The sequence below is a fragment of the Trifolium pratense genome, linkage group LG2, assembly GCF_020283565.1.
Source record: "Trifolium pratense cultivar HEN17-A07 linkage group LG2, ARS_RC_1.1, whole genome shotgun sequence".
Taxonomy (NCBI): Eukaryota; Viridiplantae; Streptophyta; class Magnoliopsida; order Fabales; family Fabaceae; genus Trifolium; species Trifolium pratense.
Genome location: NC_060060.1, coordinates 15,113,277 through 15,183,673, shown reverse-complemented (window position 1 = coordinate 15,183,673; position 70,397 = coordinate 15,113,277). Strand labels below are relative to the sequence as shown.

Below are 70,397 nucleotides of genomic sequence, written 5' to 3'. Positions count from 1 at the left end.
ACAAAAATGAAAAAGAAAGATTATATTTAATTTATTTCATAAACTTTCATAGAAATAGTGTCTCACCTTTCCTTGACTTACCGAAGCTTGTGAGAAATTAAGGTTTCTGGCTTTCTGCTATTGCTATACTTTTGGAGGGAAATAGTTTTCGCATATTTAAATATAGGCAAAATGTATTTAGAGGTCTTTGAAGTTTTGTATTAGTAACGGTTGGATCGATGCTTTAAATTTTTTAGGTAACAGTTAGGTCTTTTAATTTTTTAGGTAACATATGTTAGAGGAGATTAACCGGAGGTGTAACGGTGCAACAAATTAGAAAGTTTTTTTTTTTTTTTTGGCCAAAAGTTAGAAAGTTAAATGACCTAATTGTATATAAACGTGAAACTTAAAGGACTTTTGGATACATTTTTATTATAACCTAAAATTGAAATGTAATGTCATATATAGATAAATTATCTAAAATGTTATTAATCTTTTTTTTTTATTATAAAAAAAGGGGGAGGGGATAGTGCCTAAGTCCAAGGCAAGGTACATTTGAGAATTTGTTTGCCACCCTACCTACATTTCGCACGCCATACGCATTTCCATATTTACCATTCCGCTACTTAAGTAACAGATATTATTAAAATGAGAAATTTTGAAAATGTCGTCCACCACTTAAGTTACAGACCTGTCGGTGGTCATATCTCCTGCCACACTCAAAGGTCTGCCAAGTGGCCAATTTTTTGGGTCTTTGGTAACTGTCAATGATCAAGGACGGTGGCCAATTTGATCAGACGAGTCCAATTGAGGAGACAAAGGCCACCAAGGAGGTACAAGACGACCTTATCAACGACAAGCAGTTGATTTTCAAAAGAAGGAATCCCATTCATATATAAATGGTCACCCCCTACCTTAACGAGTGCAAGAGCGTCAAAAAGATTCTCTTAAAGTCAGTGGATCAACAAGGAGCTAGGCTCATCCCTGGGGTCTTTAATTTTGTTTCTTTTCGAGTTGTAATTTCTTTCTTGCCAAGTATTGTTTGTTTTAAAATTGTAACTTTTGACTAGTGTAGTTTAGCCAATGAAATTCAACCAAAAAATCTATGCATTGGAACCTTTTCTTTGCATTTCTTTGTCATTCTCATTTCTTCTAAAATACTCCCTTAGTTTATTGTTTACTTTTTTCTTTAGTTTAGTGGTTTTTTAGTTTAGTTATTTTAGGCATAAACGGCCTCAATGTCCATCGTTGATTAGTCATGATGATCTCATTCATGTTCTTTGATGACAGTGATTGAGATCGTTATGCTAATCGACAAGAGACTCTTTGAGGCCTATTAGGATCGTTATGACTAATCGAAAGGGATCCATCGAGATCTATTTTTACCCCAATAGGACTGATTGTGGGAGGTCCCCAAAAGTCGGCTTTTACCCACCCAAGAAGAGTACTGATCATTATGACTAATCGAATGTAATCTTTCTTTAAAATGTAATGAAATGAATAAAATTATTCTCACAGGGCTTCTAGGAGGCGTGGAATATTAAATCGTGCAAACTTTTGAATTTTTTTCTACTTATGTAAAATATTAGTTGCTTGACTTCAAACTTGAGAATCGTGTGTTTTGGGGAGGAAACAACTATTGCTAGTCATTCATCGACCATCATTAGATTAGTCTTGCCCTGCTTAATACGTTCCCTATGATATGAGTGCTCTTTATTTTTATCATAAAAAGTTAAAAACCAATACTAACATTTCAGCATCACATTCTTTTTTTTTTGACTACCCTCCACTCTTAATACTTAATTTATAGCTTCTCTCTACATGCCCATTACACCTAATTCATCTGAATCCACTAAACAAAGTACCTTTACAGCAAATAACAATATTTTTCTAAAACTTTTTATATCCATAATCAATTCTTCACTGTCCCTTCTTTTGTTTTTGCAAACTTGTTTGATGTCCATTCATTAGATGTGAACATTCTTATCAATTCCCCTTTGTTCTCCATGGCCATTTTCCTCTTACTTCTTCACAATTTGTATCCTCCTCTTCTGATATCTAGTTATTTGAATTGCAAATTTTACAATCTCTCCTGTTTTTAATCAGGCTGAATTCTTTCGGTAAACATCTTATTCAGATATGTGTCAATACACCTTTGAGGTAGATAATTTTAATTGGTTCACAAATAATATTTATTAATTCTTAGACCTAATAGAATTTTCCACCTCAGCGGTCTACTAGTACATATCCAAATAAAATGTATCCCTCTAATGTGATCAAAGTTATAAAGAGATACATACATTCAATTCAATAGATAAAAAGCATAATTTCTATGTCATAAAGAAATATTAAACTGTCACATTTGATCCAAACCAGATAGGGGAAAATAAGCATAAATTAAAAACTTTGAAAAATAAACCCATGTAGAAAGTATAACCAACATGATATCACATAATCAGAGAGGTATTAATACATTGGATGGATAACAAACATAAATCATAACTAGCATCCAACAAATCACTCCTCAGCTAAACCCTAGAGCTCTGAAAGCTCCGTTTGCTTGTCGTATTCTCGTCTTCTGTTGGCAACTTCTTTTCTGAAGATCAAGCTTAAATAAACAAAAAGATAAATAAACTTAAAAACAAGTTTAGAATAAAAGAAAGCAAGAAAAACAAGGAAAGTAATAGTATGATGATACCTAAGCATCGTGTGTTTTGTGGTCGTACTTAATGCAATTCTTCTTTATTGAGCCTCAGTAGGAAAGAAACTTTTAATGATATTGAGCTCCCTTATAACATCAACCATATTCATTCTTTCTTTTGGTGATTCCACTGAACAAGAAAGTGCAATACTAAAAATTGCAAGTAAACATTTCTCTAAATTAGGATGTATAATACCACCAAGGTTCCCATTGTCAGTATTGTGGTCTAATTCAATGGGGAGATCTAGAATAGACTGGTCCACAATATGGAAAAGGTGATTTGGAATTGAATGTTTCACATAATTATGGAGATTATGATCGTCTTTGAACATTTCATCTGTTGGTCTTCTTCCAGTTAACATTTCTAATATCAGTATTCCAAAGCTATACATATCACCTTCAATTGACACCTCAGATCCCATTCCATACTCTGAAATGTAATGCATAAAATTCTTATAGTTAGAAGAAATAAGAACTAAAAGTTGAAACTCACAAATTTTACAACTTAATAAAATAATGTCAAGTCCTACCTAGGGGTGCATAGCCAACTGTTCCCTTTATTCCAATTGTGCTACTTTGCATTAGAGATATTCCAACACTTGGGAGCAACCTTGCTAAGCCAAAATCACTCACTCGAGCTAGCAGTGAGTCATTGAGAAGAACATTTGCAGGCTTTAAATCACAATGGACAACAGGTTGCTCGCATTCGTAGTGAAGATAACAAAATGCTGATGCAACATCAATAATAATATTTAACCTTTGCTCAAGAGTCAATGATTTTGGTTGATCCGGAATTTCTGTTGTGGGATGCAACCAACTTTCTAAGTTTCCATTACTCATGTACTCAAATATGAGAGCTTTAAACTCATTGCCTTTGTAATCTATGCTTGAACAACATGTCAAAATTTTAACCAGATTTCGGTGTCTAATATTTTTTAGTGCAGTACATTCAGCAATGAAACTCTTCTGGGCTCCCGTTTTATTAAGGTTTAGGACTTTTATGGCAACAAATCCATCAACTGACTCGAGCTTTCCTTTGTAGACAGAACCAAAATTTCCTAATCCTATCAAGTTACTTGTTGAAAATCCATTGGTTGCATTGTGCAGTTTTTTGTATGAAATCGGAACCATTTGGTCATTTATTTGTGAATCAAATTTTTTTGTTTTGTCTATTCTCCTCATCCAATAGATTGTTATAATAAATATCATAATGAGAAGAAAAGAAATCCCGCTAACTATCACAACTATCTCCTTGAAGTTATTGTGTTTAGTATGGCATGGCGGTAGATGCAACTCCAAAATTCCTCCACAAAGATTTTTGTTCTGAGTCACTCCTAATGCACTTGAATTTCGAAAGACACCTTCACTTGGTACCTCTCCTTCCAACATGTTGAAAGACACATTGAAGTATTCTAAGAAAGAAATATTTTGCAGAAATTTTGGAATTGATCCAGACAATCGATTTCTTGAAAGGTCTAAGTATCGAAGACCTTTGAGAGATGCAAAAGAGGATGGTATGCTTCCATTGAATGAGTTCCCCATCAAAAGAATGTATTCTAAGCTTATGCATTCACCCAAGGTTCCAGGAATTTCACCAGTTAGATGATTTTCAGAGACATCAATCTGCTCAATATTCTGTAAATGACCGACTTCATCGGGTAGTTTGCCACATAACAAGTTTTGCGATAAGAATAGTCCTACTGTTAAAGATGAAAGACTGAAAACCTCTGAGGGTATCACTCCTGTAAGGTTGTTTTCTGAAAGGTATAACATTTGTAAGCTTTTACACTTCCCTATATTTGAAGGAATATTTCCTTCTAACATATTTTTCCCTAAACCCAAATGATACATCTGACTAAGGTTACCTATTGAAGCTGGAATTTCTCCTGACAACCTGTTTCCACGCAAATCTAACACTTGTATCTTTTGAAACTTTCCAATAGTAGAAGGAATTTTCCCTTCAAAATGGCTACTTTCCATGGTCAAGAGAATTAAGTTAATTAAATTTCCTATTTCTAAAGGAATTTGCCCAAATATTTGATTACCCCCAAGATACAGTCGACTAAGTTGGGTGGTTAAATTACCTATGTAACTTGGCAAACTACCTCCAAAATTATTAAAGGATATACCAAGTGTAGACAACTTACTAAAATTTGTGAGTGGTTTTAAGAACTCCAAATCCTTAGTTGAATTGTCACCTAGATTGTTGAGGTACAAATCTAGCCAATACAGATTTTGTAGCTTACCTAGACTTGGAACTTGCCCAAAAAAATGATTTTGACTGATATCAAAATGTGTCAAGGTAGATGCATTTGCAACTGAAGTGGGTATTAAACCTGAAATTTGATTTGTGCTAATTGCAAAACGTTGGAGGCTAGGGAGGGTGTGAAACAAGTTGGAGCAAAGAGAGCCATTAAAGTTATTCAATGAAGCTGAGATTATAGTAAGAAATGACATATTATAAACACAAGAAGAAAGTGTACCAGACAAGTTGTTGTCAACCACTGATAATTTAGTCAAGTGTTTGAGGCGACATACTTCTTGTGGAATAACTCCCTCTAAGTTGTTAAAACCTACATAAAAAGTTGTCAAGGATGAAAGGTTACCTAGGAATGGTGGGACTTCTCCGGTTAAATTGTTTTCCACAATCTTTAATGTCTGAAGCTTCCAAAGAAAGCCAATTTCAATTGGTATTTTACCAATCAGATGATTTCCACCTAAGTCTAAGCCTTTGAGATTATGCAAATTTGTTAAGTTTGTAGGAATTTCTCCTATGAAGGAGTTATTGGGGAGAGAGAGTTGTTGCAATCGAAACAATCGGCCTAATTCATGGGGAATTTTTTCAAAGAAGCAGTTGTTTCCGAGATTGAGACTTCTCAGAAAAGAGAGATTGCCAACATAAGGTGATAAGGATCCATGCAAGTCATGTCCCGATATGTTCATCTCTGTCACTCTTTGGTGTTTGAGGCTGCATGTGATTCCATGCCAGTTGCAAAAGTGGATGGAAGAATTCCAAGAATCTAAGGCTCCATTTGGATCATTGGATATTGATTCTTTGAATTTGAGCAATGCCAAATGATCGGTTTGATTTCCCAATGCTAAGGCCATAGTTTTATTTGAGCCAAACCAGATTATGCTTAAAGCAAGGAAAATATGCATATGATGGTTTGCATGCAAAAATATAGATAACGAGAAAAAAAAGGACTTCATTTCTCTATCTTGGAACAAGAAGTATATTTGATTATCGGTTTTCTTATTACATGCATTGTGCCTTTCTTATGGCTTTATGGCTATATATGTAAGAGTGATAAATATTCTACTGAAAACTATTGTGTGACTGTGTGGTGCATACTGCATAGTGGAACGAAGGCATGGCATTGACCCAGTCAAGACAATGGGTAGGGTATGAATATGGTACTATACTACTCATCTACATACCTGTAGTTTGAAAAAAAAATTCATATACATCCTATATATATGCGTGAGTAACAATCTTTATAACCGTGTCCATACTCTATGAGTATCTAACTACACATACACATACACTTTACTTGTATCTTTGTTAAAAATAAATCGATCAATTATAAAATATCACAATTTTAATAAAATTTAAAAAATAAAAAAATTTAAATGTTGACTAAAGAAAATTATAAACAAAATTATTACCAATCTCATGCTAAAGTCCATATATGTGTTGACATATTCACATTTTGTTTACATTATGTTATAAATAAACATTTTTATTAAAAGAGATAAGGATTAAAAGAGTTGGAAGTCTAGGATTTAAGTCTTGGCAAAGTGTAAAAAAAACTAACATAACAATTAATATGCTTACAATTTGCAATTAAAAAATAATTAAAAATGTGTAATAGTTGAATAGTGTTATTTTTTTTAAATTGATATACATATATTTTTTTTTACACAATATACATATATTATTATATGGGGTGGGGTGTATATTCATACCTGCACTCATACTTGCTCATTTTTGTGGATAATTATCTATATACATGTCCTTGCCTAACATACAAATTTTTACTATATCCATTGTAAATATTTTTATGAATACCCATCGAATACGAGTCAAATTGTCATCCCTGATCAACCCCAAAAGAGGTGGGATGGGTAGCTCAATAAGATAGTTGAGCTAAAGGTTAAGGAGCACGAGGACCTAGGTTCAAATCCTGATAAAGGAGAAAAAACTAACATAACATTGTAATACTAACAACTATCATTGTTTATAAAAAATAAAAAACTAGCCCAAAGACACAGCCCAAAGACACAGATAATTCCACGTAACTAATCGTTTGATGAATTTGTGTGCAACATTGTCACTCAAAATATTCTTTGGTATTTTCCGTGCCACAATTTTTTAATATCAACCATGAAAGAGACTTAAGTGATCCAAGTTATTTCACTTCCTTCTTCAAATTTCTTTTGTAGGAGTATTTTTTAAGGACCAACTAGATCACGATCGTGTTCCCTTTCATTGAAGATATGATACAATTTTTTTCTCGATTTAAGTTTTATCTTTGAACATTCATTATCATATCATTACTCATGCCCTGCACAATACGTTCCTTATGATGATAAAAACAAAAACTACCTTTTCAGTATAGCAATCGTTTCTTTCGGGGTAGAAAACTGAGTTTTTCTCTTCCCACCCCCGTATTTCTTTTCCATCTACCGTTATTTCATTTTTGCCCTTATATCAAAACTTCGGAACGCGTTTTCCGATGTTTTCCACAGTTTTTCTAGTTTAAATTCCGAAAACACATTCCGAAGTTTTTTTAAAGGAAAAACAAATTCGAAAAACACATTTCAAAATATTTATTCAAGGGCAAAAATGGGAAACCAGAAAGTGGAAAAGAAACACGAAAGATGAAGAGAGAAAAATTCTAGAAAACCGGCTTAAGATAATTAAGGCCAAAACTACGCTATGTGGACCAACCGATAATGAGCCAACATTACAATCTCACAATTACATTACTCAATTTGTGGAGAAAATTGCAAACACTTAACATAAATTTTGGGGTGAAGGAAACTCAAACTTAACACAACTGGCAAACCCTAATACATACAAAATTCTGAGAATGAATATCCACTTTGACACATGAAATCAATCTTCAATTCAAACTACCGTGTGTGAGTGTCTTAATGCAACATCTCAAACCATTTTAAGTATTGTTGACTATTCCACAAACCAACACGAGTCTTTTCACGGTGTTTGTCCTCACTTGCACAAAGAATAGAGCAAATAACAATATCAATAATCTAGCAACTATGTATAAAGAAAACCACACAATCAAACAAAAAAAAAAAAAAAAAGCTAAAGAGAGTAGTGGAATATAACACACCAAGATTGTTATCCATTTCGATCCAAATTGGCCTACGTCTAAGAGAGAGAGCAGTTCTTTCATTCACTATCGATGAGTCGTTACAAAAGACACAAAAGAATTACAAGAAAACATCTTAAAGAGTTCTACAAGAAGAAATCCTATTTTCTACCTTTTTCTCACAATATCTCATACAAGAGAATATCTCAAGAGGAATCCCCAATCAACAACTAATTATTAGAGAAAATTTTGACTCAACTCCACACTTGATATATTTCACTCAATCAACAACTAATTATTAGAGAAAATTTTGATTCTTCCTCCAATAATTTAGAGCTATCCAAGATGTTTCCCAATCTTAATTAATATCTCTCTCAGAAGGCACCAATCCTTAGACCTTGCTTAAGGATCTTCGCTTTGGTTCCTAAGATTCTCTAAGCATTTATTAAAAGGAAAATGCTAAACAGTGCCCCCGGGCACCGGTTAAGGGAACAAAAATAGTAATTTAGCATTGGAGTTGTGCAGTCAACTCCTCAAAAGTTTAAAAAATGTTATTTTCTATTCAAATTAACTTTCTTTTTTAGGTTTCCTTAACCAATTTTATAACTAGATTTGTGCGCGCTCGTTCTATTGAATTTCCACTAAGCTGCCAGATTCACCAACAAGATTAAGGGCCTGTTTGTTTCAGCTTTAGAAAAAAATATTTTTTCTTTGTATTTTTGAAAATGGATTTTGTAAAACCGTTTTTCAAAATATTATAAGTTTTTTTATATTCGTTTATTCTAAATTAAAACATCAATTTTGACATCATATAATATAAATATACATTATTGAAGAACAAAACATAGTCAAAATTGCAATTTTTTCAAAAAGTTGTATTTCAAAAATGATTTTTGTGAAAATCTATTTGAAATAGCTTCAAAATAAATGATTTTTTGAAATTTTGATATTCGAAAAAAATTTCAATAAAATCATGAAATACCTAAAATAACATTTTAAGAATAACTATTCAAACCAAATTTTTATTTGAATCTTTTATAAAAAAAAAATTTGTAAATTTTTATTTACACAAAATCATGTAACACTATAGAATCCATTTTTAAAAAAATCTCAAACAAACAGGACCTAAATTTCTGATAGAAAAATCCGTTTTTCCTACCGTTTTAGCTTTCTCGCGGCCTAGAATACCAGCCAGGCACAAATTTCCCAAAACACTAAGGCACACAAAATAATATTTATGCTTATATTCTGTGCATAAATTAGTTAATGTGAGTTTATGGTTTCAAACCAAACAGGGGTGGGATGGGTAGCTCAGCTTGTTGAATTATTTGATTTAAGGGTTCGTTTGATCTGCAAAATATAAATCCTGGACAGAACAGTACATGACAGTACAAGATAGAACAACACAAAACAAACGTTTACGGTATTGAACAAACTTTGTGTTGTACGATGTTTTGTGGACAAAGGTTATTTTGGTATTTTAGACAACTTGTGCTGAGGACAAAAAGTTGTCCCGTGAATCTGTGGGGGACAAGAATTTCAGTTTTTGTCCTGTCCCTTGACCCCCAGTTTGTCTAGTACCAGGAACAGTTTTAAAATCAAATACAGTACAACAGAAGTTGTCCTGTCCAGTCCCTTATTTTTTAGCAGATCAAACGCACCCTAAGAGTTATAGTTTGAGGACTAGAGTTCAAATCTTGATAAGGTATACCGGCCAAGCAGAAATTTCCCAAAACACCGAAAAAATGCAATTTGCAAGGCACACATAAAATGCTTTGAAAAAACCAATAGTTAGTTGGTTTAGTGGTGATTGATGATGAATTTGATAGGGAGGACTACCATTCGATTCCCTGCAACTGCGATCGGGAAGGGACTTGAACCACTTGATGCCAGAAGTGACACTCGAACCAGATTAGACGGTTCAGTGTACCGTATACTGGTGGTGAAAAAAAAAACTCCGAATATCCACTTTGACATATGAAATAGATCTTCAATCCAACTTAGCGTGGATGAGTGTCTTAAATGTAGTATCTCAAACTATTTTAAGTGTTGTTGACTATCTCACAAATCAACAAGAGTCTTTTCACCGTGTTTATCCTCACTTGCACAAAGAGTTGAGCAAATAACAATATCAATAAAACTAAATTTTGCAATAATTTTGATCCTTCCTCCAATAATTTCTAGCTATCCAAGATGTTTCCCAATCTTAATTAAACAAAACAGACAATTTTAAATTTTCACCGGACTTAATAAAATTTTGCAATTCCATCCTCTATATTGGCGGAAGGCCACCCCAACACATTTGGTGGAATTCGGGGTTCGAACCCCGACCACTCCAATAATGTCCCTTGTAGCTACTATTTGAGTTACACTTATGGGACAAAATTATTAAATTATTATATATTCACATGACTTTAAGAACCATGCTTACTCTCTTTAAATTACATTTCAATATCAGATATTATTTTTTTAGATTGGCTAAGCAGGTTCTCATCTTTCACAGAAGAAGCAAGCAAGGCAATTCAAAACAACTAAATAATTTCAAATGTTTCGACAGAGAAATCACATTGATCCCAATGGAGGTCTTTGTCTAGCTAGGTGCATGCACTCTTAGATGTTCCAGTAACAAATGTAAGTACCTATTATTTTGACTAAACCTCCTTTATGAGTTACCCTTTCCCATCTTATACAAATATGAAAAGCTGCTATAGTCTTTATTTATTTTTTTGACGGGTAGTCTTTATTTATTTCTTTTAAAATTAATTTGGTTCATATTTTTCAATGTTCAAATATTATTTATAGGATTGTCAAATAATTTTTTGGGTTTCATCATATGACTACATTGTTGGCGCAGCTTGAGCAATCAAGGCTTGCTTGATGCAGGCCAATGATCACACACACACACACTGAACACACACAAACACACAGTTTCTGCAACTGTGATGAAAAACCAGAAAAACAGAAAGTTTTGATCTTTGGTAGAAGAAGAAAGAATGAAAAGAATGAATAAGCAAAAGCAAGTTTTATTCATCCACAATTGGGCCAAAATTGAGAGTTGTTACAATAATGCACTTAGGCATTGCATTTTATACAATTTTGACTCTAACTTGCTAGACAAGTAACTAACACAAACTAACACTAGTAGAAAAATGACTTTTGGTTTGGAGATACCACTACCGGTATGTGAATACCAGTAGTGAAATACATTTGACCAAAGGATTCCACTACTGATATTTTGAAAACGGTAGTGGAAAGTTCAGAGACAAGGGATTTCACTACCGGCTTTGCTAAATCCGTAGTGGAAAGTAGACACGGTGGCAATGTCGTAATTACGTGCAAAATTGTTTTAATTATCTTCCACTACCGATCTAGGATTCACCGGTAGTGGAATCCTAATAGTGTTATTAGTTTTTTCATATTCCCACTTTCCACTACCGATCTAGCTTATCACCGGTAGTGGAATCCTAATAGTGTTAATTATATTTTTCATTCTTCCCAATTTCCCTCATTCTGCAAACGCGAAGAAGAACACACTCTCCAATCCAATCGTCCCAATTCTAGTTCTCCCTAATTTGTTCCTCAAATCGTCCCAATTTCTTCAAATCAAACACTCTCCAATCGTTCTCCAATCATTCTCCAATCTCTCCAATCTCCAATCGTCCCAATTTCATTCGCGGTTTCATTCTCCAAACCCTAGACGGAACGACGAACCTGCAAACGCTTAATCGCCTCCAAATCTCTTCGTTTTCATTCGGTAAAGGTATGAATAAATCAAACTTCCCCCAAATTTCATTCGTTTTCGTTTTCATTCGTTTTCTGTTTATGGTTGATCTTGTTTTCATTCGTATTCGTTTTCATTCGTATTCGTTTTCATTCTTTTTCTGTTTATGGTTATTTGCTGGTAAGAAAAACACGCATTTTTCTCATTCAGTACATTTTGGTAGCATTGAATGAAGATTGGATATTCTAAGTTCACGTTTTAAATTGTGAAGGTTTTAAATTGGATATTCGTTTTCATGTGTTTTGGGTTCCTGTTCTTATATTTAGGTAGAATTAATACATAATTGATTCTTAGATCATGTATGAATTGAGGGTTTCAATGCTTGTGCTTTGCAGGGGTGGAGCTGTTTTCTGTGTTAGGCGGTGGTTGCTGCTCCTACGTGTTGACTGCTGCTGTTTAGGGGCTGGTGTTGCTGTTTTTTGGTGTTGTCCTCTTTGTTTGAAGTTAGAAGGTTCAATCACGGTCTCATCTACAGGTACCGATTCTATTTCAAAACATATATAGAAGCTATAAATTTAGATGCAATTCAAATTACTATGTAAAAATTCTGCTATATGCAAATTCTGTTATAGGCTATGAATTTTTATTAAAATAGGGCGAGAGAATGTTTCGCAATAGTAACAACCTAGTCATTCCTTTAACTTAGAATGCATAAATTTCGAAACGTAGGTATGGACCGTAGTTGGATGAGAGCTAATCGATTAAGTACTGAGTACAGACATGGAGTGATGGAATTTCTACAGTTTGCGGAAAGTAATGCTGAACTAGAACGTCCTCCTCCTGAATTTCCTCCACTTTTTCTATGTCCGTGTATAAATTGTGCAAATAAAGAACCAAAACGTACTAAGAAAGAAATCATGAATCATCTAATTTGTGACGGGATTTGTCAAAATTATACACAATGGATATGGCACGGTGAAGTAGTAGCAACGCCAAGTGTGTCCCATAGAGAAAGTGGTAGTGTGGATATCGATGATCGACTAGAAGACATGATGCGTGATATTGGAGAAGATTCGTTTAAGAGGGCGCATGTGTATGAAACTTTATGCAGTGACAAGGATGAACCATTGTATCCGGGATGCACAAATTTTACCCGTTTGTCTGCGGTGTTAAAATTGTTTAATTTGAAAGCAAAAAATGGGTGGACCGACAAAAGTTTCACTGAATTGCTTGAATTGTTGATACAAATGCTTCCAGAAGGTAATGTAATGCCAAATCGTTATTACGAGGCGAAAAAAGTATTGTGTCCAATGGGTTTGGAGTATGAAAAGATACATGCATGCCCTAATGATTGTATATTATACCGAAAAGAGTTTGTAAACTATAATCATTGTCCGACATGTAAGGCGTCTCGCTACAAAAAGAAAGATGGTGATTCTAGTGATGATGAGGTGACCAAAACGGGTCCTCCCGCGAAAGTCGTATGGTACCTACCAATAATTTCAAGGTTCAAGAGATTGTTTGCTAATGCAAATGACGCAAAGAATCTTAGATGGCATGCAGAAGAGAGAAAATGTGATGGCCAAATTCGCCATGTAGCTGATTCTTTGCAATGGAAGAAAATTGACTCTTTGTTTCCAAATTTTGGCAAAGAGTCGAGAAACCTTAGACTTGGACTTGCTACTGATGGAATGAATCCGTTTGGTAATCAAAGTACTAACCATAGTTCATGGCCTGTTCTCCTGATGATTTACAACCTATCTCCTTGGTTGTGCATGAAGCGTAAATATATTATGTTATCGATGATGATTTCAGGCCCAAGACAACCAGGAAATGACATAGATGTTTATCTAAGTCCACTAATTGATGATTTGAAAGTGTTGTGGGAGGAAGGAGTGGATGTTTTTGATTCGTATTCTGGTGAACAGTTCAACATGCGTGCCATGTTGTTTTGCACCATCAACGACTTTCCGGCATACGGCAATTTGTCTGGGTATTCCGTTAAAGGGCATAATGCGTGTCCCATATGTGAAAAAAAAACATGTTATAAGCAACTGAAAAATGGAAAGAAGACTGTTTATCTTGGCCACCGAAAATTTCTAAATCGTTATCATCCATATCGTAGATTGCGAAAAGCTTTTGACGGAGACCAAGAGAATGGTGTTGCTCCAACGCCCTTAACTGGAGAGGAAGTTTATGAACGACAACGAGACATTAATGTTGTCTTCGGAAAGTGCCAAAAGCCAAAAGGGAGAGTGCCAAAAGCGAAAGTGCCAAAAGCCGAAAGTGAAAGTGTCAAAAGGAAAAAGCAGCCTGTTGTGAAAAGTATATGGAAAAAGAGGTCAGTGTTCTTTGATCTTCCATATTGGTCTAGTCTTGATGTAAGACATTGTATTGATGTGATGCACGTGGAGAAAAATGTATGTGATAGTGTAATTGGAACACTTCTCGACATTAAAGGCAAGACAAAAGATGGTGCACATGCTCGTCTTGATATGGATTTGATGGGTATACGACAAGAGTTAATACCACAAAAAATCAATGACAAGACATATTTGCCTCCCGCGTGTCACACTTTGTCTAAAGACGAGAAAACAAGTTTTTGCAAGTGTTTACAAAGTATCAAAGTGCCACATGGTTACTCGTCAAATGTCAAGAGCCTTGTATCAATGAAAGATCTCAAATTAATCGGCTTAAAATCTCATGATTGTCATGTCTTGATGCAACAACTACTACCTGTGGCTATTCGTGGGATATTGCCCGATAATGTTAGGAAAGCTATATGCAGGTTGTGCTTATTCTTCAATGCAATATGTTGTAAAGCAATTGATCCATTGAAGTTAGACGAGTTGGAAAACGAAGCTGCAGTTATCTTGTGTCAATTGGAGATGTATTTTCCTCCTTCATTTTTTGACATTATGGTTCATTTGATTGTTCATCTAGTAAGGGAGATTAGATTGTGTGGCCCAATTTATTTACGGTGGATGTATCCAATAGAGCGATACATGAAGATCCTAAAAGGGTATACAAAAAACCCACACCGTCCGGAAGCTTCGATTGTTGAGAGGTACATTGCAGAAGAAGCTATTGAGTTTTGTTCAAACTATTTGTCAGAAGTGGATGCTATAGGGGTTCCCAAGTCTCGTCATGATGGAAGATGTGACGGTGTGGGCACGCAAGGTTTAAATGTCAAGAGCATGCATATTGATATAATTCTTCAAGCGCATTTGTATATATTGAATAACACTGATGAAGTTCAACCTTACTTGTCTGCTCACAAAAGCATCATAAAGAAAATGCACGATAAGATGAATGAAAATGTTACTTTTTTGATAAGTAAGTGTGGTATTTTTTGATCAAATGTTACTATATATAATTTGTAGGCGAGGAAACAATATAATTCAAATGACTGTGGATACTATGTAATGAAAAATATGTTGGACATTGTCACTGCTAAGATAACTGATTCTTGGATGGAGGTAATAATTTTTATTTTTTATACATCAATAATTTTTTATAACCGAGTCAAGAATAGTTTTATATTATTATTTACTTATTGTAGGTATTTAATGACCCAAAAGAGTTAACAGCTGAGGAGATGTATGAATTGCGATTACGTTGGTCAACATATTTTTTGTCGTTATTGGAGGGTTAAGATTTATCTGGTGAGTTATAGAATAGTTCATTATTTGAACTTTGTTTTTGCAAATTGGTCTATTCAATACATTGCAGCAATTTTAGTTTACACTTGTTTATTTTTATGCAAAAAAGAGAAAATTTGAGATTCTGTCAAATTTGAACACTTTCTGTCAAATTTGAGATTCTGCAGGGTGATGAGGAATTGGTTATTAGCTTTAGTTTGAGTCTTGGAAGCAGATCAGGTGATGGAATTGGTAATTTGGCTCGGGTGCATCCCACTGTTTTGGACTTGCTGTTTTGGACTGTCATGGAATTGGTAGTTTGAGTTGCTGTTTTGGAATTGGATAGAGCTAGTTTTGATTTTTGTGTATATTAGGGGGCTGTATGCTTGGAATTAGAATAGATATAATTAGTGATAATGTTAAGTTTTGTGATTTTAATGTATTGAATGTGTAACTTGTTAGGAATTGACAATGAATTGTGGAAAATAATATTCGAAATTATGACAATTTTCTTTTGCGTTATTACCTACTAAAAGAACGTATAATTTATGCGCCGGAAGGGCGCCATATATTAATATGCAGGCACAGGAATTAAAAAAAACGAAAAAAAACAAAAAAACAAAAAAAAAAACTAACATACCACTACTGATATTTATAACAATCAGTAGTGAAAACCATACATACCACTACGGGTATTTGTAAATACCCGTAGTGGTATCCTCAATTCTAAAAAAAAAAAATTAAAACCACACATACCACTACCGGTATTTACAAATACCGGTAGTGGAATCCCAGACTCTAAAAAAAAAAAATGAAAACCACACATACCACTACGGGTATTTGTAAATACCCGTAGTGGTATCCCAGATTCTAAAAAAAAAAAACTGGAAACAATACATACCACTACGGGTATTTGTTAAATACCCGTAGTGGTATCCCAGATTCTAAAAAAAAAAAACTGGAAACAATACATACCACTACGGGTATTTGTTAAATACCCGTAGTGGTATCCCAGATTCTAAAAAAAAAAAACTGGAAACAATACATACCACTACGGGTATTTGTTAATACCAGTAGTGGAATCCTCAATTCTAAAAAAAAAAAATTAAAACCACACATACCACTACCGGTATTTACAAATACCGGTAGTGGAATCCCAGACTATAAAAAAAAAAATGAAAACTATACATACCACTACGGATATTGAAAATACCCGTAGTGGAATCTCATACATACCACTACGGGTATTTGTAAATACCCGTAGTGGAATCCTCATAAATTTAATTAATAATACAGTAGAAACCTGACATACCACGACGGGTATAAAAAGACCCGTCGTGGAAAGTATTGACTTACAACGACGAGTGTATTTACTACCGGCCGCGGCCAGTAGTGGAATCCCTATTTGGCCGGTAGTGGAATCCCCTTTCTGCACTAGTGTAACTTTTCTAACTAACTAACTAACTAACTCTTAATTGGTTTTAACCAACTAAGGTAGTTACTAACTACTTTCTAACCAATCAATTTGATCAATTTGAATTACATTTTAACACTTCCCCTTAATTCAAACTGATCCATAGTTGATCAAGCCCAAGTTTCTCTTCAAAGATTCAAATCTGTCCAGTTTTACAGCTTTTGTAAAACCATCTGCAAGCTGTACATTGGTTGAGCAATGTTGTATTTCAATCATTCCATTAGTGACTTGCTCCCTAATGAAGTGAAATCTGGTGTCTATGTGTTTGCTCCTTCCATGAGAAGTTGGATTCTTAGCAAGGCTTATGGCAGACTTGTTATCAATCCTAAGAATTAAGGGCTTCACTGGTTCACATTTGATTTCCTTCATCACTGAATTCAACCAAATTGCTTGACATGCTGCAAATGTACCTGCAATGTACTCAGCCTCACATGATGATAATGCAGTTACAACTTGCTTCTTTGTGCACCATGATATTGCAGCATTGTTGAACTTGAAGATATACCCTGAAGTGCTCCTTCTATCAGTTATATCTCCACACCAATCACTATCTGAATATCATATTAGAGTACTCCCTTCACTGTTTGTACCAATAGGAAATAGCAATCCACACTCCACAGTCCCTTTAAGGTATCTCAGAATTCTCTTTGCAGCTAGCAAATGAGACTTTCTGGGATCATGCATAAACCTGCTAATGACACTTACTGCATAGCATATATCTGGCCTGCTATTGCATAAGTATCTTAGTGAACCAACCATCTGCCTGAACATAGTTGAGTCCACCTTCTCTTCATCCAGACACTCATCAAGCTTTGAGTTTGTCTCAGATGGATTTGACAGTGGATTGCAGCTGATCATTTCAAATCTTTCAAGTAATTCACCAATGTACTTCTGTTGGTGCATTACTATACCATCTGCTCTTTTTACAAATTCCATACCTAAGAAGAATGACAGTTCACCAAGATCAGACATTTCAAATTCACTTTTGAGCTTTTCTTTCACCCTGTCAATTTCTTTAATTCTACTGCCAGTTATCAACATACAAGCAGATTATGATGATTTCCTCATCCTTAGGACATTGCACATACACACCAAACTCTGCTGCACATTTCCTAAATCCAATTTGAATCAGAAAATCATCAATTCTCTTATTCCATGCTCTAGGTGCTTGCTTTAAACCATACAATGCTTTGTACAGTTTATACACCATATTTTCCTTACCATGAACTTCAAAACCTGGAGGCTGTGACACAAACACTTCCTCATCAAGTGGTCCATTCATAAATGCTGACTTAACATCCAAATGATACAATGACCATCTGCTTTTACAGGCCAATGCTACAACAAGTCTCACAGTTTCAATCCTTGCCACAGGTGCAAATACCTCATTGTAGTCAATACCATGTTTCTGCAGAAAACCTCTTGCCACTAGCCTTGCCTTGTCTTTTGAAACTGTACCATCAGGGTTTAACTTCAATTTGAACACCCATTTCACATCTATTTTCTTTTTCTTATCTGGCAAGTTAACAAGTTTCCAGGTTTTGTTCTTCTCTATTGACTTCAGCTCCTCCTCCATAGCCTTCTTCCACACTTTACTTTTCAAGGCCATTTTGAAATCAATAGGCTCAGAGTCAGCTAGTAATGCAAAATGAATTAGATCACCTTCTTCATTTACTGCATTGTCTTGAGTGATTTCACAGTCATTCAATCTAGCTGGCATCTCCTTGTTCCCTGCACTCTTGCAATTTGATGAATATTCTCATCATCATCACTTGAAGTTCTCATGTTTTCATCATTATCAACACCTTGATTATGATTAATAGCACCAACTGGTTCTCCATTTCCACCATCATTTTCTGATTCATCACTTGAGCTCAGATAAATGAATGTTGACTGTACTTCACTATTGTACACAGGCTCTTCATCCCATTTCCACTTCTCTTCTTCATTCACTATCACATCTCTGCTAATGTGAACCTTCTGAGTAACAGGATTATACAACTTGTAAGCACCAGTTGGATGATACCCTATAAGTATCATTATCTCACTTTTATCTTCAAGCTTTGTCCTTTTAGCATCTGGTATATGCTTATAGCATAGTGAACCAAATACTTTTAGGTGCTGCACACTTGGCCTTTTATCACACCAGGCTTGTTCAGGCACAACCTTCAACTTCTTTGTAGGACACTTATTCAAGATATAAGCAGCTGTAAGAACTGCTTCACCCCAGAACTTGTGTGGCAGGCTCTTCTGTTTAATCATGCTTCTAGCCATATGATGACTCCTCATCATTACATGAATCCAAGTGAATCTTAAGGTGAAAACTCTAGGGATATGTAATAAAATTGATCAAAACCAAGGAGATACATGAGATATTGAGGTTGAGTGTGGCACAAGCAAAAGAAGAAGAATTGAAGCTTATATGGCGCCAGGGCGCAACAATTGGGCGCCATGGCGCAACCACAGTGCAAATCTAAGGAATTCCTCTCTGCCAATCACGCCATGGCGCAGGTATATGGCGCCATGGCGTAATCCAAGCATTTTCTGAAGCTTTTCACTTTGCCAGTGGCGCCATGGCGCAGGTATATGGCGCCATGGCGCAACCAAGACCATTTGGACAAGGAATCCACTCTGCCAGTGGCGCAGGGAAGTGGCGCTGTGGCGCAGGATGAACATCAGAAGATCTGGGCAAGCTCTGAAGGTGGCGCCATGGCGCAGGAGAGCTGCGCTGTGGCGCAGAGGCTAACTAACTCTTTGCGTCATGGCGCAGAGGATGGCACTGTGGCGCAGACGCGACTGCTATATAAGAAAATCAGTTTTATTTGAAAAGGGTTCGATTTTGGGAAGCAAGCTTAGTACCTGGACCTTTGCAGTTGCGATCTGAAGCGTTCTAAGGCTCAATTTCGTCCAAGAATGAAGCAAATGGAGTCTATTCATTCTTCTAATCTTAGAATGAGAGGCTAGACCCCTTGATTGGGGGTCTTAGGTTCGTTTACTCAATTCAATGTAATTTGTAAAACTTTCTTGCAATTGAATCAAGGTTTAATCAGTTCAAATCTGTGTTTAATGCGTACTTTCCTTTGATACCTTAAGTATTGATGTGTGTGGTTAATTCTATCACGATAGTGAAGATTGATTACTTGTCTAAAGATTGAATTGAATGATTGATGAACATACTAAGAGATTAGATGTTGTTAGTTATGGTCATTGAATTAGGAATTGGAAAACCTCAATTCACCATGAACTACCTAAGAGATTAGGAGTTGTGGTGAATTGAGAGGATCAAGTACCAAGAGATTGGACTTGGTTACTTATAATTCGACCTTAAATCTTGATTCGAATGCGTTGCGAGTAAAATTACATTGATGTGCGAGTGAACGAACCGAAGGATCCCCAATCGTTTTAAAAACTTTGAGAAAAATCTTTGAAATCACTTTGATCAAATTCACCCCCAATCAATGTCTTTTAATTTCAGTTCATGTTTAGACACAAATGCATTGCTAGAATAGAAACAATCCTCGTGGGATCGATAATCTAAATTACTACTTGACGACTAATTCGTGCACTTGCGAAAAAGCCATCAAGTTTTTGGCGCCGTTGCCGGGGATTGTTGATCAACTCTACATAGCAATTGTGTCTACTTTTCAGTTTTTGTTTACATTTTTTCTGGTTTTATTTTTCTGTCAATAGTTTTTCTACTCGTTTGTTCATTGTGCATGCGAAGTACAGGTTCAAGCGATCTGATCTTTGATCCGGAAATAGAAAAGACCGCACGTGCAATTAGAAAGAAAGCAAGAGAAGCCTTGTTAGCTTCAAGAGTGGAAGCAAGTTCAAGTGGTGTGGAAAACAGTCAAGCACAGAATTTTGCTGTCATGGATGAACAAGAGGCTCCGGTGAACAATCCTCCACCTCCTCCTCCTCCAAGAAGAACCTTGGGAGATTATGGCAGGAGGGATGACGATGTGTTGGCTAACCAAGGGTTTCAACCGGCCAATCCGGTCTCGTTTGATATTAAGAACACGGTGCTCTCAGCCCTTAAAGAGAATCCTTACTCGGGGGCGGAGTCGCAATGCCCGAATTTGCATCTTTCTCACTTTTATGAGGCATGCGACTATACCGACCCACCCGGGGTGAGTGAATCCGACAAAAGGCTCAGACTATTCAAGCATTCATTATCGGGACGAGCCAAGGATTGGCTAGATACTATTCCCGCCGGCACTATTGCTACATGGAGGCAATTGGAAAGGAAATTCCTTGACAGATACTTTCCTATCCATAAGTTCCTAGAGAGAAGAGCTGAGATTAGTAACTTTGAACAAGGTGACAATGAGACTTTGTATGATGCATGGGAACGGTTCAAGGTTTGCTTGAAGAGGTGTCCAAATCACGGGTTCGATAGTCATAGCCAAATGCAGATGTTTACACAAGGGCTAAGACCGCAAACCCGAATGATATTGGATGCATCAGCTGGAGGTTCTTTGAAGAACCGTGATGAAGGTGAAGTGCGTGAGCTTGTGGAAAGCATGGCACAAAATGAGTACCGTGCCCAAAACGATCGTGGTGCCAAAAAGAAGGGAGGCTTGCTTGAACTCGATGCACAATCTGCACTTTTAGCTCAGCAAAAACTCATGTCAAGCCAAATGGAAGCCATGATGAAGTTGATTTCGACCTCACAATTTACTAATTCTCAAGTGAGCAAGGTGGAGCAAGTTAGGTGTGATTTTTGTCTCCAAGACCACCCTAATGGTGGCTGTTTTCCGGAAGGTTCGGAGGAAGCAAGGTACTTAGCGAACTTTAGAAAGACTTACCCCAATAACAACTCAGGTTGGGGCAATCAAGTGCAAGCTTCTAATCAAGCCCAACAAAGGCCTCCTTCTAGATTGGAGGAAACTCTTTCTAATTTCATCCAAATGACTCAAAGCAACTTTGAAGCCATGAAGACTAGTCAAGAAGTTTCCAACAAAAACCATGAAGCCTCAATTAAGAACTTGGAAGTGCAAATGGGGCAACTATCTAGGCAGTTCTCCAATTTGCAGAACAATGGAGGTTTTGGTGGAAACTCAAGAGACAATCCAAGGAATGAAACTTGTAATGGCGTAACGTTGCGGAGTCGTGTGTTGCCGGATGTAGAGACTGTTGAGAAGAATGGAAAAAGAAAGCTAAACGAAGAAGAAGAGGAATGTGAGAGAGCATTGGAAAGATACATGGAGGACTTAAATGCCAGCCGTGTGGATGAAAACCCGACCTTCAAGGAAGTGCAAGTTGAAAAACAAAGAGGGTTGATGAAAAAAAGAGAAATTGAGAAAAAGAAGAGTGAAAACGACGAAGATGAGGAATTGTCTCCGTATGCTAGGGTATCTTTCCCTAGGAAGAAGAAAGAAGAAAAAAATAAGGAAGAAAAAGCTCATGAGGGAGAAGTTGAAAAGAAGGGAGAGAAAGAAGTTTTAGTTGAAGATGTGAGTGAAGATGAAGAGATGGTTGAGAATGGGGACGATTCAGTTGAAAAACAGAGGGAGATAAAAGAAAATGATGAGAAGAAGAGTGAGAAAGGTAAGGGTGTAGATGATTCACCATATGCAAGGGTGCCATACCCTAGAAAGAAACCATATGCAAGGGTGAAGAAGCTAGACCGTGAAAAGGATTTCAAAAAGTTTATGAAAGTCCTTAACAAGTTGGTAATGGCGATCCCGTTGGTTGAGGCATTGGAGCACATGCCAATCTATGCCAAGTTCCTCAAAGAACTTCTCACCAAAAAGCGGAAGCCATTGGATGATGAGACGGTAAGCATGACCGAAGAGTGTAGTTCTCTTATTCAAAGAAAGCTTCCTCAAAAGAGAAAAGATCCGGGAAGTTTTAGCATTCCGTGTTCGATTGGTAATCTAGTTGTTGGAAAAGCACTGTGCGACCTTGGGGCAAGTATCAATCTAATGCCGCTTTCTCTGATGAAAAAGATACCGGGAGCAGTTGCTAAGCCCACCAAAATGAGTCTTTCTTTCGCGGATAGATCAATAGTGCATCCGAAAGGAATTTTACACGATGTACTTGTGAAAGTGGCTGGATTTGTGTTCCCGGCTGATTTTGTGGTCTGGACATGGAAGAAGATGGTAATTGGGAGCCCCTACTTCTAGGAAGACCATTCTTGGCTACAAGTCGTGCCCTCATTGACGTTGAATTAGGGGAGCTGATGTTGAGAATGGAGAATGAAAAGATTGTGTTTAGCGTGTTTGAAACTATGAAGAGTTATGATGGAGACCCTCATGGTTTACAAGAGCAAATGGGGGATAGTCTGATTGAAGATTGTGTAAGATGGATGTGATGAAGTTCCCTTGGCCACAAGGTGGCACAAACTTTTCATAACCCTTAGGGGTATTGGACGTCAAGCATCGGGACGTTAAACAAGCGCTGGTTGGGAGGCAACCCAACGTTTTTGGTTACTAATGTCTTTTGTTAATTTTTGTCTAATGCAGGCCAAGGCATGAAAGGAGGAGGATTATGCAGGAAATTTGAATTTCTGGTGTTGACAGTGTTCTGCGCCATAGCGCAGCAAGGTGGCGCTATAGCGCAATCATTCACAAAACAAGGCTCAGTCACTCTGCAACTGGCGCTATGGCGCAGCATATGGCGCTGTGGCGCAACTTCAAACAATGGAAAGGGAGTTCTAGTCTGGCACTGGCGCCATGGCGCATCAGGTTGGCGTTATGGCGCAACTGGATGAAAAAATTGATATGGTCCATTCTGCCACCTGCGCCATGGCGCAGCTGTCTGGCGCTGTGGCGCAGGAGCGTGTTGAATAGCGTGTTTTTGGTTACCGTTCCACTTTTTCCTCTCCCACTTCAAACCCTACTCATTCATCTTCCAAATCTCTTCATCTCCTTCGACCACACCCTTCTTAACCCTTATCCTCACTCACTCAAACTCCAAAATTCTCCAAACTTCCACCCAAAATTCACCAATTCTTACCCAAATTCAACACCATTAACCTTTTCATCCTCAATTTCTCAAGTTTCATCTCCTTCTCCACCAATTTCAACATCCACCATTGTTGAACCCTTACCACCAACAAACCCCAATTACTCACTCCCCTACCACAAAAAGAGCAAACCATCCAATAACCAACCTCAAACCTCAACTTCCAACCTTCAATTTCACCAAAACTCCAAGAAACTTCATCAACAACCCACCACCTTTCCCTATTACGAACTTGCACTGTTCATCATGTCTTCAAGGTCAAAAATGGGTGCTAGCAAGGGCAAGAATGTGGAATCCTCTTCTCCACCTGAACAACCATTGAAGAAGAAGAGATTAGTGAAAGGTGGGACTTCAAAAACCACCGCGGGAAGAGGAAGAGTTCCAACTCAAGTGATGGAACCCTTTATTACTCCCGGAGTGAGGCCCTATAGTTCGAAATTCTTGGTTGAAGATGCGGAGGAAAGGTACAATAAAATTCGCAACTTCTCTTTGAATTTGGAAAAAGGTTTTGATGCAAATTTCTTGTTGGCTGTTCCGGAGGTTGCTCAACAACTCCGCGATAGAGGTTGGGAAAAATTGAATACTGTTGTGCAGAGGACGGAACGTAGTGGCAATGCTACATTGGTAAAAGAATTTTATGCCAATGCTGCGTTCCCACACGATGCTAGTGTGAAGGAAGTATTTGTGAGAGGAAAGTTAGTGAGGTATTCTCCGGATGCTATTAATGGTCTGTTGGAGGCGGTTGTACCACAAGCGTGTGCTTATCGTGTTGAGAAACGGAGAATCCAGAATGGTGATGAACCCACTAGAAGGGTAATCAAGGATTTTGTAACAATTCCGGGTACTCCGTGGCACTCAAAGAATTCAGCCGCTTCTATCCCGACGAAGATTGACTTGGCAAGGTTTACACCGGTAGCTCGTGCTTGGGCTATATTCTTTGTGAGGAACATTTGTTCGGTGTCTAATACGTCCGAGTATCAAGTGGAAAGTGCTGCAGCCGTTAAGTGTATCATGGAGGGGAGACCTTTTAATTTGGGTGGATGGATAAGTGGTAGTATTGAGGCCATGGTGGCAAGCAAGACGCGGACAACTTCTTTGGGGCATTGCAACCTCATTACCGCATTATGCCGAGCCAAAGAAGTACCGGAGAGTGATGAGGATCAATTCATACTTCCTATCCGAGCTCTTCCCCTTTGGAAATTCAATACTTATGGTGTGCCGAGAGGTGGTGCCCAAGGAGAACGAGAGGATCATGAAGTTGAAGCGGAGGAAATTGACCAATTCGAAAGAGGAGTGCATCCGGAGCAACAAGGGGCGCAGCCATACACTCATTCAATCAATGAGCTCGCCGGTATGCTCTATAATCTTGATTTTGCTGAGAGGGCTGGAATTCCAAATGTCTATTATGATACTAGCTCGGTTGCTTATTCGGAAGCTATGCAATACCGTGCCTCCTTTCCTTCATCCCGGTTTGCTGACTTATACCCCAACCAATGGGCTTGGGATGCGCATTTAGCGGATGAGAGGAATGTACTTGCTGCCCGCCAAGCCTTGCACACAAGTGTGCGATCTAGTGAGCTCCGTGCTGATGCGGAAAGGGCTAGAGCGGAGCAGGCTGCAAATGAGGAGATGGCAAGGGAGTTATTTGCGAGGGGCGGCGTGTTTGATGGATCCGACCCCAATGTCTCTTCCTCATTCGGTGATTTCATGGTCCATGATCCTCCGACCGGTGGTGCTACTCATGATGACGCTTGAAGCCGGTTTACTACTCTTCTCCTTCCTTCTATCCTACTACTACTACTACCTTTTGATGCTTGGTCTGTTGGAACTTTTAGTTTGATGCCTTTGTAGTTTGTAATAATTTTCATTTATTACTTGCTTGGATGAATGTACTCTTAATTTGATGAATTGCTTGTTTTGTTGGAATTTTATTTAGCTTTTGCCATGATATGCATCATTGTTATTGCCTTTTAATTGCTTGGATATCAATTGTTTGATTCTATCCCCGCATGTGAAATGTGATGTTTGTGTGCAATGACTTGTTGCACTCCTTTATCATGAGATGTTTTTGGAAGTTCACACTTTGGCTAGCTCAATGATTCAAGCCCAACCGTGAGGTTTTGAGCCAAACACTTAATTGTTTCTACTATGTGTGAATCCACCCTTTGTCTTGTCTCTTGATTTTGCTTATGTTCTCTTGATTTTGATTGATAACTTTGATGTGCACACGAGGCAACTTTTGTTGGTACTTTGAGCCTAAATGAACCACCCTTGTATATACCTTCACCTTTGCTTAACCAAGTTTGAGCCGAAAGACAAAATGTTTTTGTGACTAACCCTTGAGGAAGTTCATTGCCTCAATTTATGAATTCATGAAAAAAAAAGAACGACTTTCTTGGAGGTTAGACCACTAACTTCGTGGTTGATGCGCAATGCTCACCACTAAGTTTGGGGTTGCTCTTTGGAATTAGCAAACAATAAAGTTTGGGGTGGGTGTACTAGAGAACCTATGAAAAATTGTGCTTAAAATTTTTTGAAAATGTCAAGGGATCACTAGAAAAAGAAGTGAAAAGAAAAAAATGCAAAAGCCTTTGTGAAGTGATGACTCTCTCTTATGATTGAAAAACAAAAAAAAAAAAAAAAGAGAGAAAAACAAAATAAAAGAGAAGAAATAAGTCATCCAAAGTTAAGTGATCCCTTTGAGCTATTTAAGTTGAAAAGCACTTTGAAATTTCAAAAACAAAAAGGTTCTCTAGCAAGTTATTGAAAAGGGGTTGGGTTTCAAAATTTTTCTTTGACTAGTAGTGATCTAACTCCAAGTTTTCTTACTACTTATCCAAAAATGTCACCAACCACCCCCTTAACCAAGCCTCATTACAACCCTTAAGTCCTCTAATGTGTTTGCACAAAGTAGTTCAATTGATTTCTTGAGAATCTTTGCAAAATCGTTGTTGACTTGCAAATTGGTGTAGATATGAGTGTGTTATCCAACAAGAAGAGTGTTTGTGAGCATTGTGAGAAGAATCATTGAGCTTGGCCTTATGTGTGAATGACTTGAAAGTGTCTTGAGAAAATGGAGGCAACTAGCTTTGCGTGCGGATGGATCGTTAACACGGCCGGGTAAGTCTCAAGTATGTATGATTTGAGCATCTAAGGGCAATATCAAAAATTCATTTTAGGACATTTGTTAAACAAGTTACTTGAGGACAAGCAACAATTCAAGTTTGGGGTTGTGATGACTCCTCATCATTACATGAATCCAAGTGAATTTTAAGGTGAAAACTCTAGGGATATGTAATAAAATTGATCAAAACCAAGGAGATACATGAGATATTGAGGTTGAGTGTGGCACAAGTAAAAGAAGAAGAATTGAAGCTTATATGGCGCCAGGGCGCAACAATTGGGCGCCATGGCGCAACCACAGTGCAAATCTAAGGAATTCCTCTCTGCCAATCACGCCATGGCGCAGGTATATGGCGCCATGGCGTAATCCAAGCATTTACTGAAGCTTTTCACTCTGCCAGTGGCGCCATGGCGCAGGTATATGGCGCCATGGCGCAACCAAGACCATTTGGACAAGGAATCCACTCTGCCAGTGGCGCTGTGGCGCAGGGAAGTGGCGCTGTGGCGCAGGATGAACATCAGAAGATCTGGGCAAGCTCTGAAGGTGGCGCCATGGCGCAGGAGAGCTGCGCTGTGGCGCAGAGGCTAACTAACTCTTTGCGCCATGGCGCAGAGGATGGCGCTGTGGCGCAGACGCGACTGCTATATAAGAAAATCAGTTTTATTTGAAAAGGATTCGATTTTGGGAAGCAAGCTTAGTACCTGGACCTTTGCAGTTGCGATCTGAAGCGTTCTAAGGCTCAATTTTGTCCAAGAATGAAGCAAATGGAGTCTATTCCTTCTTCTAATCTTAGAATGAGAGGCTAGACCCCTTGATTGGGGGTCTTAGGTTCGTTTACTCAATTCAATGTAATTTGTAAAACTTTCTTGCAATTGAATCAAGGTTTAATCAGTTCAAATCTGTGTTTAATGCGTACTTTCCTTTGATACCTTAAGTATTGATGTGTGTGGTTAATTCTATCACGATAGTGAAGATTGATTACTTGTCTAAAGATTGAATTGAATGATTGATGAACATACTAAGAGATTAGATGTTGTTAGTTATGGTCATTGAATTAGGAATTGGAAAACCTCAATTCACCATGAACTACCTAAGAGATTAGGAGTTGTGGTGAATTGAGAGGATCAAGTACCAAGAGATTGGACTTGGTTACTTATAATTCGACCTTAAATCTTGATTCGAATGCGTTGCGAGTAAAATTACATTGATGTGCGAGTGAACGAACCGAAGGATCCCCAATCGTTTTAAAAACTTTGAGAAAAATCTTTGAAATCACTTTGATCAAATTCACCCCCAATCAATGTCTTTTAATTTCAGTTCATGTTTAGACACAAATGCATTGCTAAAATAGAAACAATCCTCGTGGGATCGATAATCTAAATTACTACTTGACGACTAATTCGTGCACTTGCGAAAAAGCCATCACCATATTTAGCAGAGTTCTGTTCCTTCTTTCTGCTAAACCATTATGTTGTGGAGTGTATGGTGCAGTGACTTCATGTGTAATGCCTTGACTGGTACAGAAATTCTCAAATGACTTAGAAGTGTACTCTCCACCTCCATCTGTTCTTAAAATCTTGATTGATTTTTCACTTTCCTTTTCAACCAAGACCTTGAATTTCTGAAACACTTATAAAGCTTCACTTTTGTACTTTAGAGTATATAACCAAATCATTCTACTGTATTCATCTACAAATGTGATGAAGTACTTGCTTCCCCCTAATGATGCAGTTTCAAAAGGGCCACATATATCACTATGCACAACTTGTAACACTGCATTTGCTCTCTTAGGCATTTCAGATACAAATGACTTTCTACTATGTTTGCTTTTAACACAAATTGCACAAATAGACTTTTTAACTTTGAACTTAGGCAAACCATGTACTAATTCCTTAGAATTTAACTCACTCAGACTTCTATAGTTTAAGTGTCCATACCTTTTGTGCCATAATTCTTCAACTGGTTCACTGATGTTTGAAGATAAGCACATCACACTGTCACTTGAAATCTTGCATCTATATGTTCTATTCTTTGCCAGAGGAGACTTTAGCACCAAGTTCCTTTTTGCATCAAATAGTTTTAATGAATTGTCCTCCATAGTTACTGAGAAACCCTTTTGCACCAGTTGACCTATGCTAATGAGATTGCAATTCATCTTAGGGACATAGAACACATCTTCTATGATGACTGTGTTGCCTGTTTTACCTTTGAACACAATTTTCCCTGTGCCTTCTGCTGTAAGCTCACTACTGTCAGCTAGTTTGATGCTAGTCTTCTTGCTTGCATCAAAGCTAGTCAACCACTCTCTATGAGGTGTCATATGGTTTGAACAGCCTGAATCAAGAAACCATTCCTCATTTCTGTGAGCCTCATCACCAGTAGTAGCCATAACCAAGACTGCCTTAGCATCATTGTCTTCAGCTACATTAGCTTCTTGTTGATCTTTATACCAACATTCATCAGCAAAGTGACCTAACTTTTCACAATTATAGCATTTCACCTTGCTTTTATCAAAGTTCTTCCTTTTGTTTTGACTCTTGACATTGCCTCCTCCCTTTGAGGATTCAGCTTTATCATCTGTCTTTGAACTTTGATTCTTGAGCCACTTTGCCTTATCTTTTGCCTTCTTTTTGTAATTCTTGTTACCATCATCTTTCTTACTGTGAGAAACTTGCAGAGCTTGTTGATTCACTCTCTCTGAGCCCCTACTAAGCACCTTTATCTCATGTGCTTCTAAAGCACTTTGCAACTCTTCAATTTTCATGGTAGCAGTGTCTTTCACATATTCAATAGCAATGACCACATTATCAAAGCTAACTGTCAAAGATCTCAGCACCTTTTCTACTACCATTTCATCACTAATTGTTTCACCACAGTTTTGCATTTGATTAACAATTGCAAGAAGTTTGGAGAAAAAATCACTTACTTTCTGATCTTCCTCCATTACTAGTGATTCATATTGTCTTCTCAGGGCTTGCAGCTTAACCTTCTTCACTTTTGCTCCACCATCATGATAGGTTTCAAGAATATCCCAGGCTTCTTTTGATTTCTTTGCTTTTGCGATCTTTTCAAAATGTTGAGAATCAACATTCTGCTGAATGTAGAACAATGCTCTACAATCTTTCTTCTTTGCTTCTTTGTAAGTGGCTCTCTGTGCATCAGTTGGATTTGCACCCAAATCCTCATAACCATCTTGCACAATTTCACTCACTTCTTGAGCCCCAAACAAAGATCTCATCAATGCACTCCATCTATCCCAATTCTTGTTGTCAAGAATCAGAATGTTCTTTGCAAAACTGCTATCACCAGCCATCTTTCTACCAAAGGATCAAAGCACACAACTCAGTGAGTCTTCCTAGATTAGAACCAGAGCTCTTGATGCCAATTGTTGGCGCAGCTTGAGCAATCAAGGCTTGCTTGATGCAGGCCAATGATCACACACACACACTGAACACACACAAACACACAGTTTCTGCAACTGTGATGAAAAACCAGAAAAACAGAAAGTTTTGATCTTTGGTAGAAGAAGAAAGAATGAAAAGAATGAATAAGCAAAAGCAAGTTTTATTCATCCACAATTGGGCCAAAATTGAGAGTTGTTACAATAATGCACTTAGGCATTGCATTTTATACAATTTTGACTCTAACTTGCTAGACAAGTAACTAACACAAACTAACTTTTCTAACTAACTAACTAACTCTTAATTGGTTTTAACCAACTAAGGTAGTTACTAACTACTTTCTAACCAATCAATTTGATCAATTTGAATTACATTTTAACATACATATCCATAATGCAAAAAACTTATTCTAGTACTTAAGCTTAAACTTTCTAGTAAACCTTATTATGACCGTTACTATGATTTTCTTATTTAGACGTTGTGAAGGAATCAATGAGGAATGATTTCAAATTCTTGTAAGTTTTGGCAGTTCCCTATATTTGAAGGTGTTTTTCCTACAAACATGTTTTTCCTTAAATCCAAATGATACAATTGACTGAGGTTTCCTATGGAGGATGGTATTGCTTTGCTCCCAACAACTTATTTCCACCCAAATTTAACACTCGGATCTTTTGAAACTTCCCAATAGTTGAAGGAATTTTCCCTTAAAAAAAGAAGTAACTGTAACTGAGGCAGAGGAAACATTTAATGATTAGAGGCAGAGCACAGTCACAGAAACAGAAGAAAATGAAAAAAATTATAAAAAAAACAAAGAAACAGAAAAGAGAAGCCACAAACAATGCAGAGAAGAGAGGGGAGTGAATCATTCGCAGTTGTACAGTAGAAAAAGTGAGGATTTAGGGGGTTTTTGCATTGAAATTCCCAAATAAACCTGGCAACGGGTCTAAAATTAAGGGCACTAGAATTCTTTTGGCCAACCATGGCTGTAGAGGCCTCTCTAACCACAAAACGCAGAACTTTCCGTACTGCGATGCTGGCCGCCGCTATGGCCACTAGGCTCATCTGGGACACACCAACGCGTGCGGGGCAGAAGCCAGCCGCTATTGCGGCTGTAACTTTGCCCCTATTGACAACAGAGGCAAACATGTTATATTGGGTTAACGATGACTAGTCTTTGTCGGAAAACCGATGGAGCATTGGTTTTTTTTTTCTCTAATTTCACCTATAGAAGGTTATACTCTGATGCAACTGTAATAACAATAAAAACTAGCAATGCTCCAAAATCAGAAGTTTTTATTGGGAGGTTGATTGAAATAAACAACAGTTTGGAAAACATTGAACATCAAACTCAGTGTTGCCCTGAAAAATGGGCACTGTCATTAGGAATTCGGAGTGGAACAGATCTAATAAATCAGAACCTGATAAAGATGTTCTCTTTGTATGCACACACAGGACCGGACACTGTTAGATCAAGTTTTTCTAAGTACATAGCTAGCAAAGCCTTTGACTGCAGTAAAAAAGACTGAAACAATGCAAAAAAATTGAACATAAAATACTACACATTCATCAAGATCAAAATGTTAGGAATTGCACCAGTATCTCCTTATCCAGAAAACGAGAAACTATACTAAAATGTTCACACAAGACACTGCACATATAAATTAGCGGATATCCAATTTTCCATATATATTTAAATACCTCCACACAAGACACTGCACTGTCATGTGATTGACTATTGTCCACATATCCAGCCATCAAACAAGTACAATCAACAACATTCCACTCAGGTCGCATAGCTCTTACCGCAATTATTATATAATAAAGTTTTCTCATGCCTACTATTGTTTAGTTGCGGGATGAGTTATACGGTGCTGAATGTTTCGCTAAGTTGGATTTGAGGTCTACTTCAATATATTGATGTATCCTTAAGATAGGCCCAAGATTACTTCTAGGGCGCATCATATATTCATAGACTCTATCTATGAAGCATGGGCACAGACACAGACACAAGATACGATATTGACAAGTCGACACCGATAATAATCTGAGAAAATGACATAATTCAATGTAATCATAACTTCATAAGTGTTGGTGTCGTGTCGGTGCAGTGTCCGACACCGGGACACGCCTATTCTGTGTCCGTGCTTCATAGGTCTCTATGAATGGATTGTCATGTCATTTAGGTTAACAAATGCCTAGCTACTTTTTAGGTTTTGATGAATGAAAGTTTTTAAGATGTTCTTCTCAAGTTTGTCATGGCCAACCTGCTTACTTCATTCAGGTACTGTTCAGTTCCATCTACTGCCATATGTTCTTTTTTCCAAGCCCTCTTAGTGTTCTTCTAGCAAACTAGAGGTGGATTATTTTGGTCAGATTGTTTCGGACGAGGGTGTTCTATCGCCAAAGCTAAAGTCCAAGAAGTATTGGATCATATTCCTAGCAGACCCCTGAACAGCAGGCTAGGCTTCACAAATTCCTTGGTTTTGATTTCAAATTAGACCAAAAACTAGAGAAAGATATCTTAGAAGCAGATGCACTCTGTAGAGTTTAGTCTGTAACTTGGTCCACAAGGCCCCTCAATTCAGCAAGTGTTGTTAGAATATCATACATCATCTAATTTAAGAAGAATTCAATACAACATACACATGGTTGATTAAATGACTTCAAAACACAAATATAGGAAAAATATACTGAATAAATTAAAATTGGTAAACTTGACTGTCTGATAACTAAACCAAAATAACAAATATGGCATATATGTTATTCTTCTGATACACCAAAAACGAAACATCACAAGTCAAATGGTCATCATTCTTTTTCAATCTCTACAACTTTCTTCATAGTATTTGGTTCAGATGCTTCAACAACATTAACCTCTCCTCGGAGTCCTCTTTTAAGAGGAGGATGTTCTGCTGTATGTGTTTTTCATGGCAGGTATGTCATGTGTCAGCGCAAAGAAATGAAAGCAAACATATGTTATTAGAATTTTAATGTGTATCTACATCACAGCACCGCTATAAGGAGGTCCAAATCGATACACTAGCTAGCACTCTTGGCTGTACAACCAATTTTGGCCATCAACATACTGTACTTCTGCATATTAATCGCAGTTTACTAAGAAACACTTTCCAATGACAGTATATATGTAAAACTGTTGCATTTCTAATGACAGTATATAGGTAAAACTGTGATCTTAAATAAACTGAATCTTCAACTGAAACACAAAGGTATAACTTTATACTAGCAAATGATCTTCTTATGGATTATCCAAAAGGCCAAACTCATTAATCTGAGAATGGTGACTTCAGTTCAAACCTTCAACTGGCCTATTGTGTGTCTACCGTGCAACTTTGTAATGATGATGTTGAATTTTTTAATTTTTTTTTACTGAAAATACATGGAACATTTTTGCACTCACAGTTATAATAGTGGCAATTCTTTAGATCATGAAAATGCATGACAAAGAAATGAAAATGAAGATAAATATGGGAGAAGTATCAATTGTCGTTTCATTGAATTAGAAAGCAATACAACATTACTTATTTATAGCAACTAGTAGGTTGCAGCTAGCAAATCTACATTAAACACGATGATACAGAATCAAATGACATAACCGAATTCACAGAGTAACAAATTAGTAAACTAAGCAAAGCACACACGCTTCCAGCTGAACCATTTAGTTTCTAAACAACAATGCATCAAGCTGAATACACTTCTCTTTCCACGAATCATCACAGAAATTTAGTTCAGCTTTAATTTCTAATTATGAGCGTGAACACCTGAAATTTCAATCAAGAAGAAGCACATTTAGCTGTTTAGGAATTTGAAATGCACAATAAGATTATTAAAATCAAACTATAACAACATATAATTAATGAGTTTGTTATGATTTATAAAAGCATATGAAAATATCAGTTTATCTCACCGGTGAAAAAGGCCTTTTTGATTTTGCTAAGCTCTCCTGTGACATCTGCAATATTCATTCTTTCTTTCGGTGATTCCATCGAACAAATAATTCCAATCCTAAAAAGTGAAACTAAGCACTCTTCAATAGTTGGAATAAGATTTTCACGATTTCCATCTTGTATTGCTACTTCTATATCTCTTGATACAAGATGTGGATCTAAAATCTTCATAAGGTTATCAGGAAATGAAATTGCAACAAAATTATGCAGATTTTGACCCTCTTCAAAAACTTCATCAGTAGGTCTTCTACCAGTAAGCATTTCCAACACGAGAATTCCAAAACTATACATGTCACCGCATGTGGAAACTTCAGAACCCATTCCATACTCTAAAACATGTAGGAAAAACTATTATTACTATGTCACTAGTAAATTATTAAGTCAGCACCAAAACATAGGAGAAGTAATAGAAACAATGTATGATTCAAGAATTTAGAACATACCTGGAGGAGCATAACCAACGGTCCCTTTTATTCCAATTGTACTAGTATCCTTCTGAGAGTTGCTGCCAATGGTTAAGACAAGTCTTGCTATTCCAAAATCACTCACATGAGCAACCATATCATCGTCAAGAAGGACATTGTTTGGCTTTAGATCACAATGAAGGACCAATTGCTCACATTCTTGTTGGAGATAATGTAATGCATCAGCAACATCGATAATTACGTTTAATCTTTGACCAAGGCCCAATGTTGTTGGATGCTCTTCATTAAAAATCTCGGGATGCAACCACTGTTCTAAGCTTCCATTTTTCATGTAATCAAAAACTAGAGCTTTGAATTCTTGACCTTTGTAATCTGTACTTGAACAACATGTTATGATCTTAACTAAATTTCGGTGTCTAATATTTTTGAGCGCATTACATTCAACAATGAAACTCTTGTGAGCTCCGTTTTTTTGGAGGTTCAGGACTTTTACGGCAACAACGTGATCTTCTGACGCAAGATTTGCTTTGTACACAGACCCAAAACTTCCTGATCCGATCAAGTTTGTAGGCGAGAACCCATCGGTTCCTTGATGCAATTCTTGGTATGAAATCTTAGCTAGTTGATCAATTGTTGGTGAATCAAAAGATCGTTTTTGATTTCTTTTCCTCATCCAGTACATAAATATAATAAATGAAATAATGAGAAGAAAAGAAACCACACTAACTATCACTGCTATCAACCTGAATTTATGGTGTTTTGTGTGTTTCCTACGGGTGATAGGACATGGTGGTAGATGCATTTGAGAAATACCTCCACAAAGCTTACTGTTTCCTGTCATTGCTACTTGGGTTGCATTTGCAAAGACACCATTTGTTGGCACCTCACCTTCCAACATGTTAAAAGATACATTCAAATGTTCTAAAACAGAGATATTTTGCATAACATTGGGAATTGAACCAGACAGTTGATTTCTTGAAAAGTCTAAATATCGCAGATCTTTGAGAGATGCGAAAGAGGATGGTATTGTTCCGTCAAAGTAGTTCCCTTGTAAGTTGAGGTGCTCTAAGCTTACGCATTCACCAATAGTTTCAGGGATGTCCCCAATCAAATGATTCTCAGAGACATCTAGCCAAACAATATGTTTTAGCATACCCACTTCTCTTGGTAAGCTACCACTCAAAGAGTTATGTGACAAGTCTAGGCGGTTTGTTAAAGAAAAAAGATTAAAAACCTCTAAAGGTATGGTTCCTCTAAGCTTATTATGAGAAAGATCTAGAAATTGTAACTTTTGACAGTTTCCTATACTTGGAGGAATATTTCCATCAAATATATTACGATATAAATCCAACTGGTACAATTGACTGAGATTTCTTATAAAGAGTGGTATATCACCTGACAACTTGTTTACACTCAAACGTAACATTTGCAATTTTTGAAACTTTCCAAAAGTAGTTGGAATAACTCCTTCAAAGTGGTTAGATTCCAAGGACAGTGATATTAAGTTAACTAGACGACCTAATTCAGCAGGAATTTTTCCTGATATCATATTACCCCCTAGATACAGTATTTTAAGCTCATTGGTTAAATTGCCTATAGAATTCGGCAGAACGCCTCCAAAGTTATTTTGATCAAAAGAAGCTAAATACAATTTGCTACAGTTTGTCAAAGATTTTAGAAACTCTAAATCCTTAGCGGAATTGTTACCTAAATTGTTGAGTTCCAAATTCAGAAAGTATAAATCTTTTAGCTTTCCTAGACTTGGAACTTGTCCAACAAAAGAATTGTTAGAGATATCAAGTATTTTAATGGAAGAAGAGGCATTTATAGAAGTGGGGATTGGACCTGAAAATTGATTTCCTGAAATGCCAAACTCTTGGATATTTGGGAGGTTGTGAAACATGTTGGGTGGAAGAGGGCCATGAAAGTTATTAAATGCCATGTAAAATATAGTAAGTGATGTGATGTTGTAAAGACAAGAAGGAGGGGTACCTGACAAATTGTTCTCACCCACACCTAAAACTGTCAAGTTTTTGAGGCGACAAATAGCTTGTGGAATATCTCCTTCTAAGTTGTTTTGACTAAAACCAAGTCGTGTTATGAATGAAAGATTCCCTATGAATGAAGGGATTCCTCCAGTTAATTTGTTTTTATAAACAATAATTGTTTGAAGCTTTTTCAAAGAGCCAATTTCAATTGGTATTTTACCAATGAGATTGTTCCCTTCCAAGAATAAGTCATTGAGATTGGAGCAATATGTCAAGTTTGTAGGAATTTTACCTACAAAAGAGTTATTGGTGAGATAAAGTTGTTGCAATTGTAGCAACTGACCCAACTCCTGTGGGATTTCTCCATAGAAGCTGTTGTTTGCAAGGTAGAGATATTTCATAAAAGTGAAATTGCCAATATGGGGAGATAAAGATCCATGTAAATGATATCCTACTAGGTCCAACCCTATAACTCTTTGATTCACGGGGTTGCATGTGACTCCATGCCACTTACAGAAGTGGATGGAAGAATTCCAAGATTCAAGACTTTTATAGGGATCACTGGATATTGATTCTTTGAATTTGAGCAATGCAAAATGATCTGTTTGGTTTCCTAATATTGCAGCCACTGCCACAATTTTGTTTTGGTCGAAGAAGCACATTAAATTTAAGGTAAACAGGAAAAGAAGTGTAGGTGACAACAAAGAAAAAGACTTCATTTGGGAATAGAGAAGATACATGCATGCATTTATGAAATTTAGTTATGTATGTGTATGATAGTTTTTGTGGGAATAGAGAAGATACATGCATGCATTTAAATAGTGGTGGCAAGAGCTAGTTCTAAAGAATGCAAATTCAAATTTTTATTAAATTCACGCACAAATAAAGAGATTATATTGAAAAGTCAAGTCAATTGATACAGAGAAGCATATACATGGGACCTAAAAGGCAAAAAGTCATTACTCATGCCCTGCACTGCACAATACGTTCCTTATGTTATGATGATAAAAACAAATACTACCTTTTCAGTATAGCAATCGTTTCTTTTGGGGTAGAAAACTGGAAGATAATTAAGGCCAAAACTACGCTACTATGTCGACCAACCGACCGATAATGAGCCACATTACAATCTCACAAATTATATTACTCAATTTGCAGAGAAAATTGCAAACACTTGACATAAAATTTGGGGTGAAGGAAACTCAAACTTAACACAACTGGCAAGTCCCAATCCATACAAAATAGTATTTTGAAAATACTCTTGATTGCTTATTCACTTTGACACATGAAATCGATCTCCAATTCAACTGTGTGTAAGTGTCTTAATGTAACATCTCAAATTATTTTAATTATTGTTGACTATCCGACAAACCAACACAAGTGTTTTCACCGTATTTGTCCTCACTCGCACAAAGAATAGAGTAAATAACAATATCAATAAAACTAAATGTTGTGAATTCGAACCGAAAACCACACCAATAACTTTGATGTGTCAGACAAATGAATTGAAGCAACCAAATCAAAATGGATGAGGAATAACTTAACAAAAGCTAAAACAACATAAAGCGATAAATGACACGAATAATTGTTTATCCAGTTCAGTTATAAGATATAGTTGACCACAACAGGTATGCCAATGCACAACTTTTATCACTAATATCTTTACTTTTAATTTACTTTTAACTTTTTTAATTCATGGACAGGAGATGACAACTCTAGTTGTACTGTGTTTGATTGTAAAACTGTTTCAGGAACTGGACAAACTGGGAGGCAATGGACAGCCACACCACAACTTTTTGTCCGTAATACAAGTTGTCTAAAATACCATTTTATTAACCAAATATCGTATAAGACAAAAAAATGTTCAATATGCCAAAAGTTTGTTTTGCACCGTTATGTCATGTGTTGTGTTGTTCTGTCTTGTACCGTTATATCCGGTACTTACCCTTTAAAAGATCAAACATACCCTATGTGCCTAATTTATTCCTACGTAAACTGAGCCAATTCCGCTCGTATGGCGTTACATTTTTTAATTAAGTGACGAAAATATCCCTTTGCCGCCTTCATCTCCTCTAGTCGTTCTCTCCACTGCTCCAACCAGAACGCTGTTCTCTGCTTCCTGTTATCCCTCTCTTCATTCTGATTTTGAATTGTATTCTTGCGTTTTGGTTTTTTGGGTTGCAGAAAATAAGCGTGAATTCAGTTTATGTACCTAAACTCATTTACGTATATATGGATCGATACGTGCAAAGCTTACTAATGGTAATGTCATTCTTGCAACTTCCATTATTGAAATGTATGCAAAATGTGGTAGCTTCAATATTGCAAGTGAATTGTTCGACAAAATGCCCAAGAGAAACATCATTGCTCTCAACTGTATGATTGATGCTTATAATCGGAATGAGAGTGTTCAGTGTTTGTGCCCATCACTGTGCTTTGGCATTGGAATTTTATTTTCATGTAATCATGTTGGATTGGTTGAAGAGGGACAGTATAGTGCTAGAAAAAGAACATTGTAGTTGTAGTTGTATGGTTGATCTTTAGAGTCAGGAAGGTCATTTCGGAGAAGCAGAAAGGTTATTAATCGAGACAACCAAATATTGCTATATGATTATAGGGTGCTCTTTTAAATGGTTGTCTGATTTGTGAAAACATTGGCTTGCCAGTCATGTGAAAGTACGATTGACAGAGCTGGAACCTGTTCTAAGTGGAATTTATGTTTTTATGCTAATTCTGGAAGACGCGAAGAGGTAAATATGGCTAGAAAAATGATGAAGCATAAAAGGATTTCAAAGGGAATTGGTTACAGTTCAGTTGAAATGAAGCTGTTATTAAGTTCATGACCATCTCAAGATTCATTTGTTGTCTCAAATTAGGAAGTATTATCTGCCGGAGTAGCTTCAACATATATCCCTTGGGGTGGTGTTCTTCTAATCTCCTTTAGCTTCCTTGGTTGGTTTATTCCAATCAATATACAGGGCTCTGTTAACTATGTATTGTATTGGTGAGATTTTTTTAGGAACTTTCATTGAATACTTGTTTACCACTGGTAGTATAATAATGTTGTTATCTTTGCTTGCATGCCTGTAAAGCATATATCCTTATAATCAGAATGAGATTGTTGAGTGTTTATGCCCATCACTGTGCTTTGGCATTGGAATTTTATTTTCATGTAATCATGTTGGATTGGTTGAAGAGGGACAGTATAGTGCTAGAAAAAGAACATTGTAGTTGTAGTTGTATGGTTGATCTTTAGAGTCAGGAAGGTCATTTCGGAGAAGCAGAAAGGTTATTAATCGAGACAACCAAATATTGACAGAGCTGGAACCTGTTCTAAGTGGAATTTATGCTGGAAGATGCAAAGAGGTAAATATGGCTAGAAAATTGGTCACAGTTCAGTTGAAATGAAGCTGTTATTAAGTTCATCACCAACTCAAGATTCATTTGTTGTCTCAAATTAGGAAGTATTATCTGCCGGAGTAGCTTCAATATAGCCTTGAGGTCCTGTTAACTAATAACTATGTATGGTATTGGTGAGATTCTTTAAGGAATTTTCACTGAATACTTGTTTACCACTGGCAGTATAATAATGTTGTTATCTTTGTTTGCATGCCTGTAAAAGTATTACCCTTATACAATACAGTACATAGAATAGAAAGATATACAAATGAATTTTGCTTCATACCATTTAGGATCCTATCATCATGTGTTAATACTATTATACAATATTCTAATTGCATTTGGACATAAACTACATCACATATCCAAATGTGAATATCTATATGCCGAAACATTAGTGAAAATATATGTGTAGTTTGTCCCTGTTATTTATAATTGGAGTAGGAGCCTCAGCTTTTATAATTTAATTCTTGTGAGTAGTGAAGTGACAACACATTTGCCAACTTCTGACTCCATGTATAACTTATGAACCACAGCTTCTGTTTATTTTCTTAGGAACTTCCATTGTGACTTGTGAGGAAGTTTAAAAAGCTGCAACTGAGTTGCAGTATGCATAATGGACTGCACGACAACAGAGTTGCAAACTGAAAGGAGTATGCAGAATGTGCTGCAGAGTTACAGAATGCAGAATCGGGAATTACTGTAACAGGTATGCAGATTTGCAGAATGAACAGTATGCATAATTGGGAATTAACAGGTATGCAGATTTGTAGAATGATTATTTGACTTGCATAACTGGTATGCATAATTGGGAATTACTCCATAGCCTTTTTCCTCTTACATTTTCACAATTCGTATCCTCCTCTTCTAATTTCTTTAGTTATTTGACTTGCAAATTTAACATGACTTTAAGAACCATGCTTTCTCTTTTTAAATTACATTTCAATATAAGATATTATTTTAGATTGGCTAAACAGGTTCTTATCTTTCACAGAAGACCCAAAGGGAAATGATATTGATCCCAATGTAGGTCTTTGTCTAGGTGCACTCTTAGATACAAACATCTTCTATCTATGGTACAAAGTATCAAGATGTTGGATGTGAGATTCAATCACCCCTCATGTGATCAAAGTGAGGAAGAGATGCATACATTCAATTCAATTAATAAAAAGCATAATCTCAATGTCATAAAGAAATATTCAAGTGTCACATTGGATCTAAACCAGATAAGAGAAAATAAGATTAAATCAAAAACTTCGAAAAAAATTCCATGTAGAAAGTATAACCCAACGTACATGATGTCACATAATCAGATAGGTATTAATACATCGGATAACAAACATAAATCAAAACTAGTGTGTGCGCATCCAACAAACCACCCCTCAGCTAACTCCCAAGCATTGTGTGTTTTGTGGTCGTAATGCAATTCTTCTTTATTGAGCCTCCGTAGGAAAGAAACTTTTAATGATATTGAGCTCCCTTATAACATCAACCATATTCATTCTTTCTTTTGGTGATTCCACTGAACAAGAAAGTGCAATACTAAAAATTGCAAGTAAACATTTCTCTAAATTAGGATGTATACCACCAAGGTTCCCATTGTCAGTATTGTGGTCTAATTCAATGGGGAGATCTAGAATAGACTGGTCCACAATATGGAAAAGGTGATTTGGAATTGAATGTTTCACATAATTATGGATATTATGATCGTCTTTGAACATTTCATCTGTTGGTCTTCTTCCAGTTAACATTTCTAATATCAGTATTCCAAAGCTATACATATCACCTTCAATTGACACCTCAGATCCCATTCCATACTCTGAAATGTAATGCATAAAATTCTTATAGTTAGAAACAAGAGCTAAAAGTTGAAACTCACAAATTTTACAACTTAATAAAATAATGTCAAGTCGTACCTAGGGGTGCATAGCCAATTGTCCCCTTTATTCCAATTGTGCTACTTTGCATTAGAGAGATTCCAACGCTTGGGAGCAACCTTGCTAAGCCAAAATCACTCACTTGAGCTAGCAGAGAGTCATTGAGAAGAACATTTGCAGGCTTTAAATCACAATGGACAACAGGTTGCTCGCATTCGTAGTGAAGATAACAAAATGCAGACGCAACATCAATAATAATATTTAACCTTTGCTCAAGAGTCAGTGATTTTGGTTGATCCGGAATTTCTGTTGTCGGATGCAACCAACTTTCTAAGTTTCCATTACTCATGTACTCAAATATGAGAGCTTTAAACTCATTGCCTTTGTAATCTATGCTGGAACAACATGTCAAAATTTTAACCAGATTTCGGTGTCTAATATTTTTTAGTGCAGTACATTCAGCAATGAAACTCTTCTGGGCTCCCGTTTTATTAAGGTTTAGGACTTTTATGGCAACAAATCCATCAACCGACTCGAGCTTTCCTTTGTAGACAGAACCAAAATTTCCTAATCCTATCAAGTTACTTGTTGAAAATCCATTGGTTGCATTGTGCAGGTTTTTGTATGAAATCGGAACCATTTGGTCATTTATTTGTGAATCAAAATTTTGTGTTTTGTCTATTCTCCTCATCCAATAGATTGTTATAATAAATATCATAATGAGAAGAAAAGAAATCCCGCTAACTATCACAACTATCTTCTTGAAGCTATTGTGTTTAGTATGGCATGGCGGTAGATGCAACTCCAAAATTCCTCCACAAAGATTTTTGTTACGAGTCACTCCTAATGCACTTGAATTTCGAAAGACACCTCCACTTGGTACCTCTCCTTCCAACATGTTGAAAGACACATTGAAGTATTCTAAGAAAGAAATATTTTGCAGAAATTTTGGAATTGATCCTGACAATCGATTTCTTGAAAGGTCTAAGTATCGAAGACCTTTGAGAGATGCGAAAGAAGAGGGTATGCTTCCATTGAACGAGTTCCCCATCAAAAGAGTGTATTCTAAGCTTATGCATTCACCCAAGGTACCAGGAATTTCGCCAATTAGATGATTTTCAGAGACATCAATCTGCCCAATATTCTGTAAATGACCGACTTCATCAGGTAGTTTGCCACTCAACAAGTTTTGTGATAAGAATAGTCCTGTTGTTAAAGATGAAAGACTGAAAACCTCTGAGGGTATCACTCCTGTAAGGTTGTTTTCCGAAAGGTATAACATTTGTAAGTTTTTACACTTTCCTATATTTGAAGGAATATTTCCTTCTAACATATTTTTCCCTAAACCCAAATGATAAATTTGACTAAGGTTACCTATGGAAGCTGGAATTTCTCCTGACAACCTGTTTCCACGCAAATCTAACACTTGTATCTTTTGTAACTTTCCAATAGTAGAAGGAATTTTCCCTTCAAAATGGTTACTTTCCATGGTCAAGAGAATTAAATTAATTAAATTTCCTATTTCTAAAGGAATTTGCCCAAATATTTGATTACCCCCAAGATACAGTCGATTAAGTTGGGTGGTTAAGTTACCTATGTAAGTTGGCAAACTACCTCCAAAATTATTAAAGGATATACCAAGTGTAGACAATTTACTAAAATTTGTGAGTGGTTTTAAGAACTCCAAATCCTTAGATGAATTGTCACCTAGATTGTTGAGGTACAAATCTAGCCAATAAAGATTTTGTAGCTTACCTAGACTTGGAACTGGTCCAAAAAAATGATTTCGACTGATATCAAAAAGTGTCAAGGTAGAAGCATTTGCAACTGAAGTAGGTATTAAACCTGAAATTTGATTCATGCTAATTGCAAAATATTGGAGGCTAGGGAGGGTGTGAAACATGTTGGACCTAAGAGAGCCATTAAAGTTATTCATTGCAGCCGAGATTATAGTAAGAAATGAAATATTATAAACACAAGAAGAGAGTGTACCAGACAATTTGTTGGCCACCACTGATAATTTGGTCAAGTTTTTGAGACGACATACTTCGTGTGGAATAACTCCCTCTAAGTTGTTATAACCTACATATAAAGTTGTCAAGGATGAAAGGTTACCTAGGAATGGTGGGACTTCTCCGGTTAAATTGTTTTCCACAATCTTTAATGTCTGAAGCTTCCAAAGAGAGCCAATTTCAATTGGTATTTTACCAATCAGATGATTTCCACCTAAGTCTAAGCTTTTGAGATTATATAAATTTGTTAGGTTTGTAGGAATTTCTCCTATGAAGGAGTTATTGGGAAGAGAGAGTTGTTGCAATCGAAACAATCGTCCCAAACCTTGCGGAATTTTTTCAAAGAAGTGGTTGTTTCCGAGATTGAGACTTCTCAGAAAAGAGAGATTGCCAACATAAGGAGATAAGGATCCACGCAAGTGGTGTCCCGATATGTTCATCTCTGTTACTCTTTGGTGTTTGAGGCTGCATGTGATTCCATGCCAGTTGCAAAAGTGGATAGAACTATTCCAAGAATCTAAGACTCCATTTGGATCATTGGATATTGATTCTTTGAATTTGAGCAATGCCAAATGGTCAGTTTGATTTCCGAATGCTAAGCCCATAGTTTTATTTGAGCCAAACCAGATTATGCTTAAAACAAAGAAAATATGCATATGAAGGTTTGTATGCAAAAATATAGACAACGAGAAAGAAAAAGGCTTCATTTCTTTATCTTGGAACAAGAAGTATATATATTTGATTGTTGGTTTTCTTATGGCTACATGTAATTGCCTTTCTTATGGCAACATATATAGTATTAGTAACAACTAACAACTGCATGCAATGACCAAATCATTTAATTATGCTTTAATTCTTATGTAAAGTCAATGTTTGTTCTGTTCACAAATGTCATTTGCTTGTAGTATTTCAACTTAACAACAGTTTCTATGAGATTTTGTGATGCTAGCTAGTGGAGCAGGTGGATGATGTTGCTACACAATGACTAATATAGTCATTATAGTCATGCCCTGCGTGATACGTAACTTGCCATGTTACGGAAATATTAAAGTCAAGCCACGAGCTTTTCGATACATCACTTACATGGTGGAATATGAATAGAATATGTTTGTTAATTTCAACCAATTTCCTTACAGCTTGTTTGGATCGAGGAATGAGATGAAATTGAGTGGTATATAATCGTATGAAGTGGAGTTTCGTTGGTTGGATTCTTAGAATTGAGTATTGGGCTTAACTCAACCCTACAAAACTGACTTGTAAGGTGAGGATTGCCTCTAGTATATAAACACTTAGTCAGGTCATCTCTCAACCGATGTGAGACTCTTAACACACCACCTCACGCCTAGCACTATTGGGCTTGGTGCGTGGATATAAACGGTGAGTGACCCGATTGAGAAAACCTGATAACAGGTGGCCCAACGGATCGTGGAGAGGCTGTGCCATCTTATAATTGAGTATTGGGCCTAACTCAACCCTACAAAACCGGTTTGTAAGGTGAGGATTGCCTCTAGTATATAAACATAAACACTTAGTCAGACCATCTCTCAACCGATGTGGGACTCTTAACATGGATTCTTTAAAAATGAGTGGAATACAACCTCTTCATAAAATTTATGTTCTATTCTATCCCGCTCCATTCCGCTCCATTCCATCGTGGGCCCTCAATCCAAACAGAGTCTAATGTATTCAGGCAGAGAATCAGGATTTGAAGGCTAATTCTTGTAATTGCTTTTGGAATCTCTTTACAACAAAACTCTTTGAATTAGTAGAGCGGAAAACTGCTCTCTCTCCTGATATGGTTTTTTGTATTGCGGAATTTGGTGGAATATATTTTAATGTTTATACGGAGAGAAAATATATTGTTACATGAAAATTTTTTTATTCTTCTTTCTCATATTCTAAATCATAGCTATATGGCTCTATATATAGAGCTACATAAAAATAAATCATATATTTTAAATAACAAACTAATCATATAACTCCTAAAAATTCTAAACAAAAATATAAATTTTTAATCCTAATATTATCTTATTTTAAATATAAAACTAAAATATATTTAAATCTAAAATCTTCAAAAAGATATTTAGACATTATTCTCAACATTCCTCTTTGATTGAATATCTTTTTGTTATATCTTTTTTTTTTCTTCTCAATACTCATTTTTGTGTTGTATATAATGAGTCGTGTTGATTTTTGTTTTTTGTTGTTCTTGTTTATCCACATCATGAATGAGTATAATTTTTGTAACAATAGGATGTCACATCAGCCATGGAGATTGTTACCATTACATCTTCATGTGGTTTTGTAATAGGGTGTCACTCATGGAGATTGTTATCCTTACATTTTCATGTAACATATAAAGATGTACTCATGGTTTTTTTTTTTAACTCATGTGGTTATGGTCATGGTTATATACGGCTGAAGTTATTATACATAAGGAAATTCTTATGTACGGTGCATAAGCCCAAAATTTCTCGCGCGCCCCCCAGCCCCCCCCCCCCAATGGCTCGCTATCCCCACCCCCATTTCTGCTTCATGCGCGCATTTTTTTAAATTTTTAGCCTATTGGGCCTGAAGGCCCAGTTCGTTTTTTTGGTTTTTTTGTTGGTTTGGTTTTTTATCCAGTTTTACACTTACACCTAGTTTTTTATGTTTGCACCCTCTCTTGATTTTTTTTTTTGACGCATTTTGAAAACATAATTTAATTTTTTTTTGAATTTTTTTTTAGCTTTTTTTTGTTGTTGTTTTTGTTCCTTTAAATTAAATAATATAAGAATCTATTTTCGATGATTATATAGCTATATTTTAATTTAAAATTACATACTAAAATATATACTATAATTATGGTTTAATTTATGACAATTTACATAATAACTAATAAGTACATCAAATAATTTTGGAGTACAATCCTCTGAAACCATTCCACAGCACAAATGGTTTTAAAATATCATACACTGAAACCATTAGTATTGTTAAATGGTTTCCGGATGTTATACACTAAAACCATTAGTATTGTTAAATGGTTTCCAGATGTTATACACTAAAACCATTTAACTAGACTAATGGTTTCAGTGTATAACATCTTGAAACCAAATAACAAGACTAATGGTTTCAGTGTATAACGCAATGAAACCATTTAACTAGAATAATGATTTCAATGTATAACGCTATGAAACCATTTAACTAGACTAATGGTTTCAGTATATAACATCTTGAAACCAAATAACAAGACTAATGGTTTCAGTGTATAACGCTATGAAACCATTTAACTAGAATAATGGTTTCAGTGTATAACGCTATGAAACCTTTTTAACTAGACTAATGGTTTCAGTGTAGAACAGTATGAAACCATTTAACTAGACAAATGATTTCAGTGTATAACATACGTTATATACTGAAACCATTAGTATTGTTAAATGGTTTGTAGATGTTATATACTGAAACCATTAGTATTGTTAAATGGTTTGTAGATGTTATACACTGAAACCATTAGTACTGTTAAATGGTTTTATATAATCATAGATATTGTTAAATAGATTTTTGAAACCATTAGTATTGTATGTTTTTTTTTACAAAGGTTTCAAGATGTTATACACTGAAAAACAATTGTCTAATGATTTTGTGATAAACATTTAAAAGCATTTTCACAAAAAAAACAAAAAAAAAAAATTCATAAAAAAAAATTTCAAAAAAAAAAATTCATAAATATTTTCGAACTGGGCCAAACAAAAAACCAAAAACAAACTTCAAAAAATAAAAACACTTCAGGCCCAGTAAACAAAACAAAAAAAAAACTTCAAAACAAACAAAAAACCAAAAACAAACTGGGCCTGAAAGGCCCAATAGGCTAAAAATTTTAAAAAACGCGTGCGTGAAGCAGAAAAGGGGGTGGGAATAGCGAGGCAATGATGGGGGGCTGGGGGGCGCGCGAGAAGCTTCTGGAGGGCGCGCGAGAACTTATGTATGGTGCATAAGGATTTCCTTATGTATAATAACCAGACCCGGTTATATACATCTTCATGATAAACATGTATTCATGGGTTACAATTATGGGTTATTGGTTGTTATTTATAAACCAAATTGTACTTTGTTTCAACTTGGTTTCTTCTTTTTCATCTTCGACATCTTCACCTTCTTCTTCCATCTTCACATTTGTATTTGGTTTCAACTTGGTTTCTGCTATATAGCTTTATTTGGATTTGTTAACATGTTTATATGGGAAATCATATTGCATTTTATTTAAATTTACTATTTATGAGAGTCAAAGAATCATGTCACTTAAGGTGAAAAATCAACTACACACGATCTCATCCGTCAATTTCAAATAGCACAGTTAACACGAGTAACTGTATATTATTGCTTGACATTCAAGTTGAGATTCATCGTGTTTTTTGGGTTGGAAAATAAAGTGTCATTATGAATCTATTTGGAGCAGCTGATGCACTACAATGAAAGTACTGCTACTATAGTCATGAAATGTTAAATTTGAATGATAGGTTTTTCATTATGTCAACAAATATAGTTCTGCTAAAAATCATTACCTATATTTCAACTTGACAATATATAATTTCTCTTGTGGTGGAAGACTAGAAAATTATATCAGATCTTTATCTGATTGATAAGGTTTTATCACTAACATTTACCACTCACTTTGAAATGATAGTGCTGTGTGTGATAATTATATGGAAATTTTGCAACCACGCTTTCTAGATGCAACAGCCAACATGTCTAATGATAATTATATTGAAATCACTAAAATGCAAGTCTTTTTCACCGAGTAACGAATTAGTAAACTAAGAAATGCACATGTGCCTCTAGATGAACCATTTAGTTTCTTAACAACAGAGCATCATATTGAATGCACTTCAGGTTTGATTATTAATTATGAGCGTGAACACCTGACATTTCAATCAAAAAGAAGCACATTATTACCATTGTATTTTGCTGTTTAGGAATTTGAAATGCACAATAAGATTATTAAAATCAAACTATAACTACATATTAATGAGTTTGTTATGATCTAAATAAGCATATGAAAATATCAGTTTATCTCACCGGTTAAAAAGGCTTTTTTGATTTTGCTAAGCTCTCCAGTGACATCTGCAATATTCATTCTTTCTTTCGGTGATTCCATTGAACAAATAATTCCAATCCTAAACAGTGAAACTAAGCACTCCTCAATAGTTGGAATAAGATTTTCACGATTTTCATCTTGTATTGCTACTTCTACATCTCTTGAATCAAGATGTGGATCTAAAATCTTCATAAGGTTATCAGGAAATGAAATTGCAACAAAATTATGCAGATTTTGACCCTCTTCAAAAACTTCATCAGTAGGTCTTCTACCCGTAAGCATTTCCAACACGAGAATTCCAAAACTATACATGTCACCGCATGTGGAAACTTCAGAACCCATTCCATACTCTAAAACATGTAGCAAAAACTATTATTACTATGTCACTAGTAAATTATTAAGTCAGCACCAAAACATAGGAGAAGTAATAGAAACAATGTATGATTCAAGAATTTAGAACATACCTGGAGGAGCATAACCAACAGTCCCTTTTATTCCAATTGTACTAGTATCCTTCTGAGAGCTGCTGCCAATGGTTAAGACAAGTCTTGCTATTCCAAAATCACTCACATGAGCAACCATTTCATCATCAAGAAGGACATTGTTTGGCTTTAGATCACAATGAAGGACCAATTGCTCACATTCTTGGTGGAGATAATGTAATGCATCAGCAACATCGATAATTACGTTTAATCTTTGACCAAGGCCCAATGTTGTTGGATGCTCTTCATTTAAAATCTCGGGATGCAACCACTATTCTAAGCTTCCATTTTTCATGTAATAAAAAACTAGAGCTTTGAATTCTTGACCTTTGTAATCTGTACTTGAACAACATGTTATGATCTTAACTAAATTTCGGTGTCTAATATTTTTGAGTGCATTACATTCAACAATGAAACTCTTGTGAGCTCCCTTTTTTTGGAGGTTAAGGACCTTTACAGCAACAACATGATCTTCCGACACAAGATTTGCTTTGTACACTGAACCAAAACTTCCTGATCCGATCAAGTTTGTAGGAGAGAACCCATTGGTTCCTTGATGCAATTCTTGGTATGAAAGAAGATGCATTTATGAAAGTGGGGATTGGACCTGAAAATTGATTTAATCCAATACCTAACTGTTGGATATTTGGGAGGGTGTGAAACATGTTGGGTGGAAGAGGGCCATGAAAGTTATTCATATCCATGAAAAACATAGTAAGTGATGTGATGTTGTAAAGACAAGAAGGAGGGGTACCTGACAAATTGTTCTCACCCGCACCAAAAAATGTCAAGTTTTTTAGGTGACAAATTGCTTGTGGAATATCTCCTTCTAAGTTGTTATCAGCAAACGAAAACTGCGTTAAGCATGAAAGATTCCCTATAAACAATCATTTTTTGAAGATTTTTCAAATAGGCAATTTCAATTGGTATTTTGCCAATTAGATTGTTTCCTCCCAAATTCAAGACTTTGAGATTGGAACAATATGTCAAGTTTGTAGGAATTTCACCTACAAAAGAGTTGTTAGTGAGATAAAGTAGTTGCAATTGAAGTAACTGACCTAACTCCTGTGGGATATCTCCATAGAAGTTGTTGTTTTGAAGGGTATGAGATTTTTCAAAAATGTGAGATTACCAATATAGGGAGATAAAGATCCATGTAAGTGATATCGTGCTAGGTTCAATCCTATAACTCTTTGATGCATGGGGTTGCATGTGATTCCACGCCACTTACAGAAATGGATGGAGGAATTCCACGATTCAAGAGTTGTATATGGATCAGTGGATATTGATTCTTTGAATTTGAGCAATGCAAAATGATCTGTTGGGTTTCCTAATATTGCAGCCACTGCCACAATATTGTTTGGGCCAAAGCACATTAAATTGAAGGTAAACAGAAAAAGCAGATGAAGTGTAGGTGACAAGAAAGAAAAAGACTTCATTTGGTTTAGAAGAAAGAGGATTATGCAATTTAGTTTTGTTTGTGTGTTTGATAGTTGTTGTGGGAATAGAGAGGATACATTAATGCATTTAAATAGTAGTGGCAAGAGCTAGTGCTGAAGAGTTAAGTCAAGTCAATTGATAGTTGTTGTGGGGACTAAAATCGCACAATTACGAAACGTGAAGATCAAAACTGCAATTTAGCAAAAAAAAAAAAAAAAAAAAGAAAGAAAACTATGTCATCGATTTTTTTAAAATTTATTATAATAGTGTATTTTTTCAAAATTTATCAAACAAGTATATTTTTTAAAGCAAAGTCATAGCATGACTTTCGTTCTTCCTATTCTTTTTTTTTTTCTTAGACTTGAGATGATAACTCATTGATAAAAGCTTTAATCTTGTAATCTCAATGTGCCAAATACAAATTTCATCGAAAATAGTTGTTAGATGATCATTAAGCTCACTTGAATTAATAAAATTCAAAGGCTTTTGCTTCCACCGTTGTAGTGTCCTTGAAGCCTCTTGTGCTCCAGGTAGCTGCGGCAAACACTATATATGCCTTTCTAAGCATGGAACACATGGTTCATAGTGGATTTGATTAATTCATAGTGTTTTAATAAAGTTGTATGGTAAAATACATTACCTTTGTTGGGTAAAAAAAAATAATGGTTTCATAATGATTTTTGTAAATTTCTCATTGGAACTATCTGTTACTCTAATCTACTAAACCTCAACATAAAGTTTGATAATATGTATGTGTTTTAGTTTTTGGAAATGCACATTCTTAGCTGATCCAAGCTAGGGTGGCAACAATAAATGAAAAATCCCTGATTTCAACTTCGACCCTTACATATATAATGTGATGTCCGTAAAATATTAGCAATATAAAAACAAAAGGGGAACTTCTTCCACATGACCGAATATTCTCCCGAATTGTCAAAAGTGAATTCAATAAGGATAAAACTTCTATAGAAGGCACAAGCAACTTCAAAATGTTGAAACAGAAGAAAGACTTTAAATTTTCTTGGTGTATAGTACATTGTTTATTTTGTTTTGCAATAATTGCATTTATTGATTTGAAGATGGCATGGATACAATATGGCGTCCAATCGAGAAACGTCAAGTAACATAACCCCTCATAAATGGCACAACTATATATATATAGGATGTGGAAATGCAAATAGAGCAAGCGAGCGGGATGGAATATGGCGTTCAAATTTGTGTTAAGAGTACAAAGAGTTGTGCGCGCCATAACTGTTTTAGAATTCAGGGCTCTCGCTTACAAAGAGTTGAGAAGCAATTTGTGAGATGTGACAATTTTTCTTTACTGGGGCTAAATTAAAGGGAGGTGGGTGTCTTTTAAAAACTAGAGCGGATGTCTCTGTCATTTAAGGGCAACCTTAAGGAAGGTGATTGTAGTGTCTAAATATTATTTAAAATTGTAGGCATAGAAATATATATTTTCCTAGGATGAAAGCTACCAAACAATAGATGCACATGTATATAATTATAATGGAAGCTATAATTCCACATCCACTACTAACATAGTAACGTACACAAGTGGATTTCTTAAGTTACTCATAATTCCAAATCCACTAACTTGATCAATTTCCATGGACTTAACAATTATCTCTACGGTATTATTCTATTAGTCTTGGTCAATTTCAACATGTATAATAATGGAAACTCCAATACCAAATCCACTAATTCAATTTCCATGAACTACATTTCCACTAAATTGATTAAAGGTTACTGTTAAAAATACACCCTTTTTTTTTTGTTAAAAAAGGGGCCACAAGACCCAGAAAAGAGTACTACAAAAGATTAATTGGGGTAGCTACCCAACAATATCAGCTGCTAACAAAAAACTACCATAAGTTGGACTAGACTCGTAAAAAATACATCCGATGTTCATGCCAACTCACATCCGATGAGAAACTTCTTAACACACCCCCTCATACTCAATACTATTGGGCTTGGTGGGTGGCCCGATAGCAAGTAGCCCAATGAATATTGTAGAAGCTTCGGTACCATCTTAGAATTGAGAGTTAGAGCTAACTTAACCCTACAAATCAGTCTTGTAAATATTAGACTAAAAAGTAATTACAAAGGCTGAAGCAAAATCATATGAAATGTGTAAGGGGATTTTTATCGGGAATTATATGTAAATAAGGTAATGTGTATATATAAAGGTTGAAACAAAACAACTTTTTAGGTATGTCTTCAAATAAATCATGTCTTTTCATGAAAATAATATTGATGATTTTGGTTGATCATAATTTGTTCTGTTATTGCTCCATCAAATGAGAAAACAGATTTAAGAGATGAACATCCTCTGCTGTATACAAGTGTGTTAAATACAAATTTCATTGAGAGGTATTCATTTTATCAACTTGGTGTTCTGAATTTGTATATGTATGATCTACAACAATGCACCCACAATTTTAACTACAGAGAAATGAAAGAAAATACATGACAAAAAAAATGAAATTGAAAATAAATATGGGAGAAATATCAATTCTCATTTCATTGAAACAGAAAGCAATACAACATTACTTATTTATAGCAACTAGTAGGTTGCAGGCAAATCTACATCGAACACAATCATACAGAACCAAATGTTCCAAACCGAATTCACTGAATAACTAGAAATTGTCACATGTGCTTACAGAAGAACCATTCAGTTTCTTAACAACATGGCATCAAGTTGAATACAGTTCTCTTTCCACAAACGCCCGTAGAAATTTAGTTCAGCTTTGATTACTAGTGAAGCGCGCGAACACCTGAAATTTCAATCAAGAAGAAGCACATTATTACCATTATATTTTGCTGTTTAGGAATTTGAAATGCACAATAAGATTATTAAAATCAAATAATAATCCATACGCAATTAATGAGTTTGTTATCATTCAAATAAGCATATAAAAATATCAGTTTATCTCACCGGCAAGAAAGGCCTTTTTAATTATGATAAGTTCTCTATTGACTTCCACAATATTCATTCTTTCTTTTGGTGACTCCATTGAACAAACAAGTCCAATCTTAAAAAGCGAAACTAAGCACTGCTCTACCCTTGGAATAAGATTCTCACTGTTCCCATCTTGTATTGAAACTCCAGCATCTCTTGATACAATATGTGGGTCTAAAATCTTAATAAGATTATCAGGAAATGAAATCTGAACAAAGTTATGCAGATTTTGACCATCTTCCAAAGTTTCGTCGGTGGGTCTTCTACCAGTAAGCATTTCCAACATTAAAATTCCAAAGCTATACATGTCACCACATGTGGACACTTCAGAACCCATTCCATACTCTAACATATGTAGCAAAAGAGATTAATAATATGTCCCTGGCTAGTATAATATTAAGTCTGCACCGAAATATAGAAGGATTGAAAGAAACAAAGTAATATTCAAGAATTTAGAACATACCCGGAGGAGCATAGCCAACAGTTCCCTTTATTCCAATTGTACTGGTATCTTTTTGTGAGGTACCGCCAAAGGTTAAGATGAGTTTTGATATGCCAAAATCACTCACATGAGCAACCATATCATTATCAAGAAGAACATTGCTTGGCTTTAGATCACAATGAAGGACCAATTGCTCACATTCTATATGAAGATAATGTAATGCAGAAGCAACATCGATAATGATGTTTAATCTATGACTGAGGTCCAAGGTTGTTGGAGGCTCTGCATTTAGAATCTCAGGATGCAACCATTGTTCTAAGCTTCCGTTTTTCATGTAATCAAAAACTAAAGCTTTAAATTCTTGGCCTTTGTAGTCTGTACTCGAACAACATGTTATGATCTTAACTAAATTTCGGTGCCTAATATTTTTGAGTGCATTACATTCAACAATAAAACTCTTGTGAGCTCCCTGTTTTTGTAGGTTCAAGACTTTTACAGCAACAAAATTATCTTCTGACACAAGATTTCCTCTGTACACAGAACCAAAACTTCCTGAGCCTATCAAGTTTCTAGTCGAGAACCCATCGGTTCCTCGATGTAAGGCTTGATATGAAACCTTTGTTAGTTGATCGATTGGTGGTGAATCAAAAGATCGTTTTTTATTTCTTTTTCTCATCCAATAGATAGTTATAATAAATGAAATGATGAGAAGGAAAGAAATCACACTAACTATCACTATTATCAACCTGAATTTATGGTGTTTTGTGTGTTTTATGCCCTTGATATGGCATGGTGGTAGATGCAGTTGTGCAATACCTCCGCAGAGCTTATTGTTTCCAATAATTGCTACCTGTGTTGCATTTCCAAATACACCATATGTTGGCACCTTACCTTCCAACATGTTGAAAGAAACATTCAAGTATTCTAAGCTTGAGATGTTTTGCATAGCGTCAGGAATTGGTCCGTATAATTGATTTCTTGAAAAGTCTAAATGTCGCATACCTTTGTGAGAAGCCAAAGAGGATGGTATTGTTCCATTGAAGGAGTTTCCTTGTAAATTGAGGTACTCTAAGCTTATGCATTCACCAATAGTTTCAGGAATATTCCCAGACAAATAATTCTCAGAGACATCTAGCCTTTCTATATTTTTTAGCATACCCACTTCTCTTGGTAAGCTACCACTCAAATAGTTATGTGACAAGTCCAAGGGGTTTGTTAAAGAAAAAAGATAAAAAACCTCTAGAGGTATGGTTCCTCTAAGCTTATTCTGCGAAAGATCTAGATATTGTAATTTTTGACAGTTTCCTATGTTTGAAGGAATATTTCCGTGAAACATATTAAGATGTAAATCCAAAGAATACAATTGACTTAGATTACCTATAGAGTGTGGTATATCTCCTGACAACTTGTTTATGTTTAAATTTAACACTTGCAATTTTTGAAACTTTCCAAAAGTAGTTGGAATAATTCCTTCAAATTGGTTAGATTCCAAGGACAGTGATATTAAGTTAACTAGACGACCTAATTCAGCAGGAATTCTTCCTGATATCATATTACCCCCTAGATATAGTATGTTAAGCTCATTGGTTAAATTGCCTATTGAATTTGGCAGAATGCCTCCGAAGTTATTTGCGAAAAAAGAAGCTTGATACAATTTGGTACAGTTTGTCAAAGGTTTTAAAAACTCTAAATCCTTAGTTGAATTGTTACCTAAATAGTTGAGTTCCAAATTTAGATAGTATAAATCTTTTAGCTTTCCTAGACTTGGAACTTGTCCAACAAAATTATTGTCAGAGATATCAAGTAAAATAATGGAAGAAGTTGCATTTATAGAAGTGGGGATTGGACCTGAAAATTGATTTCCGGAAATACCAAACATTTGGATATATGGGAGAGTGTGAAACATGTTGAGTGGAAGAGGGCCATGAAAGATATTCAATGGCATGTAAAATATAGTAAGTGATGTGAGGTTGTAAAGACAAGAAGGAGGGGTACCAGACAAGTTGTTCTCACCCACATGTAAAAATGTCAAGTTTTTGAGGCGACAAATTGCTTGTGGAATATCTCCTTCTAAGTTGTTACGAGCAAAATTTAACTGCGTTATGAATGAAAGATTCCCTATGGATGAAGGGATTCCTCCAGTTAATTTGTTTTTATAAACAGTCATTCTTTGAAGCTTTTTCAAATAGCCAATTTCAACTGGTATTTTACCAATGAGATTGTTCCCAGACAAGGATAACTGTTTAAGATTGGAACAATACATCAAGTTTGTAGGAATTTCACCTACAAAAGAGTTAGCAGTGAGAGAAAGTAGTTGCAATTGTAGCAACTGACCTAATGCCTGTGGGATTTCTCCATAGAAGCTGTTGTTTCCAAGGTTGAGATTTTTCAGTAAAGTGAGATTACCAATATAGGGAGATAAAGATCCATGTAAGTGATATCCTACTAGGTTCAACCCTATAACTCTTTGATGCATGGGGTTGCATGTGATTCCACGCCACTTACAGAAGTGAATGGAAGAATTCCAAGATTCAAGACTTTTATATGGATCAATGGATATTGATTCTTTGAATTTGAGCAATGCAGAATGATCTGTTTGGTTTCCTAATATTGCAGCCACTGCCACAATTTTGTTTGGGCCAAAGCATATTAAATTAAAGGTAAACAGAAAAAGCAGACGAAGGTATAAAAGTGTAGGTGACAAGAAAGAAAAAGACTTCATTAGGCTTAGAAGAAAGAGGTTAATGCAATAGAGAGGATACATTAATGCATTTAAATAGTAGTGGCAAGAGCTAGTGCTGAAGAGTCAAGTCAAGTCAATTGATAGAACAGACACAAAAGCATTGGCACATGGGAGCTAAACTAATAAAACTATAGTATTCTTAATTTAAAAAAGAAAAATAAGTCCCCCCTTCCCTTCCCTTTCCTTCTAAAAATCAACTTGCAGGACAAAACTTTTAGTGATGCTTTGTTACTTGTCGCTGTCGGTATGTTGATGTCACTTTTTTTTTTGTCAAGTAGTTAAGTGGTTGAAATTTCCCTTGTAATATGAATAAGTGGAGTATCAAAGGTTCGACCTCCGATCCTTATGTATATAATGTGATATCTCTATCAAATGAGTCAAACTCACGGATATTTACCTACGTTTTTTTTATACATATTTACCTACTATTTTTAGTACAAAGAGGTTAGAAGAAATAGATTTTTTTAGTACATATTTACTCTTTTAACATTTTAGAGAAAAACATTCACTACAAATTGTTTTCTCTCTTCACCCTTCATGAATTGTTTTTCGCCATCACAGAAAAATTTAATGTACGATTTTGTTACTTAACCGTCCTAATTGATTCTGTGTTATTCATTTCTTCTTCATCATCATTAAAATCTGTTTATTTTCACTTAGGTGACTTGCCACATCAGGGTTGACTTGGTCAAAATTGACCTTTTTGCAAAAGGGGGTAATTGAGTAAACATAGGGGGGACTAGAAGTGTTATTTTGAAACATAGGGGACCAAAATCGCAAGTTTCTGAAACATAGGGGGTCAAAAGTGCAATTTAGCCCCATTTTTATTACTAGTTAGGAGTATTGCATACGTTCTCTACCTTGTCTTTTGGGATGGAAAATACTACTAACATGCTTTACGGAGCAGTCATTCATTATCATATCATTACACAGCAAAAGTGAAGTGATAGTGCTGTGTGATAATTATGTGGAAATTTTGCAACCAAACTTTGTAGACACAACATGTATGTTTTTGTTTTGTTGAATTCTTGAGCATTCTTGGAAATGTAAAGAAGCTAAGTTTCCTTACCATGTGAACAAGGATCATTACTTATATCTGAAACTTTTTTCCGAAAAATATCGGAAACCTTTTTTTTTTTCGAATAAAATATTGGAAACTTTTTTTTTTCTCACCTGGTCCATGCACATTGCTCTCTCTAGGAGGCTTCCCCCCTATCCTAGATCTTCCCATTTCAACAGGATCCCGGGCTCGATCTGGTTTAGTATCAAGGTGATTCTGTTTCTGTTTCTATATATATGGGGACGCGCATCATTTCCACGATATCGTTATGATCAATTAATGGGACTTGGCCGAAAAGTCTTCTTGCCTCTATCATTAGCCCGGGTAGTCGCCGTTTCTGGTGTTTCAGTCACCTTTCCATGGCTCCCTTAATTATGTGCTCGGAATTTCCATCTTGCTTGAGTAATGGGAAGCGGGCTAGTCCCCGAAAATGCCAGTTCACTTGTGGTTGGGGATCAAATTCTTACTTGCTGAAACTGTACTTGTAGGACTCTGGAATTGTTTTTAATCTGAAATCAAATTTTTTTCCGAAAAAAAAATCAAAAAACTTTTCCCGAAAAAAGATCGGAAACTTTTATTCCGGTAAAAACTCGGAATTGTTTTTGTTTGAAATCGAAACCTTTTTGCGGAAAAATCGGGAACTTTTTTCTGAAAAAAAACTTCGGAATTGTTTTTTATCTGAAATCGAAACTTTATTCCTAGAAATAATCGGGAACGTTTTCTCTGAAAAGAATCGAAAACTTTTTCCCGAAAAAAGATAAAAATCATTTTTCCGAATAAAATATAAGAAATTTTTTCCCGAAAAAAGAACGGATACCTTTTTTCCTGGAAAAAACTGTGGAATTGAAAACTAAATTTTTACTCAAAAACGGGTTTTGAAAAAAAAAAAAAACCAGTTATTAAACCGAAAACCAATTTTTAAAAACAAAAACCGGTTATAAAATAGTTATGAACATAACCGGTTTTGTGAAAATCAAATTGGTTATGATATTTGGTTTTAATATCCAATTATGATATTTGGTTATGGATTGGTTATGGATGATTATTTTGATTTATTCATTAACTTCGCACACACAAAAAGCAAAATATTAGTTATGTGAGTAATATTACTAGCTAGTCATTCGTTGAAAATAAGGGTGGAAAATAATCGTGTGTTTTGGGGTGGAAACTATTGCTAGTCATTCATCTACCATCTTTAGTTTAGTCTTGCCCTGCTTAATAAGTTCCCTATTGCTTAATACTTAATTTATAGCTTCTCTCTACAAACCTGATTATAGAGATATTTCATCGACAAATAATAATATAATATTTTCTATTCTAACACCTTATATCATGAAAATGAATGACAAAGAAATGAAAATGAAGATAAATATGGGAGAAGTATCAATTCTCATTTCATTGAATTAGAAACCAATACAACTAGAACTTTGACCCGTGCGGTGCACGGGTCTAATCAGCCGTAATATGTAACAATAAAAAATACTTGGATAAAACTAATACAACCGAAATTATATTATATTACGAAATATTTTCTTATAGACTACATTGAAAGTTTTATTCGTATCTTTTTAAATTTATTTTGGAATTGTATATTTGAAATATTTGGAATTGAATTAAATAGTGGAAGTTTCTAGTGAAAATTTATTTAGTTTAATGTGAAAAATGAAAGGTGTCCCAAAGAATTAGGGTCGAAAATTAGGTAACGGGTTGAAAAAAATATTATAAAAAAATTACAAAACTAATAAACAAATTTTCCTTTAATCGACGAAGATTAGTTAACTAAAAACTTTTAATGTAAAATTTTCCAACATGTGCGGTGCAAAAATTATGTTTATTATAGGCGCAAAACATTTTTTTTAACAGGCAAACGTTGATTGACACGCACAAATTAAGAATATGTGTTGGCTTATTATAGGCGTAAATAAAAAAAATTTAGCAACCAAACATTGATTGATACACATAGATTAAGATTAATTAATAGCGAAATTAAGAATGTGGGCTAGCTTATTATAGACGCAAATAAAAAAAATTAGCAACTAAACAGTAATTGATACGCATAGATTAAAGTTAATTGATAGCAAAATTAAGAATGTGGGTCACTGAATAAAAGAGGGAAAAAATGATAATGATGCAGATGTTCATTATCATTTTAATAGTAAAATAGTATCTCTTATAGTAACGTAACACTATATATTATTAATCTTAATTTTAATAGTAATTTCTTATTAGGTTTAGTGGTTAAGAGGGTTAAGAGATGAGATTTCTAACTTTAATCACAATTGAAGTAGATGCTCTAGTGGTTAAGAGACTTTGTTGTAAGCAAGGGTTGCGGGTTCGATTCATATGTTTGACAAATTTGTATTTTTTTTTAAATATAAAGCTGCATTAAAAAGAGCGGGAAAAAATTTAGGTTTAGGGCTAGCTTGGCGGAACAAGCTTAGAATATAAGAGATACAACATTACTTATTTATAGCAACTAGTAGGTTGCGGGAAAATCCAAAAATCTACATTAATTAAATACAATCATATGTTTATAACCGAATTCACAGAGTAACAAACTAAGTAGTAAACTAAGCAAAGCACATGCGCTTCCAGCTGAACCATTTAGTTTCTAAACAACAATGCATCAAGCTGAATACACTTCTCTTTCCACAAATCATCTTAGAAATTTAGTTCAGCTTAACCAAAATCAGTCACATGAGCAACCATTTCATCATCAAGGCCCAGTGTTGTTGGATGCTCTTCATTTAAAATCATCAAGGCCCATCGGTTCCTTGATGCAATTCTTGGTATGAAACCTTAGCCAATTGATCAATTGTTGGTGAATCTAAAGATCGACTTTTATTTCTTTTCCTCATCCAGTACATAGTCATAGTAAATGAAAGTATGAGAAGAAAAGAAACCACACTAACTATCACTGCTATCAGCCTGGATTTATGGTGTTCTGTGTGTTTCTTACCCTTAATAGGGCATGATGGTAGATGCAGTTGTGGAATACCTCCACAAAGCTTTTTGTTCTCAATAAGGTCTACTTGAGTTACATTCCCAAAGACACCGTGTGTCGGTACCTCACCTTCCAACATGTTAAAAGAAACATTCAAATGTTTTAAAACTGTGTTATTTTGAATAACATCGGGAATTGATCCAGACAATTGATTTCTTGAGAGGTCTAAATATTGAAGACCTTTGACAGAAGCCATGATGAAGGTATTGTTCCGTTAAAGGAGTTACCTTGCAAATAAAGGTACTCTAAGCTTATACATTCCCCAATTGTTATAGGAATATCACCACATAGCTGATTTTCAGAGACATCTAGTATATCAATATTTTTTAACTTTGCCACTTCTCTTGGTAAGCTACCACTCAAAGCATTTTGTGACAAACTCAATAAACTTAAAGAAAAAAGAGTAAAAACCTCTAAAGGTATGATTCCTCTAAGCTTATTATGAGAAATATCTAGATGATGCAACTTTTGACAGTTCCCTACGCTTGGAGGAATATTTCCTTTAAACATATTAAAACCTAAATCTAGTTGAAACAATTGACTGAGATTGGCTATACACGGTGGTATATCTCCTGACAACTTGTTTCCGGCCAAATTTAGCACTTGCATTTTTTGGAACTTTCCAAAATTAGTTGGAATAATCCCTTCAAAGTAGTTATTTTCCATGGTCAAGCGAATTAAACCAACTAGATGTCCTAATTCTGCAGGAATTTTTCCTGATATCATATTACTCCCAACATATAGTTGAGTAAGCTCAGTGGATAAATTGCCAATGAAATTTGGCAAATTACCTCCAAAATTATTATAAGATATAGAAATATGTTGCAACCTACTGCAATTTTTCAAAGAATTTAAAAACTCTAAATCCTTAATTGAATTGTGACATGTGTTGCCTAGATACGGGTACGGTACCCGATACGGGTGCGGGTACTGGTACGGGATACGGCATTTTGAAAAAATTTACGGTACGGGTACGTTAATACAGAATATCAAAATAATTATATTTTGAGTGAATTTGTCCACCACCTCAACTATTTTCATCAAAAACAAGATAAATAATTAATATGTAATAAAAAATTAAAACATTTTATGCATTTTTAAACCATCTGCACATTTTTGCCGTATCCACCACCCCGAATCAATCAAATAAAAATGGATTTTGATTTGTAAGTACCCAGCGAGTACCATGCAAGTATCCGATACTGGTGCATACTCGGTACGGGTACTTCACCATTTTAGGAGTACCCATGCTTCACTAAATTGTTCACTTCCAAATTCAGAGTTTTTAAATCTTTTAGCCTTCCTAGAGTTGGAACTTGTCCGGAAAAATTATTTTGACTGATATCAAAGAATGTAAAGGCAGAAGATGCATTTATTATGGAAGTGGGAATTGGACCTGAGAATTGATTTTTTGCAATTCCAAAAAATTTGAGATTTGGGAGGGTGTGGAACATGTTTGGTGGAAGAGAACCATGAAATTTATTCACTGCTGCTAAGAACTCATTAAGTGATGACATATTGTAAAGACAAGAAGGAATCATACTAGAAAAATTGTTAGCACCCAGAAATAAAGTTATCAAGTTTTTGAGGCGACATATTTCTTGCGGAATATCTCCTTCTAATTTGTTGAAATTTATCGAAAAACCTGTTAAGCTTGAAAGATTCCCTATGGATGATGGGATTTCTCCAATTAAATTGTTTTTCCAAATGCCCATTAATTGTAGCTTTTTCAAAGAGCCAATTTCAATTGGTATTTTGCCACTTAGATTGTTCCAGCCCAAAACCAACACTTTGAGATTGGAGCAATGCGTCAGGTTTGTAGGAATTTCTCCCACAAAAGAGTTATAGGTGAGATGAAGTTGTTGCAATTGTAGCAAATGACCCAACTCCTGTGGGATTTCTCCATAGAAGCTGTTGTTTTGAAGGGTGAGATTTTTCAGAAAAGTGAGATTACCAACATAGGGAGATAAAGATCCATGTAACTCACATCTTTTTAGGTTCAATCCTATCACTCTTTGATGCATGGGGCTGCATATGTGATTCCATGCCACTTACAGAAGTGGATGGAAGAATTCAAAGACTCAAGAGTTCGATAAGGGTCACTGGATATTGATTCTTTGAATTTTAGCAATGCCAAATGATCAGTTTGATTTCCTAATACCACTTCTACAATTTTGTTTGGACCAAACCACATTAGATTTAAGGTAAACATAAAAAGAAAAGGTGGTAAGAAAGAAAAAGGCTTCATTTGGTTGAGTAGTAAGAGCCTAAGAGGTATATGATCTATAGCTTTACTTGGGTTTGATGATTATTATGTGGGAAGAAGCATGCATTTATATACTGGTGGCAAGAAAAGAAAAGAGAGATTTCTACAAAAATGAAAAAGAAAGATTATATTTAATTTATTTGATCAACAATTTCATAGAAATATTGCCTCACCTTTCCTTGACTTACCGAAGCTTGTGAGAAATTAAGGTTTCTGGCTTTCTGCTACTGCTATACTTTTGGAGGGAAATAGTTTTCCGCATATTTAAATATATGGTGAGGGGATAGTGCCTCAGTCCAAGGCAAGGTAATTACATTTGAGAATTTGTTTGCCACCCTACCTACATTTTGCACGCCATACGCATTTCCATATTTACCATTCCGCTACTTAAGTAGCAGATTTTATTAAAATGAGAAATTTTGAAAATGCCGTCCACCACTTAAGTTACAGACCAGTCGGTGGTTAGGTCTCCTGCCACACTCAAAGGTCTGCCAAGTGGCCAATTTTTTGGATCTTTGGTAACAGTCAACGGTCAAGGACGGTGGCCAATTTGATCTGACGAATCAAATTGAGGAGACAAAGGCCACCAAGGAGGTCCAAGACCTTATTAACGACAAGCAATTGATTTTCAAAAGAAGGAATCCCATTCATATATAAATGGTCACCCCCTATCTTAATGAGTGCAAGAGCGTCAAAAAGCTTCTCTTAAAGTCAGTGGATCAACAAGGAGCTAGGCTCATCCCTGGGGTCTTTAATTTTGTTTCTTTTCAGAGTTGTAGTTTCTTTCTCGCCAAGTATCGTTTGTTTTAAAACTAGTAATCGGACCCGTGCAACGCACGGGCACAAATAGCTTATATGATTAAATAATGCCATAAGATTATTTAAATATAACAATTAACAAATGTAAAAAAACAAATATATTGTTACCAAGATATTTCTCCCAATTGCATGACCATCAGCGATGTTTACCAAGATATATTTTGAAGTTAGAATTTCTAAGTGAAAATCAATGTAATTAGATGAGATATCATCTTGAGTTAGAAAAAAAAAACCACCTAATAAAAAAAAAACCCCAAAATAAGATTCAAAACTCAAAATCGTACAGCCTCTCCTGTGTATAAAAGGCTACATAAAATCATATAGCCCTGCCGAGCCCCCCCGCGTGTTTTTTAAAGATATAAAATTTGAAATTTATTGAAGTTATAATTTTTAAGTGAAAATTAATGTAATTAGATGAGATTGAACCATTTTATCATTAAAATTGGAATTTTTAAGTTGAAATCAATCTATTTTTTAACATGACACTAACAAATCATCAATCTTGTGTAGTTTAACCGTAGAAGCTCTCAACCTTTAAAATCATCAAATCTTTCTCTTCTTACTACTTCACATTCTTTTTCCTTGACTTAGGTAGCACCCCGATAAAAGGTAACCAAACCAACAAATAAGATGAGTAATAAACGAATAATTGTGAAAGCAACAATAATGATAATCTACAACAAAAGAAAACGAAACCATATAGTTTAAACATTAATTCTAATAAGATATAAATACATGAATATGATATATATTCCTAGTATTATGAAGTTAGAATTTGGAATTTATTGATGCTAAAATCATACAGCCTCGCCCAACCCCTAGTGTGTTTTTTAGAGATATAAAATTTGGAGTTTATTGATTAAAACTTAGATTATATTACTCTGTTGTATTATGAAGTTAGAATTTCTAAGTGAAAATTCATGTAATTAGATGATATTGAACCATTTTATCATTAAAATTGGAATTCATAAGTCGCAAATAATCTAATTGGATAAGATTGAATCGATAATACATAGAATTAGAATTACTAAATTGTAGTTAGTCTAATTAAGTGAGAAATATTACTTCAAACCCTAATTGTCAACCTGAACAAACAATGAAATATTGCAAGGAAAAAAAAATCAAAATTAGAATATGAAATCTAAAGTGATTGAGAGGAGGGAAAACAGATTCAAAAATTTGCCCAAAGAAGTATGATTTTTGTCCTTTTGTCCAGCTACTAATTTGCTCTGCAGCATTGTCCCTATTCAAAGATAAGACAAAAATAATGTGACTTTAACTACATACACTATAAACAACAGAGCACATATAGTAAATAAAGAGAGATCTTTCAAAATCACACAAAACAAAGGAACATGTATGTTATTAAAAAATCATGAGAAAATAGCTGAGAAAAACATGTTTATATTTTTATATTTTAAGTAAACATCACAGAAAAATGGATTTTTCAATTAAACCATAATGGATGTGGCATATGTATATTAACAGCAAATCCATGTAAAAGTTACAATTATAGTGGACTATATCAAATATTGAATTGATGGTTTGAAGAAAAATAAGTGTAGTTTTCAATTTTGTTTCAAAACTAATGTTTCAAAGACATATTGCTAAGAGCTTGTGTAAAAAGTAATTGAAATCAACCTTCAGATAAACTTACCCAAAACCATTGTAATTATTTGAAATCAACATAAAGTTAAATAAACTATAATAGAATATCATACAAATTAATACATATCATGAAATTTGCAGATATGATTTCATATGAAAGCACAAAAATAATACCACAAAGCCATCAAGTTTTCATATTGAGACATTTCTTCAAATACTTTCAGTGCTCACTTTCACAATAAAAAAAAAAAAAAATTAAATCCATCTAATGAGGAGTTTTCAAATACAATCAATCTGTATACCTCACCATCAAGGAATGACAATAATTCAATGAATCAAAATATAAGTCACTAAAAGTATCAAATAATAAGTGATTCACTTATAGAGGCATCACAATGTCAAAATTTGAAATAAGTTATCAAATGCTAATGTGTGTATATAATATTAAAACTTAAAATAGAATGTAGTAAGAACATATCACCAAAGACATATACAAACGTTCATTGGAGGAAAACCACACAGACATTGTTTAAAAGACTATGTAGGTAACTAATTGTAGTATTACAAATAAAACCAAACATAGTATATCGTTGCAAGCCGTGTAAATGGTAGAAATTTGACAGCAGTAGAACAAACCTTGGGCTTGACATGCAGCACCTTGTTGCTCCCTTTCAAGATGAACAATGCGGCTAAGTGGGGCGGATGTGCCGATGGATTGAGGCGGCTGCATGCTGCATCTAAGTCTCATAGTTTGATCAATGCAGAGCAGGAAACCATCTAAGCAAGTTTGATAAGTGAGTTATCTAAGCTTAAACAAAAAAAAGTGGAACCTAATAATTGGCTTCCATCCATTAAAAACAAATGAATAGAAAATTTGAATGCTGCTTTGCTGATAAGATAGTCCTATTCTTACAAATTTTTAATCAACACAAAAACACAGAACGGATCCTATTTTGTTTGTGTTTGGAAGGTGCTTGCCTATTTTATTGTACATATTGGCTTCTATTACACAACTTCCAACATTGGATTCAAAATTTGTTTAATAAAAAAGAGATTAATGATTGGAATGTGCTATATATCAACAATATCACCCTTAATTCTTGATACATCATTCCCAATTTTGTGGAGAAAGAGACATAAAATGGAAATCAAAATGAAGCTACTATGAATAAGAAAGAAAAACTACATAAATGAAAAACAGAATGAAATAGAAAACAAATTAACCATCCCTCACCAGTTCTTTCTCTATTGTTCATAAAGCCACTGTGAAACTCCCCGAATACATTCTTGTTGCCTTTTAGTTCAAACCTGCAAGCCAAATTTGCGGAATCGGAAATTAGAAAACAAACTGAAATCGAAAAACAAATTAAGTAAAAAATAAAATAGTGAAATCAAATTAAGTAAAAAATTTAAAATTAGGTATTTTGAAAAAGAAAGAATATACCCAAAATCAAACAATAGCATTGTCGTCGCTGGATCGTGTGCTCTGTTTCATTTAATTTTCTCAAGTGCAGACAATCCTCTTTCACTATTTCATGTATGACAATAACATTAGTTATTGGTGGAGAAAGAAAACAATAAATGAGGGGAAAAAACCAGAAATTATTAGAAAATAAAAGCAAGAAAGTGAAAAATATTTTCGATCTCTATTACATAAAGCAACACAAATGGATAAATATAATTCAATAAAGAACTCAAAATAATCATAACTTATCTGATATAATCTTAAACAAATATAATCATAAGTTAGGGATTTGGAAAAGGAACGAAAATAAAATTACCTGAGGGATGGGTCTTGAAACAGGTCGGAGGGTTAAACGTGATATCAAAGACTTGTCATATCCTGCTGCCACAGCATCAGCAACATCAGCCTCATTCTCAAGCCTTATCATATTTTGGTTTTTCTCCAATGCATCAGCCACTGCCGGCAATATTTTCATTCTTTCTTCAGATTTTAGGGCCTGAAAACCAAAATCATCAATGTAGTTCTAATGAATAACCTACTTCAGCTTAATGTTGGGAATAACAAAAGCATGTAAACACTTAAAGTTCAAAGCTTAGTGTAAATTTCCATATTAGTCCTAAAAAAGTTTTCATTACTAAACTTGAATTTCAAAAGATTTACAAATTAATCACCAGGTTCATTTTCCTACCACTTTAGTTCTCCGTGAAGGTGAATGTGATAATATTTTAAACCTTAATTGAGCTAGTTTAGCGATAAAACTAATGTGTTTACGTGCTAATATTTGCAAAAACAATTTATAAGTTTTATGTAACGATTGCAAAAACAATTTAGTTGAACAACTTAGAGCTTAATGGTTATTATTCAAATAACTGAAAATCACATAATAACTATACCACTAAATACACATAAACTAATATTTATCATATCTTTGCACTATTAAGGCATGTTTTGGGAGAAGTATAAAAAACGTTGTTTGGTGTAGTGATGCAATCACATAATATCTACACCACTAACCTCTTTGTTTTCAATCTAACAAAACACTTCTTCTATCTCACCTTCTATTCCTATTGAAGCGACCCTGAATAAAAGTTGATAAAAGGGATGGAAATTAAATCTGAAGGATGTTTATCCCAAAAAAGCACAGATGAAAATTTGATAATTTGAAATTAAATTAAAAAGAAGTTGCTATCAATATGGGTAACTTAGAAAAAATAGGAACCCATATTCTCCAATAATCCAAGCTGATTTACCAAAACAAACAAAATAATTCGTCCTTGATCCAAACTATTGAAAATAGCATCTCACAATCCTCTTTCACTAATTTCATGTATAACAATATTCTTATTCTATAGTGTTCAATACACTTATTATTTAATCAATAGTTTAAACCATTTAACAAAAAACTCTATGAAAAAAAAAATTAACAAAAACAGAATAGAAAAAAAAAAAAAAAACCATTTAACGAAAATTTAGAAAATTAAAAAACATACCTGAAATGTATCAAAAAAAAATACCTGAAATAAGAATAGATCTGAAATTCAAAAATAAAAATGAGAGAAAATAATTAAGATGGAAGTGAATCTGGGAAATTGAAAATTATGGTTACCTGACCATTGCAATGGAAGTGAATCTGTAAAGAGAAGAAAAAAAAAAAGATAACAAAGAGAGAAAAATGATTGAAAAAACATGAATATGAATTAAGTAAATGTTAATGATTCAACTGAATATGACACAATCAATTAAAGTTTAGAAATCCTACTCAATCAAACCCTGATTTGTGAACCTGAACAAACCATCAAACATTCCAAAAAGAAAACAAAATCAGAAATGAGCAATCAACATCAAATTGAAGGAAATAAAATAAAACAAAATAGAATTGAATTGATCTGGAAACCCTTACTTTGAAGCTTGAGGCTGCCGCCACCTTCATGGTGCGTGCTGCTTCTTCATTCCTTATGAGAGAGATGGAGGAAGCAAAAAAAACAAAGAGGAAGAAAGAGAGGAACAGAGATAAGTATTGTTTTTGAAACTTTTAGAGGGATTTATGAAATTTGAATTTTGAATGTATTGGTCAAAGTTTGTAGAATAGAATTGCAAAGCATCAATTGGTTTTTCACCAAAATGGAATGGTGTGAAGATGGAGAAAGAAAGCAACAATGTATGGGAAGGAAAATAAAAGAAGGAAACCACGCTGAAAGTGACCACACGTTGATTGAATTATTTTTTTGTTTGGCGTCAAAACTTTTCTTTCTTAAGGATTGGGCTTTGCTGGGCTAGACTGTGTTGGACTCAATGTGTTTGGCCCAGTTTCGCACAACATGAGAGGAGGGAAATCTTTATCTTTATTATATACATAGCGAGATTCTCACGGAGCTCTCTCGTGCATTCTCAATAAATTGCTTAGGTGGCACTCAAATATAACTTTTCAAATTTTTTTTTTTTTAGAAACTCTCTTAAATATTATTTTTTTTAGTAACTCTCTCAAATATCTTTTTAGAAATTGCTTAGGTGGCAATCCGTTAGGGCTTCACAAATATTATATTTTTTTGTTTGTTTTAGAAACTCTCTTAAATATTTTTTATTTTTGGAAATTCTCTCAAATATTTTTTTTTTGTAGAAACTCTTTTATTTATTTTTTTTTGAAGAAAAAAATATGTTCATTAGGGACAAAAACAAAATAGAAGATTTTGAGAGGACGAAACATCTCTTTTTTTGTGTACAAAACATCTCATTTTTATTATGAGAGAATAAGTTCAAAATTCGCAATATTTTTATGGACGAATATTTTTAAGGACAACAAACTTATTTAATCCGTAATTAAATATTATATATTTTCTATATAAAAATTAGGTGAACACTTCGGCTAAAATTTGTTTGGACATGTATCCATTATTCAATCATTCAATTACATGTCATATTTTCATTGTAAAATAAATTCAAATCATATTTCATATTTCCTCATGGGGATTACTTATTCAAAATTTTCACTTATTCAAAATTTTATCTAGCACGACGAA

At 35.1% G+C, this 70,397-nt stretch overlaps 6 protein-coding genes, 1 long non-coding RNA gene, 1 other non-coding gene and 2 pseudogenes across 21 annotated transcripts; 2 read left to right on the top strand and 8 right to left on the bottom strand.

Moving 5' to 3' along the window:
- Positions 1-2,204: 2,204 nt before the first annotated feature.
- Positions 2,205-5,943, bottom strand: LOC123907499 (putative receptor-like protein kinase At3g47110). 2 transcript variants are annotated; one of them, XM_045957801.1, is made up of 3 exons: positions 3,211-5,943; positions 2,678-3,110; positions 2,205-2,587 (listed from the first exon to the last, which is right to left on the bottom strand). In XM_045957801.1, the coding sequence occupies exons 1-2, from the start codon at positions 5,888-5,890 to the stop codon at positions 2,722-2,724; spliced, it is 3,069 nt and encodes a 1,022-aa protein (XP_045813757.1). In that variant the 5' UTR covers positions 5,891-5,943; the 3' UTR covers positions 2,205-2,587; positions 2,678-2,721. The 2 variants fall into 2 exon arrangements, with proteins under 2 accessions (XP_045813757.1, XP_045813758.1); XM_045957802.1 differs by having other exon boundaries at positions 2,706-3,110; positions 3,211-5,929.
- A 5,447-nt stretch (positions 5,944-11,390) lies between these two features.
- LOC123904257 lies at positions 11,391-15,701 on the top strand. Its single transcript, XM_045953941.1, has 5 exons — positions 11,391-11,776; positions 12,198-12,272; positions 12,467-15,057; positions 15,121-15,216; positions 15,567-15,701. Exons 3-5 carry the CDS (start codon positions 12,469-12,471, stop codon positions 15,699-15,701), a joined length of 2,820 nt encoding a protein of 939 aa, XP_045809897.1. The 5' UTR covers positions 11,391-11,776; positions 12,198-12,272; positions 12,467-12,468.
- A 5,438-nt stretch (positions 15,702-21,139) lies between these two features.
- On the bottom strand, positions 21,140-21,245 carry LOC123912013. The gene has a single exon (XR_006810866.1). It is a non-coding gene; the product is annotated as a small nucleolar RNA R71 (small nucleolar RNA).
- Positions 21,246-33,828: 12,583 nt separating this feature from the next.
- On the bottom strand, positions 33,829-37,589 carry LOC123907498 (probable LRR receptor-like serine/threonine-protein kinase At3g47570). Its single transcript, XM_045957800.1, has 3 exons — positions 34,755-37,589; positions 34,272-34,640; positions 33,829-34,125 (listed from the first exon to the last, which is right to left on the bottom strand). Exons 1-3 carry the CDS (start codon positions 37,462-37,464, stop codon positions 34,106-34,108), a joined length of 3,099 nt encoding a protein of 1,032 aa, XP_045813756.1. The 5' UTR covers positions 37,465-37,589; the 3' UTR covers positions 33,829-34,105.
- Positions 37,590-38,706: 1,117 nt separating this feature from the next.
- Positions 38,707-42,782, top strand: LOC123907504. The gene is made up of 3 exons (XR_006809250.1): positions 38,707-39,728; positions 40,679-40,832; positions 42,768-42,782. It is a non-coding gene; the product is annotated as an uncharacterized LOC123907504 (long non-coding RNA).
- LOC123907500 (probable LRR receptor-like serine/threonine-protein kinase At3g47570) lies at positions 41,379-45,496 on the bottom strand. Its single transcript, XM_045957803.1, has 2 exons — positions 42,040-45,496; positions 41,379-41,942 (listed from the first exon to the last, which is right to left on the bottom strand). Exons 1-2 carry the CDS (start codon positions 44,717-44,719, stop codon positions 41,557-41,559), a joined length of 3,066 nt encoding a protein of 1,021 aa, XP_045813759.1. The 5' UTR covers positions 44,720-45,496; the 3' UTR covers positions 41,379-41,556.
- A 2,456-nt stretch (positions 45,497-47,952) lies between these two features.
- On the bottom strand, positions 47,953-50,687 carry LOC123904256 (annotated as a pseudogene).
- A 2,821-nt stretch (positions 50,688-53,508) lies between these two features.
- Positions 53,509-57,157, bottom strand: LOC123907496 (probable LRR receptor-like serine/threonine-protein kinase At3g47570). Of its 2 annotated transcripts, XM_045957796.1 has the most exons (3): positions 54,437-57,157; positions 53,950-54,318; positions 53,509-53,788 (listed from the first exon to the last, which is right to left on the bottom strand). In XM_045957796.1, exons 1-3 carry the CDS (start codon positions 57,135-57,137, stop codon positions 53,769-53,771), a joined length of 3,090 nt encoding a protein of 1,029 aa, XP_045813752.1. In that variant the 5' UTR covers positions 57,138-57,157; the 3' UTR covers positions 53,509-53,768. The 2 variants fall into 2 exon arrangements, with proteins under 2 accessions (XP_045813752.1, XP_045813753.1); XM_045957797.1 differs by lacking the exon at positions 53,950-54,318.
- Positions 57,158-60,974: 3,817 nt separating this feature from the next.
- Positions 60,975-63,416, bottom strand: LOC123904255 (annotated as a pseudogene).
- Positions 63,417-65,233: 1,817 nt separating this feature from the next.
- Positions 65,234-69,525, bottom strand: LOC123907501. Of its 12 annotated transcripts, none has more exons than XR_006809236.1 (10): positions 69,281-69,525; positions 69,140-69,163; positions 68,987-69,010; positions 68,871-68,911; positions 68,395-68,458; positions 67,697-67,876; positions 67,360-67,443; positions 67,150-67,223; positions 66,552-66,692; positions 65,234-65,550 (listed from the first exon to the last, which is right to left on the bottom strand). XR_006809236.1 is itself a non-coding variant. In XM_045957804.1 (6 exons), the coding sequence occupies exons 3-6, from the start codon at positions 67,377-67,379 to the stop codon at positions 65,435-65,437; spliced, it is 351 nt and encodes a 116-aa protein (XP_045813760.1). In that variant the 5' UTR covers positions 67,380-67,443; positions 67,697-67,876; positions 68,871-68,911; the 3' UTR covers positions 65,234-65,434. The 12 variants fall into 12 exon arrangements, 1 of the variants encoding a protein (XP_045813760.1); XR_006809245.1 differs by having other exon boundaries at positions 66,552-66,652; XR_006809246.1 differs by having other exon boundaries at positions 66,552-66,646.
- Positions 69,526-70,397: the final 872 nt, after the last annotated feature.

What these genes read in the sequence shown, in the direction of transcription:
- LOC123907499 (XM_045957801.1), bottom strand. Translation starts at nt 5,890, where the DNA reads ATGAAGTCCTTTTTTTTCTCGTTATCTATATTTTTGCATGCAAACCAT. An exon ending in AGTTGGCTATGCACCCCTAG is followed by an intron (nt 3,111 to 3,210) that starts GTAGGACTTGAC and finishes ATTACATTTCAG; the next exon opens with AGTATGGAATGGGATCTGAG.
- LOC123904257 (XM_045953941.1), top strand. Translation starts at nt 12,469, where the DNA reads ATGGACCGTAGTTGGATGAGAGCTAATCGATTAAGTACTGAGTACAGA. An exon ending in ACGATAAGATGAATGAAAAT is followed by an intron (nt 15,058 to 15,120) that starts GTTACTTTTTTG and finishes TATAATTTGTAG; the next exon opens with GCGAGGAAACAATATAATTC. An exon ending in TAACTGATTCTTGGATGGAG is followed by an intron (nt 15,217 to 15,566) that starts GTAATAATTTTT and finishes GAGATTCTGCAG; the next exon opens with GGTGATGAGGAATTGGTTAT.
- LOC123907498 (XM_045957800.1), bottom strand. Translation starts at nt 37,464, where the DNA reads ATGTATCTTCTCTATTCCCAAATGAAGTCTTTTTCTTTGTTGTCACCT. An exon ending in CGTTGGTTATGCTCCTCCAG is followed by an intron (nt 34,641 to 34,754) that starts GTATGTTCTAAA and finishes TACATGTTTTAG; the next exon opens with AGTATGGAATGGGTTCTGAA. An exon ending in CAAAAAGGCCTTTTTCACCG is followed by an intron (nt 34,126 to 34,271) that starts GTGAGATAAACT and finishes TTGAAATTTCAG; the next exon opens with GTGTTCACGCTCATAATTAG.
- LOC123907500 (XM_045957803.1), bottom strand. Translation starts at nt 44,719, where the DNA reads ATGAAGCCTTTTTCTTTCTCGTTGTCTATATTTTTGCATACAAACCTT. An exon ending in AATTGGCTATGCACCCCTAG is followed by an intron (nt 41,943 to 42,039) that starts GTACGACTTGAC and finishes ATTACATTTCAG; the next exon opens with AGTATGGAATGGGATCTGAG.
- LOC123907496 (XM_045957796.1), bottom strand. Translation starts at nt 57,137, where the DNA reads ATGAAGTCTTTTTCTTTCTTGTCACCTACACTTTTATACCTTCGTCTG. An exon ending in TGTTGGCTATGCTCCTCCGG is followed by an intron (nt 54,319 to 54,436) that starts GTATGTTCTAAA and finishes TACATATGTTAG; the next exon opens with AGTATGGAATGGGTTCTGAA. An exon ending in TAAAAAGGCCTTTCTTGCCG is followed by an intron (nt 53,789 to 53,949) that starts GTGAGATAAACT and finishes TTGAAATTTCAG; the next exon opens with GTGTTCGCGCGCTTCACTAG.
- LOC123907501 (XM_045957804.1), bottom strand. Translation starts at nt 67,379, where the DNA reads ATGCTATTGTTTGATTTTGG. An exon ending in ATGCTATTGTTTGATTTTGG is followed by an intron (nt 67,224 to 67,359) that starts GTATATTCTTTC and finishes TTTGGCTTGCAG; the next exon opens with GTTTGAACTAAAAGGCAACA. An exon ending in GAACAATAGAGAAAGAACTG is followed by an intron (nt 66,693 to 67,149) that starts GTGAGGGATGGT and finishes AAACTTGCTTAG; the next exon opens with ATGGTTTCCTGCTCTGCATT.